Source organism: Mercurialis annua, linkage group LG1-X (assembly GCF_937616625.2).
Source record: "Mercurialis annua linkage group LG1-X, ddMerAnnu1.2, whole genome shotgun sequence".
Lineage (NCBI taxonomy): Eukaryota > Viridiplantae > Streptophyta > Magnoliopsida > Malpighiales > Euphorbiaceae > Mercurialis > Mercurialis annua.
Window position 1 is genome coordinate 56102860 of NC_065570.1, and position 71000 is coordinate 56173859.

Here is a 71000-nt window from a genome sequence, read left to right on the forward strand (position 1 = left end):
CACGATCTACACCGTTCATTATAAAATGAACAGTATAAATTAATTTGATTAAAATTATGCCTTTTTAATCTACACCGTTCATTTTGTAATGAACGGTGTAGATCGTGAACATGACTCCCTCAAATTCAAAATGAACTTGAGGGAATCCCAATCCGCATCCGCCTTGAATCAAGAATCTCCATTAATTAGTCTCATAGGTACAGACAATGGTGGTGCGCGGCTGGTGCCATTCTTACTCATAGAAGTGTAAATGAGTGGGGCTACTCGTGAATTATTTAGATCAACTCGAAAAATGCTCAAAATCGATTCAAAAAATTTGAGCCGAGCTGAATTCGAGCTATTCGAGCTGCTTCTCGAGCCGAGTTCGAGTATCAATTATTGAGGCTCGTGAGCCCAAACTTAACTAAACGAGTTTGCTATTAAAAAATAATAATAATTATATTATAATTATATTAATTTTTTATACTTTTAAATTTAGATCTGTACCATAAATGAGTTGGTGATTACAGTCATTTAATCCCAATTTGACAATTCACCCTTCAATTTGTAAGTTAATTGCCCTCTTAATGGCAATTTGCCCCTCAATTTATATTATTTGTGATTTTGATCATCATTAACAGTGGTATTATAAAAAAAAATGTGATGGAAATATTTTTTTAAAAATAAAGATAAAATTTATAGTTGGAGATGAGCTAATTCTATTTTTATGAAATATTATTCTTAAACAAAAATGAATCCAACATGCCTTTAAACTATATCTAGAGTGTGCATTATTTAAGTAAAACCGAAATATCAGATCGAATCAGATTGAAATTTTAATTTAGTTTGGTTTTTGACTAATTTAGTTTGGTTAGAATTAATAATTTAAAAGTTTTGGTCAATTCGGTTCGGTTTTCAGTATGTAATTTTTAAATTAACCGAACCGACATTATTACTGAATATATATACATAATGTATTTTTATAATTTTTTTAAATATGTAAGGTAGTTTTCTATTTTTTTAGGATTTAAATATTAATACCCTGAAGTTGTATATTGATTACAAATTAATACTAACATTAATATTTTTATTAATAATTAATTTTAATAATATCCGGTTATTCGGTTAACTAAAAGAAACAATTCCAACCAATATATTATTTCAGTTCGATTATAAAAGAAATATACTCCACCTAAGCTGCACCAGACCGACCCATCGATACACACCTAAGCTGCATCAGCAGCCTCCGTCTCTATTTTCTCTTGATTTGCAGTTTTTGCAGTTTGAACAGTTTCAAGAACGGAGTCTTGAGCCATACAGTCAACGTAGCAGTCAATTATTTTTATTTTTAAGTTGCTAATTCCATTTGTACATTCAGTTTTGGGTTCTTAATTCGCAGTTTTAGATGTGGCCTAGCGATTTTATATGATTTATTTGATTAATTTATACTCGTAATTAAATTACTAATCATAAAAATGCCACCGGAGTTGAATTTCAGGTAGAGATTCTAGAAACAATAAATGCAATAATATTCAAAACCATATGTCACTTATTTAATGAACCAAAAAATCAATTCACCCTTTAATTTGGCATAAAATATCAAATGAGTCATTTCAAACGAAAAAAATCAAACAGATTTGTAGCTTCTCACTTTCGTATCAAAAAAGCCCTTCTCCAGACCTTACTCAGTTGCACCCCTCAAATATGTTTCACTCTCCACTAATAACATTTTAAAATACCCTTATATTTAGTTCATTATTCAAACGGACACTTAATCATTTTAAAATTTTAATTATAACCCTCAATTCATCCTAAATTTTTAGTCCTGCCGCCGGCCTCTCGTCCTCCGGCCACCGCCGCCTTCTCCCTCTCACACTCCGGCCGGCTACTACGGTTTGTCTACTCCAATGGAGAAGAAGAACCGTGATGCTCGTCTTCTCCATTGAGAAAGATGAATTGCTCTGGTCTTCTCCATTAATGAAGAAGATACGAGTTGCGTCTTCTCTATTAGTGGAGAAGACGAGCACCACTGTTCGTCTTCTGAAGAAGACGAACCGTGGTGGCCGGTCGGAATGTGAGAGGGAAAAGGTGGCAGTGACTGGAGTGTAAGAGGGTGGTGGCGGGATTAAAATTTAGAGTTTTGATTAATTAGTGTTTCAATTAGGTGATAATTAGAGATTATATTAGAATTAATTATGATTAATTAAGTTAATGAAATGAAATTAAGAAATTCATTCTCATAGGGGTGTCTTTAATACGAAAGTGACAAGTTGCGGGTCTGTTTGGTCTTTTTTGCTTAAAAATAATCCATTTGATATTTCATGGCAAGTTGAGGAGGTGAATTGATCCTTCATTCCTTATTTAATTGTTAAATTCAATAATCAATTGTTTATCTCATACTATGTCATATTTACAACAAGTTAATGGGTATTTGCGATATGAAATCTTTTAATTATTATTTATTTTTCTAATCATTAAAAATTCTACATAATTAATGTAATTATTAGTTTGTGCACGAATGACATAGCACAATGGTTGCGGTGTATTGCTTTTTCAATCTTTTCGTATGCATTACTTTTTCATGTCCCCTTTAAAAAGGCACAAATTCTATTTATATATTTCCTATTTAATATATTTTATATCTTCTATATCCCATTAAATTTGGCGTTGTAAATATTTTTATATACTCTTGCAGTCTTATAATTATAGGATATTTCTATTTTCAGTTGTTGTATAATGTATTTTTTTTGTCTTTTAGTTATATTTTAAATATTTTTATCTAAGTTTTTGATAGTTACTTATTTTTATGAATATTACTAATTATGGACTAATACTAATAGTTTTTACTAACTAGAATAAATTTAAAATTTATTTTAAAAATATTATTGAAAAAATATATTATTAATGATATTTTTAATTTTGCATTTCAAAAAAAATTGTCATTTTTTTAATTATAGAACGGGAGTGTATATCAAATTACAGAATTCATACAAGTGGAGTGATGACTTGGCATGGATAAATTATATAAAATCATACCTTGAGGCGAATCTATACATCTTTCAATTTTACTAGGTTGTGTTACGGGTAAAAGTTAAAGTTTGACCATTCATTATCAACTAATTATCATTTTAAACAATTCAACCATTGAGAATACTCCATAACCTTTCTTGGTTACAATCCTGCTAAATATAATTTATATACAGCATAACAGGCCATTATATATATATGTATTACCAAAATTCTTCACAATTATTAAGAGTTTGTATGCAAAACATAGAAAAGTTATATAGAATTTACATTAATAGTAAAAGATAAATAATTCAAACAACTTATTTAATTTTTTAAAATTAATTTATATTCAAATTCATTTAAATTAAAATCTTAACTAAATATGATATTATAGTCATGTATAAATTTTTCACTAATGATATTAGGACTTTTTTCTCTTTTCCTTTCGCGGTATCTAAAATTTAATTAAAAATAATAATATACTTTTTTTTGAATAAATAATAATATACTAAAATATTAGTTTTAAACCAATAAAATACTTTCCATTAATAATTTGCATTTCCATTAAAATGAACTTTTTTTCCTTATGAAAATCAACTTATTTTACAGTGATGTCGATATTTACGTGATAAATGATTTTTCTTTTAATCCTATTAATCACACAAACAAATCACACAACATGTAAATTTGAACAGATAGAAAGAAGGAAGAAAAAGTTAAAACAGTTTTTGTTTTTTTTTTACAATTTAGAGAAAAATAATGGTTTTACATGTCATGTAAAACTGTAAATATCTAATGTTACTAGACCATTTAAACTAGTTTTGACAAAAATGAAAACTTATTAATAGAAAATATTTTATTATAATAAAATTACAATTTAAAAATTCCGTGGCATTCTCACATTCCTGAAATTTCCCTGTTCAAAGCTGGAATTCAAATTACTGAAAAGTATTTGATAGGAAATGCTAATTATCACAACAAATATGAACATCTATTGGTCCACTTATACACAACTTGATTAAATAATTATGATTTATTTTATTTTTTTTCTTTTTACTTTCGAATATCAGTTTGGAAGAACCTGAAATTTCTAACTTCTTCCAGTTCCAGCACAAATCTGATTATATATAATAATGAATAAATTATATAAAATTGAAAAAAAAATCACATAATCTAAATTAAAAAGAAATTACTTATTCCACAAGCTAAAACAAACAATAATTTCAGATTAATTAAAGCTAAGAATATTCAAAGACGCCAAATATTTGAAAGAGTCAAAATATTGACTATTGCTGAGTATTCAAATTCTTGCATTTATAGTGAAGTTACAATAACTCTATAAATAATGCATAGCATCAAATTCCCTTAGACACAAACCAATCAGTACAACACAGCTCTGTCTCTCATTTATTGCATCTTATCTTCAGTTGTACATCATGTTATCGATATCTAGCCGGTCCCTGAAGCAACAGGATTCCCAAAAATCAACAGCATCCACACCAAGATCACCTCTGCAGCCTCCAACTTTCGGGAACTTGGTCACCATTCTTAGCATCGATGGAGGCGGAATTAGAGGACTTATACCCGGAACAATTCTCGCTTTCTTGGAGTCTGAGATTCAGGTTTCATTTTTCTGCATATTATGATGATCATCAATTTTTTACTTTGGTATTAATTGATTTTTGTGTGCGATGTTTGCGCAGAAACTGGACGGTGAGGATGCAAGATTGGCAGATTATTTCGATGTGATTACTGGAACTAGCACCGGGGGTATTGTCACTGCTATGCTCACTATTCCGAATGAACAAAATCGCCCATTGTTTGCTGCTAAAGATATTAATACATTCTATCTCGAACACTGCCCCAAAATCTTTCCTCAAGACACGTAAATATCTGATATTATATTATATATTCTGTTAAGTTACACGAATTGCTAATTAATTATAGGATTATTTATCAAAACAGGTCTGCTTTTGCTCCTGCGACGAATCTGGTCAGGTCTTTGAGAGGACCAAAATATGATGGTAAATATTTACGCGAAATTGTGAGGGAGAAACTAGGAGATGTACGGTTAGATCAGACATTGACAAATGTCGTCATCCCAACGTTTGATATTAAACGCCTTCAGCCTACTGTCTTCTCCAGCTACGAGGTTTATATACTGAAACATACATCTTCATCGATCGATTTTCCCATTCAGTTTTTCGAAAAGTTATGATTTTAATTTTCAATGGATTTGTTTTTTTCATTCGCGGTTCAGGTGAAGAAGAACCCAAGCTTGAATGCTCTTCTATCGGATATATGCATTGCAACTTCAGCCGCTCCGACTTATCTTCCTGCTCATAAATTTGAAACCGTTGATTCCACTGAAAAAGTGAGGGAATTCGATCTTATTGATGGTAGCGTGGCCGCTAATAATCCGGTAATATGATCATCTGAGATGAAAACTTAATTAATGATCTATTTTAGTTTGTATTTTTTGTAACTCATCAAATGCAATTTCCAGGCTTTGGTGGCTATGAATGCTGTGATGAAAGAAATCAACCGGGCTAATCCTGATTTCTTCCCTATAAAGCCAACAGACTATACCCGATTCTTGGTTCTATCCTTAGGAACCGGTTCAGCAAAATGTGAAGAAAAATTTGATGCGAGTGATGTGGCTAAATGGGGATTGCTGGGATGGTTAACCAGTGAACATTCCACTCCGTTGATTGATGCGTTCATGCAGGCCAGCAGCGATATGGTTGATTTTCACATCTCCACTGTTTTTCAGGCTCTTCACTCTGAAGAAAATTACATTCGGATTCAAGAAGATACGTTAACTGGAAATCTGTCTTCAGTAGATATTGCGACGGAGGAAAACTTAAATAATCTCGTCAAAGTCGGTGAAGAGTTGCTAAAAAAACGAGTGGCGAGGGTTAATTTGGACACTGGCGCCTTTGAACCAGCATATAAGGCTACAAATGAACATGCTCTTATAAAGTAAGTTGATAAATTATTGGATAAAATTTTCTTACAACGAAACTCCTACAACCATTGACATGTCATCTATTCATTAGGCTATTTCAATATATTTAATATATCTATAAAATTATATTTTTAGTTCCTATATTTTATTGAAAGTTGAATTTTAATTATATAGAGTAATTTTATTTTTTTATTTTTCCAAATAATATTTCTAAAACTATAATTTTTATTAACATTTTATCATGAATGAAAGATTAAATTAATGAAAATTAACTCATATATTAATAATAATATAGTTTAAATTTTAATTTACTATTGTAACAATTATCTAAAATTATTTAAGTGTAACTTATCATAATTTTAAAAAATAAAAATGGATGAAATATATGTTATCTAAAATAATATAATATTTTTTAAAAAAAATTTTGATAAAATTTTTTAGTTAACTAATTTAATAATCTTTGTTACTTTTATTTTTTTAATTTCATTCTAACTATCATTTTATTATATGCAACGCTATTGTCTAAAAAAAACTAAAATATAGGGAATTATTATTAATTGGAAATAAATAATCATATTATTGTCCAATTTGTAATTTTAGAAGTTATAAATTATGTGGATATATTTTATGTAAAATATAGGAATTAAAAAAATAACTTTATAGATATGATAAATATATTAAAAAAGGCCAATCAATGACTAACATATTAATGGTTGTAGGAATTAGTTGTAGGAAAATTTTATTCTAAATTATTTTCATTTTATGCGACAATAGCGTTCTATGTGTAAGCGATTTGACACTTTTGTCCCTCTTGGGTTTTGGTTAATTTAATCTGTAGGTTGGCTAAAATATTGTCGAGGGAGAAGCTGCTTCGTGAAGCCAGGTCACCGCATGGAAAAGCTGTTGCTCCGAGAGAAACATCTGATTAAATTCCAATCCTGCTAAAGAATTCGATTCTTTAAAATTTACACTTAGATTGCCGATTGTTTTGTGCTTAATGGTGATTTAGAGAATTACAAGTCCGAGTCTTCGTATCTATTTTTCATTGATATTCGTCCGAGTTTCCATTTTTATAACTAGCGATGTAATAACACGGGAAATTATTACATAAACGTAGTCTATCACGTCATCTGTAAACTAAACATAACCCTCATTAAAATGATGACATTATTGTTATTTTGTTTGTTAGTTTTTTTACACTTTTTAATAGTGATATTATAATAAATCATTTAATTAATATTGTGTTATAATGTGATTGACTCAATATACAGATGACGTGGTAGAATAAGTTTACGTAATAATTTATCGTAATAATATCTACTCCCTCCGTCCCACTCTAATTGACATCAGGGGCGGAACTAGCTTTTGTGAAATGGGGGGACGAAATCATACAAATTTTATTTTGAGGGGGCGAAATACATAAAAATTACTATATTTTTTCCAAAAAAAAAAGTTCAAGGGTGTTTTTGTTAAAAAAAAAAAATTACAGGGGCGGTCGCTACCTCAGCCATAAGGCTGGTTCCGCCCCTGATTGACATAGTGTTTTTGGTGTCCATTTTAATTGACAAAACTAACATAACTCTAATTTTATCTTTTATTTTTCTATCTTTACCCTCATTTAAAATTAAACTTTTTATAGAAAAATGGTGAATATTTAATGAAAATTGACTAACTTGCTAATAGCATTGATTAGCTCCATTACCAATAGAATAGGATAGAGATAATTTTATATATCATTTATTAGTTTGTATTCGCTATTGTAATTTAATTATTTCGTCAATTAAAGTGGGACGGAAAGAATATATTGTATTATGTTGCCATTGATTCAATGGATCGTCTAATAAAAAACAAAAGAAAACTCTTATTTTGCCGGGTGGTCCAGGTCATTACATTTTTTTTCTTTCGAAAAATATATTTTTTAGAGAATAATCAATGTCCTCCTAACTCAATTGATTAGGAGGGAGGTCCAAGACCTTTAGATTCTATCCATGATGGATACAAAAATATTGTAATATTAAAAAATTTATGAAGAAGGACTTGAAATTTGTAAGAAAAGGCCAAAAACATCAGTAGCGTCGGCTGCGGCATCGTAACGTCATGATGACGAGATTTTTACGCGATGTATCAAAATATAAACGGCGTGAATGACATAAAATTTATAAAATATTTATATATCTGTACATATTTTATATACGTCATATATTAGAATTGTAATAGTTTCTATCTTGTATATTTCTATAAAGAAGAAAAAAAGATATAGAACGAGTGCATTTTAGGAAATTATCTAATAAAAAATACTCCCTCCGTTCCACTTTAGAAGTCCCATTTTACTTTACGCACAGATTAAGAAAATATTAATTATTCTTGTCTTTTCATGTTTTTTCATATTTTGCCCCTATTAATGATAGTGGAATTTTCCATAGAACTCTTTTAAAATAACTAAAATAAGGTTGAAATGGGGTATTCAATGGAAAAATATTCTAAAAATAGTAATGAAACTTTTTAAATGTGACATTTCAAAATAGAATATGAGACTTCTTAAACGGGACGGAAGGAGTAATAAATCAAAAGTTAAATCCTAACATTTGATCTATTTTAAAGGAAAATAAAAAAAAGATTAAGAATGAAATTTTAATAGACATAAACTAAAGAAAATTCGTATACTTGGAATTTCAAAAATGTTATTTTGTTTTGATGAAAAATAAAAAATAAACACCTTGCACTAGAGCTCGACATGGGCCGGATCAGTTCGTGAACCGGCCCGATCAAACCCGGCCCATAACCAGTTAAATTCGGAATCAGACTAAAATCGGCCCAGAACTGTCGAAAGAACAGTTCCGGACTGGTTCTATATTTTTTGAACCGTGAACCGGTTGTTCCGGATCGGAACCGACGGTTCAAGGATCGAACATGTGGATAAAATTTATTTAATTTTAATATATTTTATATTTTTAAAGTTATATTATATATATTATTTTATTTTTAAATTATACTTTTCAACTTTTAGTAATTAAATTTTAATTTTACTATCAATTTTTTTTCCGGACCGCCCCGAACTCGAAACCGGAACCGTCCGGGTTTGAACCGGATCTGAACTGTCATTTTAGGCCGTTTCTATTTTTTTTTTAATCATGACCCGATAGTTCCGAACCCAAGCCGACAGGTTATGAACCGTGGCCAGCTCTACCTAGCAAGGGAAACAAAAACAAACTAAACTACCTCACTCAGCTCCTTCTCATTTTTCCAATTACTGACACATATGTAGTATGGTTTTCACTTTTTTTATTTTTATTTTTTAGCTTTTATTTTTTTATTTTTTTTGTTTTAACTTTTATAATTTTGAAGAATCAAAAATCCTTTACAAATTTAAATTATATTTTAAGTTTTTGATTAAAAAATTTAAAACCACTAATCTGGACATTAAAGAAAAATTATTTTTACAGAGAAATTAAGATTTCGAAAGGAGTTTCTTATGGAGTCAATCTAGTTCTCTTATCACGTAACTCTGTAAATAGGGGATAGCTTATTGAGCGATTGAACTTCAATATTCTCTTCCTTTTCTTTTTTCTCTCAATTTTAAAACCTTAATTGATTTATTTTTTTGGCTGCCGTTAATTGATTAGTTTTGCCTTTGACCATATTTTTTTGGGTTTTTGACACTTTTGTGTCTAGGAGGCACAAAAATTCCATTTTTGTGCCTCCTACCACCGGCCCGCTATCTCAGATAGCGGGCTGCACTAATTTTGTACCAGCCCGCCATATGAGATGGCGGGCTGGTAGCTAATTACGGGGATTAACTTAATCCCCGTAATTAGCACCAGCCCGCCATCTCATATGGCGGGCTGGTACTGATCCCCAATCATTGGGGATCAGCCCAATGATTGGGGAGAGAGTAATTTACTCTCTCCCCAATCATTTGAAGCTGATTGGGCAATAATTGCCCAATCAGTTATTTTTTTTAAAAAAAAAATTATTTAACTAATAAATTTTAACGCTTGTAGAAGAATAGTCCTAAGATTTTATTAAAATATTGTCCAGCGCACGTACCATTTGAGCTATAGATATTGATTACTTTTTTTATTCTTAAGCATTTTATAAAAAAAAGGTACGTTTATTTTTAGTTTGTCAGTTAAAAATTGCATATTTTATATTTTTAATTGATGAATATTAGATTGATGTTTGCTATCAAATCAACAAATTTAATTGCTCAAATACTTGTTAAGATGGCTTATTCTATATCTGATTTTTTAATTGTTCAAACATTATACTGAAACTATTTATTTTAATGATATGATTACTTTGACTTTAAATAAAATATAATATATTATTAAAGATTTTAATAAAGTTAAAACCTAAATCCAATTCAGTATATTATCAAATTTCAAATCTATTAATTTTAGTAATTTTTTTCTTCCTATCAATCTAATACAAATTTATTTTAAATTTAATTTATAATTTTTTTATCTAGATCTCATTCAAGAAAGATACATAAACTTAACAAATTAAATGTTATCAAAATGAAAATTAAAAAAATTATTTTTTTAAAATTTAATTAGTTATATATACTCCTTCTGTCCCGTTTAATAAGGAACATATTCCATTTTTATATGTCTCATTTAAAAAGTCCATATCGCATTTTCTGCGCCGTTTTAAATGAAATTTTTTCTTACTATAATTTTTTATGATTATTACTCTATACATAAATTATAAAACCGTTATTAAGTCAAACTATTTTAGTTAAATAATTTTTTTTTTTAAAAAAATAACTGATTGGGCAATTATTGCCCAATCAGCTTCAAATGATTGGGGAGAGAGTAAATTACTCTCTCCCCAATCATTGGGCTGATCCCCAATGATTGGGGATCAGTACCAGCCCGCCATATGAGATGGCGGGCTGGTGCTAATTACGGGGATTAAGTTAATCCCCGTAATTAGCTACCAGCCCGCCATCTCATATGGCGGGCTGGTACAAAATTAGTGCAGCCCGCTATCTGAGATAGCGGGCCGGTGGTAGGAGGCACAAAAATGGAATTTTTGTGCCTCGTAGACACAAAAGTGTCAAAAACCCTATTTTTTTTATCATTTTATGTTCATTAAATATAATAAATAGCTAAAGAATTTTCATTTTCTTAATTTGATATTGGTTAAAATTTATCGACGAGATATAATATTAAATTCAATTGATGCGAATCAAGAATTAAAGATGGATCAATACCTTTCAACATAAAGACAAATTTATTTATGGGCTATGATAATTTCTTTTGAATGTTTTGTTTTATTTTTTTTTGGTGACGAGGACTCACTCTACTGAGCCGAAACTCAATATCATTGTCAAACCCCGGGATGTGGACCGCCCGCAAGCCCACATACCTGGTAATTCCGAGCTATAATGGCTAGTAATCCAACCTCAACCACTCCATATTAAGAAAGGGCGTAGCCGGGGTTCGAACCCACAACCTTTGGCGCCCAGATTGCTGAGACTTAGACCACTAGACCAAACCCGTGCGGGCATGTTTTGTTTTATTGTCTGTCTTTATTTATGATAATTTTATTTGCTTCTTCTTTATAAAAGGTTTATTTGTCCTTTTTTTATAAAGAGCTTTTTATGAACTTTTTTTTTCCAGGTGGTTGAATTGGATGTCATGACTATTTGATATCAAAAATCGGCTTGCGTGTGATGAAGACGTTTTGATGAAGGCTGTATTTTCTTTGTTAAATATTTGATAATCTATTTTTTTTTGTTTTCTTAACTAAATTTACGAATTAAATATTACACGTGTTAGTGCAAAATATATGTTCTATGTCAGGTTATTAGATTTAATTTTTAAATTTTTTTAAATTTTTTATAAATATAATTGTTTTGTATTCAGTTTAATTAATAAAATTTGATGAATTTAAAAAAATAGCTTCAGGAGAGGGGCATTGTAGCGGAAGTTAATGACGTGCATCAGAGTATATATCCTTTTAGGGATTAATTAACTGGATTGCTAAACACCGCCCGGTTTTACTTACCACCGCACAGGCAAAAGATCCCTTTTAGCAAAATTTTTAAAAAAAAAGTTCTCTCAACTCATTCGAATACATTCGAACAAATACGTAAAAAATCGATTAAAATGACGAACAACGAGTACAATTCATCGGATAACGAGTATCGACGTTCGGAAACAACCCCCGATAAATATTTTTTTTAAAAAAAACTCGAAATAAATAATTTTTTTAAATTTTTTTAAGGAGGGACGTTTACATTTCACGTCCCCTCCAGAGGAGTGGACGCCGGAAAGCGGCGTCCCCTCCTCTGGAGAGGACGTGGATTGCCCACGTCCTCTCCTGAAGAGGGGACGTCGTTCGTCCCCTCCTCAGGAGAGGACGTGGGAAATCCACGTCCCCTCCTCTGGAGAGGACGTGGATTTTCCACGTCCTCTCCTGAAGAGAGGACGAACGACGTCCCCTCTTCAGGAGAGGACGTGGGAATCCACGTCCTCTCCAGAGGAGGGGACGCCGCTTTCCGGCGTCCTCTCCTCTGGAGGGGACGCCGGACGTCCCCTTTTCAGGCGGAGGGGACGCCGGAAAAACAGAAAAAAAAAATTAAAAATTATTTTTTATCTCGAAAAAGCCGGAACATATTGTTTCCGACTGTCGGTACTCGTTTTCCGACGAATTATACTCGTTATCCGTCATTTTACTCGACTTTTTACATAGTTGTTCGAGTGTGTTCGAATGAGTTGAGAGAACTTTTTTTTTTGAAATTTTGCTAAAGGGGTAAAAATGTCTTTCGCCTGTGCGGTGCTAAGTAAAAAGGGGCGGCGAATAGCAAAAACCATAATTAATGGCGACCGATTTCATCTTCACTATTACAGTTCAATTCATTTCACTATTATACTTATGAGCGGTTATAAGGATCAGAAAAAATTTAGGTGATTTTTTTTATATCACATAATTTATTAAAACAATAAATATATATTTAATAATAATTTATGACAAATTGATCTTTAATTTTATAATTTACGATAAATATATATTCAATTTTTATTTAAATATATTTTAACCTTTTTCCAATCATTGATATGCTAAAAGATAAAATTAACGGAATTTATTAAAAATTTATATATTAGATTAATAAAAATGTCGATTTGAAAATATTCAGACACTACTGACGTGATCTATTGTGATGTTCAATTGTTTGGTCCACCACACAGTTGTAGATTTGGTGTCATAAATGTTTTTTCAAAAAGAATTGCAAGATTCATACAAGCGGAGTAAGATTTGGCAAAGATAATTATAAGATGATAATTATAAGATGATAGATTAAACTCCAAATGTCAAGGGTATATTTGGCAAAGATAATTATAAGATGATAGATTAAACTGGCAAAAAATATATAGTTTAGGGACCTCAAAATAAATTTAGCCTTAAATTTATAGATATATAAATTCATTGTCTTTTCAAGAATAATTTTGTATATCACCTCTATTTAGAATCCACTAATAAGCTATTCCCTTTATTTTTTTAGTTGTCGTTTTAGGCAAATATTTTTATCTATATATTTATTATCACTTTAGGATTTTTTATAAGACTTTACAATAGTATTCCAAATTTAATCGTCTTTATAAATTACTTCTATAAATGGCAGTTTAATTTTCAAAGATAAATAGTGGATTAATAACTATATTTTTAAAACTAAATTTTTCAGGAGTGGAGTTTATAAATAGGGTTATACTAGTTTTTATGTTTGTAATTTAAGACAAAATAAACACTTTTTTAATATTAGCAATTTATTTAAAAGCGACAACTAAATAAAAACGAAGAGAGTAGATTTTATTGCTATTTGATTGAAATGTGTAAGAAGATGCAAATTAATTACTACATTAAATAAGATATAGCAGGAAAAATAGAAAAAATTATAATATTAATCTTATTTTTTTAAACTGTGTGATAACGAATAATATTATTGAAACAAAGTGAATAAATTTTGAAATAATTGAAAAATCAAACAATCTAAACTAAAAGAGCTAGAAAATAAACCACTTCTTCCACAAGGTAAAACACACAATACTTTAGATTAAAAAAAAAAAACAAATTAAACGAGGCCCTTCATACATGTCATAATTCACAGTTAGTTACTTCATATTTGAAAATTAAACGATTTGCTATTTTATTTTTAATTTTACAAACAATTACAACCTTATGTTAAATCTGGACACCAAATCGTTAACAGAATTAAAAATGAGTTGTCAAATCGTTTGAAAATATGATATCAAATCGTTAACATAATTGAAAGTCAAGTACCAAATCGTTAATATAATTAAATGTGAGGTATCAAATCGTTTGAAAGTGAATACCAAATAGTTAACGGAATTAACAGAAATCCGTAATTATTATCAGAATTAAAAGTGAGATGCAAATTGTTTGGTTTTGAAATAAAAGGTACCACACAGTAAATTATAACATACGTGGAGGGGCTTAATTATAATAATTTACTCTTAGAAAAAACCTACGAATATTGAAAGACCCCAAATTTCCGAAGGAGTCAAATATTCATGACCAATGTTTTCAAACCCGGACCGGCGACAGACCCGGTGAGGTCACTGGTTAAAGGTTCAACCGGTTCAACCGGTTGAACCGCTGGTTGAACCGTTTGAATAATAAATAAATGAATAGCTATGCACAGTAATATATTTAAAAAATAAATGGGCAAAAGAAAGGGTGACGATATTTCCAGAGCTAAATTTACTAGGGAAAGAGCAATATTTTTTAATTTGACAATATTATCCTTATTTAAATATTAGTCAACTTCTTGTTCTTTAATTTTTTTCTTCTTCTTCAAAAATAACCTAACTAATTTAAATAGAATAATTAACATTTCTTTTCTGCACCCTTTTTTGAGCCTCTCTTTATATGCTATCCATTTCTAAATCTGAAACGTTTTTTTTTTTATTTTTGTGTTGCGTTTTTTACTAGTTTTATGTTCAATCATTTCGTGGTTTCCTGGAATTATTAAAGTTTAATCAATGCTTCATAAATATATGAAAACATAGAAGGATGAAGGTTTGGGCTTATGCTTAACACCAGACTCGTGATGGGCAATTTGGATTAATGGTTTCGGCAGACTTTATTTTCTATGGAAAAATTAAAAAATCAATGAATTTTAAGAAATGGGCAGCAGAGGCAGAGGGTGATTCGAAAAATATTTACAAGAAAAGATAGAATCACTCTAATTTAATTAGTTAGGTATTTTGGGGGGGAAATAGAATAGGAAGAAAAGAATAGATTTAGATTTGATTAAGGGTAGATCTGTCAAATTTAAAAAAACTGCTCTTTTCCTAGCAATTTTAGCTCTGGAAATAGTGTCACTCAAATTTATTTTGGACTCTTAATGAATATGTGGGCTTTATAATCAATATCCAGGCCCTTCAAACTTCATGTACTTAAACAACTTACACTATTAGGGTTTTATATTCCTTTTGATAACTTTTTACAAAAGCATGGCGGCAGCAAATTTTTTGAAATACATCCTTTGGCAATCAATAATAGAAGATTGGAAGAATACATCAATCATGATCATCAATTCCCATTTTTCTTGTTGTGCCGCATCACCAATTTCTTGCATCATTATATCTTTGTCTTTTTATTTTTATAAACTGGAATTTATTTTCCCACTGAACAGATAAAAACCGATTTTAAAGGTCCAACCGGTTTCCCGGTTTTCCGGGTTTCAACGGGTATTTCCGGTTCAAAGAGGTTGAACCGGAAATCCGGGTTTTAATGAAGAATCGGACCGGACTGGCCTCCGGTTCCCGGTTAAACCGGTTCAACCGGCCGGTCCAGTCCGGGTTTGAAATCATTGTTCATGACTACTGCCGAGTATTAAAAAATCTTGCAAGTTGCATGTATAGTGAAGTTATATTTACTCTATGGCTTAATTCCTTAAAAAACCCCCACCTTACACTTTTTTTTCGTTTATACCCTGATCTTGTAAAAACACCGTTTGTACCCAATTTTGAGTTTTTATGTTTCATCTCTACCCAAAAACATTAAATTGTACTCTTTTCATTTGAAAAAGAGTATAAAACAATCCTTCATTTTTAACTTATATACTAATTAGATATTAATGTTATTAATAGTACAAAAATACCATCTTCTTCAAAAAATTAAAAATAATAATAATTTTTTTTAATTTTTTTCAAAAGTATTTCCGAATTTTTTTTATTTTTTTTTATTATTTTATAAAATTAAAAAAATTAAAAATATTTCCGAAAAAAATTAAAAATAATAATGATTTTTTTTTAATTTTATAAAATTTTATAAAATTAAAAAAATTAATTAATTATTTGGATATATTTGATTATTTTTTAATTTTAAGGATTTATTTGTATTTTTTAAAATAGAAAAAAGTATGTTTTAAACTCTTTTTCAAATGAAAAGAGTACAATTTAATGCTTTTGGGTAGGGATGAAATATAAAAACCTAAAATTGGATACAAATAGTGTTTTTACAAGGTCAGGGTATAAATAAAAAAAAAGTGCAAGGTGGGTTTTTTTTTAAAGAATTAAACCTTACTCTATAAATGATGTATAGCATCAAATTCCCTTGAACAAAAACATATCATTACAGCACACAGCTTTGTCTCTCTTAATTGCATCTTATCTTCTGTTTCCTGCTACCTTAGTTTAATACTACTTTTTTTTTTTGATAATTTGAAGGGAGGAACGTTTGTGGTAGAACTCGAACCCACAGCGCTTATACCATTTGAGTTATAGCTTATTGGTTTTAGTTTAATACTTGTATATCATGTTATCCATATCTAGCCACCCAATGAACCTGGAAACTCAAAAAGCAACCCCACCAACACCAAGATCACCTCTGCAGCCTCCAACTTTCGGAAACTTGGTCACCATTCTTAGCATTGATGGAGGCGGAATTAGAGGACTTATACCCGGAACAATTCTCGCCTTTTTGGAGTCTGAGCTTCAGGTTCCATTCTTATACATATATGTTCAATGAACAAAAATGATCAAATTTCCTTTATCTTTATGAATTTTTGTTTAGTATTGTTTTTTTTTTTGATAGTTTTGTTTAGTATTAGTTAATTTTTGTGTGCAATGTATGCGCAGAAATTGGACGGTGAGGATGCAAGATTGGCAGATTATTTTGATGTGATTACAGGAACTAGCACCGGCGGTATTGTCACTGCTATGCTCACCATACCGAACAAACAAAATCGCCCATTATTTGCTGCTAGAGATATTAATAAATTTTATCTCGAACACTGCCCCAAAATATTTCCTCAAGACAAGTAATTACCAGTTTTTTGTTTTTCACACTTCCTTCTTTGTCAAGTTACACGAACTCCTAATTAATCAATTATAGGATTATTTATCAATCAGGTCTATTTTTGCTCCTGCGACGAATCTGGTCAGGTCTTTGACAGGACCAAAATATGATGGCGAACATTTACGCCATGTTCTGAGGAAGAAATTTGGAGATACACGATTAGATCAGACATTGACACATGTCGTCATCCCAACGTTTGATATTAAACACCTTCAGCCTACTGTCTTCTCAAGCTTTGAGGTTTATATACAGAACATATTTCTCCATCAGTGGATTTTCCAATTCTGTTCGTTCCAATATTCATGATTTTAACTTTCAATGGCTTTGGTTTTTCACGGTTTAGGTGAGGAAGAACCCAAGCTTGAATGCTCTCTTATCGGATATATGCATTGCAACTTCAGCCGCTCCGACTTATCTTCCCGCTCATGGTTTTGAAACCAAAGATTCTGCCGGAAAAATAAGGAAGTTCGATCTTATTGATGGTAGTGTGGCGGCTAATAATCCGGTAATATGATAATGTGAGATGAATTCTTACTTAATTAATGATTTATTTTGGCATGGAAATTTTTATACATTGATCTTTCTAACTCTTGTACAAAAATATTCCAGTCTTTGGTGGCTATGGATGCTGTGATGAAAGAAATTAACCGTGCTAATCCAGATTTCTTCCCCATAAAGCCAACAGATTATACCCGATTCTTGGTGCTATCCTTAGGGACCGGTTCAGCAAAATGTGAAGAAAAATTCCAGGCTACCGATGCAGCTAAATGGGGATTGCTGGGATGGTTAACCAGTGAAGGCTCCACTCCGTTGATTGATGCGTTCATGCAAGCCAGCAGCGACATGGTTGATTTTCACATCTCCACTGTGTTTCAGGCTCTGCAGTCTGAAGAAAATTACATTCGGATTCAGGATGATACACTGACCGGAAATCTGTCTTCAGTGGATATAGCGACAAAAGAAAACTTAAATAATCTCGTCAAAGTTGGTGAAGAATTGCTAAAGAAACAAGTGGGGAGGGTTAATTTGGACACTGGTGCCTTTGCGCCGGCCTATATGGCAACAAATGAAGAGGCTCTTATCAAGTAAGTTGATAAATTAATTTGTTATTCTGTGACTATTGTATCAAATATGTAAATAATTTGACATTTTTGTCTCTTTTGGGTTTTGGTTTGTTTTAATGCGCAGGTTGGCTAAATTGTTGTCGAGGGAGAAGCAGCTTCGTGAGGCCAGATCACCGCATGGAAAAGCTGTTGCTCGGAGACAAACACTTGTATAAATATTATTATGAGTTTACATTTTTATAGCAACTAGTTTGTAGTTTGTTGTGAACGTGCATTGCACGTGATTCATAATTTATTTCTTTATTACAATTTATGTATAAAACTAGTCGTAGGCTCGCGTATTTGCGCGAAATCAATTTCATATTCTATATAAACAGTAATATTTTTATTTAAAAAATGAATAGAATGCCAAAATAATTATAATAAATAGTATGGAAACTAATAATATTAAATAAAATAAAAATACATTCTAATAGTTTTTGTAATAAATTTTTCTAAAGTATATGAATATCTATAAAATATATTTTTTTTCATTTTATATTCTTATAATTTTTTTGTATTAGAGTTTTATACATGATGCTACTTCTCATAATAAATATGGGCTGGATACCATAATAATCAATAATTTACAATATTTATAAAATTTTCTTATGCAGTTTGATTTTTTTACGATTGATAATAAAAAGATTATTGTTCATTTTCTATTAGAAAACATGTGTTTAATTATTACATTGGCAAAAGTTGTATATTTATTTTCCTTCTCATCATAATGCTTTATAGTGACGAATTCTAATAGTACTATTTTTCCTACGAATAAATAGAGTATATATTTTAATATTAATATATTGAGTTTTTTTTATATTATATATAATTTTATAATGAAATTTTAAAAAGTTATAGTTATTTTTCGAATGACTTTCAAGAATGATATTAAATTTTTCATAATTTGAAAATAAAGCACCCTGAATCTATCAATATAATAAATAATAAATTGATATGATTAGAATGAATATTATAGAAATTAGATGAAATTAATTTTTAAAAAATATGAGTGGAATGAAATCAATTTTTACCTTAAAGTATCTTATCTTTAAGTCACTATCTAAAGTAATTTATTAATTTATAACTGGGGTGCAACACTTTAAATTAGCTACAATTATGAGTTTCGTCGTAAAAGAAAAATTATCTAATAGATCATTAATTAGCTCTTAAGAAAAATAAAAAAAACGCGTGACGATTTAACACAATATCTGGAGGTATGATCCTCTACCTACCAATTTTAAAGTAATTATTCTTAGTCCTAATCTTAATTGTGTTCAACTAATTAATGAAGGTTTTTAATAATTATACACACGTACATTTACTAATCTAATGCTAAGGGAAATTAACTAACATATGCATACTTTCTAGCAAGGGACTTAGATTTGAGTTAGTCTATGACTATAACATATATTAGTGGGTACGTGTTCCATTCATCATTGCAAGGAGATTAGATATGTGTATATTGCACACCCATAATGAACAAAACAATACTAACTGTTCACAGTATATGCAAGTTATCTCTATTATATATAAGATTTACTGTAAAAAATAATAATATACCTTCTTGGAATATTAATCGCACCAGTAGTTAGAATAAAATTGCTGAATAGAATTGCTGAATAGAATTATTCATGTAAATTAAAAGTACATCGGTAGAGTTTATATAGATTGAAATTTGACGAATTGTATTTAACTTGAAACTTATCACTTTCTCAACAACTCAATTGTTAAATACTTATCTATATATATATTATAATACTAATTTAAATTAAATTCATGATAACAATTTATCTAAAATAATTAAATTAGAATAAGTAGTTTAAAAAAATTGGAGGCTACCAGAATGCTCTATTTTGTGAGAATCAATGAGAGCGCTCCGTTGGTCCTCTCAATTATATAAGTATATAGATAGATTATTATTTCATGATTTCAGTTTTACATCGTATAAAACTCCTTAAAAGAAAGTGCTTACATTAAAGAGCAGGTGAAGTCCACGATTGATCATACATACATGTAATCACATGAGTTAGTGATTAAAAGAAATTGCTTACATTAAAGAGCAGGTGAAGTCCACGAAAGGAAAAAAATAGTAGTTAACTTTGCTGGAACATCCCAACGATTTTTGAAGTTTAATTATGATCAAATACTGAGTTATTTTAATGAATATGAAGACTAATTTAAATTAGAAGTATTATAAAATTTAATTAAAATAAGTAGTTTGAAAAAGGTGGGAACTAACAGGAATGCTCTATTTGGTGAGAATGAATGAGAGGGCTCCGTTGGTCTTCTCAATTATATAATATATAGAAGATTATTGAATGTAATTTGGTAAATATATATGTAACATGATTTATATTTAAAACTGTCATATATAATTTTTTTTATATTTGTCATTTTTATATTTTATATTAGTTAAATATAAAAAATAAAAAAATAAATTTTAATAAAAATAAGCTAATACGTATGACCATATAAAGAAGACAAAGTATAAAATTTCATATGATTTCTTTAGATTTGTTTTTTATAATTTTTAAAAATTAAATTATATATATTCGTGAACCTATTTGTTAGACATGGTTAATTAATATAATGATTGATATTGTGATCCGTTAATATATTATTTTTAATAATAAATATAAATAAATAAATATATATTTTATATGCTAAATCATATATATAAATTTTTATAATTAATCATTTATTTTTTATATTTGAAATTGTGAGCGTGAGCGTGATTTTTTAATTTTATATTTATCATAATTTACATTTGAAATTGTTGCTCGTGGTTTCTTTTTTTTTTATATTTATCATAATTTATATTTGAGATTATTGCTCGTGGTTCTCTTTTTTTATATTTATCGTGATTTATACTTAATATTATCTAAATATAGAATGAGAAATCAAAATTTAAATCAAAATTTAAATAATCTAATGCATGTAGAGAGATTCCATATTGAGAGATTACAATATTATATGTAATTAAGATTAAAAAAGATTTTTAAATGTTTGATGAGGATTAGAATTTTTTTTTTAAAGTTAGAGAATTTTTATGTTTATAGAAGTGTTTGTGGTTGATTGATCAGATTATGAAATTTTTTTAACAATTAAAGTCTATAAATTGAGAGAGGGCATTTTTGTCCGTAGTTAGAAGTGTTTTCCGGCGATTACACTTTTATATATATATGTTATGTTATAAATTAAGGCCTAATGTTTAAAAAACTATCGACCTTTTAGCCCCTTTTCAATTCTATCCTGACATTATAAACCGGTCAATTTTATCTTATTTTGCAATTTTGTGTTTTAATTGTACCCTAAAATATTAAATTGACGTTTTTTTTCATTTGGAACAAATTCAAAAATATTCTCCATGTCTAGCACATATTATGTGTTTAAAATTTATTTAGATTTAGTTAAATTAATTTAGAATTTAAATTAGTTTAATTTAATTATGGTTTTTAGTTAGTTTTAAAAAATAAAGGACTTATTTGTACTTTTTTAAATGGAAATAAATTTAATTTTATCTTTAGATTTAGTTAATTGAATGATTTCATTATTTAAGTAAAAAGAATTGACAAAAATTGAAAAATAGAGGTACAATTAAAACGATAAAATGCGAAATAGAATAAAATTGATCAATTTTCAACGTCAGGATAGGATTAAAAAGGTACTAAAAAGTCGGAGTTTTTTGCAACATTAGGCCATAAATTAATGATGTAATAACCTATTGTATTAGTATGTGGCCTCTAATAATAAAAAAACAAACAAACAAACAAGACCATATTTTGTGGGGTCAGTCTAATATCTAATTTTGCTGCTACATATATTATTTAAAATTCATGTAATTTCTCCAAATATGGAATGCCTTTGAAGTCAATGATGTGCATCACAGTATCATTTCAGAAATTGATTAATGGCGGCAAGTATAGCTAACAGATAAATTAACTTATCTGATGTCTCTAATAGCTCATACTGTATTATTGGAGCTATATAAACAACAGTACTCAAGATGAGTTGAGCTGTCGCATCTGTTGCGAAGGTTAGATGTCCATTATTTTAGATATCAGATTAAATTTAGGAAATATAGGTTTCTATATTAGCAACTTTAACCTAGAGGTGGCCACAGATCATAAACCAGCAGTTCTGCTTCGAAACCGCCGGATCGCGGTTCAAGAAAAAATAGAAACCGGCCGGTTCCGGTTTCGGATTACCGACGGTTCAAAAAAATTGAAAGTAAAATTAAAATTTAATTACTAAAAACTAAAAAATATAATTTAAAAATAAAATAACACGCGGAGATAATATCGTAAAAAAATAATAAAATAAAATAAATTTTTTAAATATTATGTTAACTAAAAAAATTAACTAAAACAAATAATACTAAAAAACATATTTATAATTTTTATAAAATCTTTTACAAATTTATAATATTAAATTTTTAATTAAATTATATAATATATAAGTTAACTGAAATATATGGATAATGTGGTAATTAAATATTAGTAGTATACTTTCATTGAATTTTTTTTAGGTAGACTCAGTCCACCACGTCATCCGTGGACTAAAACAATCATATCATAGCACCTCATTAAATTGAGGGTATTCTTGTAATATCATTATTCAAAAGTGTATGCAAATAACAAACGAAATTACAAAAATACTCTTATTTTAATGAAGTATTATAATATAATTGGCTTAGTCCACAGATGACGTGGTAGACCGAGTCTACATAAAAATCTCTTCCATTGGAGTGGCATAATTACTACTAAATTAATAAAGAATCAAAGTTTGTACTTAACAATTTTGGTTAGTAGTCACAAAGTGACTATTTGCAATCTTGCAAAAGGTTACTTTATGACTGCTTAAGTGATTAGATATATTTAATGTATAATAAAATATAATATATATAATTTAATATAATATAATAAAAATATTTAATAATAATTTTTATTGACGGGTTCATCTTTGAACCGACGGTTCCAATCCAGATCGCCGGTTCACGGTTCAAAAAATTTGAACGGCCCGTAACTGATCTTTCTACGATTTCGGCCGGTTTTAGTCCGGTTCTGGCCGGATTTGACCAGGCCGGTTTACAGACTGACCCGACCCATGGCCACCTCTATTTAACCATTTTATCAAAAACAATTATTGAACATTATCGTTGCGCTATGTCATTTGTGCAACAAACTAATAGTTCAGTTATGTGGAAAATTGAATAATAAAAAATAAGTAATGATTGAAAAATTCTCTACCGCAAATGCTCATTGACTTGTTGTAAAATGACGTGGCACAACGGTTGTATGGAATAATACTCTTTTATCAAACATAATTCTAAAATATAATTTGAATATTTTAGTCCGTCAAAATGACGGATATTAAACCTCCAAATTATGCCTAATTTAAAAAGTTATTTCTATAAACTTTTAATTTCATAGACGATTACTTAATATTGATCTTTAGAAACACTTTAGTAAGAGTTATTTTAATTTAAAATGAGAATCTTGTGCACGAAAATAGTTAAATTGATGATTGAATGTATTTATCCTAATTTATACAATTAACAGATACAAATATTCAAGTTATTTTCTAAAGATAAATTTGATCAAATAGTTAAAATTGTAAAAAAATCATTTAGTTTTAAATTTAACATCTAAACAGCTCTTCCAGCACTGTATTGAAGTTCAAAATATTTAATTTAGAGGTTAAAAAAGTTAAATTTTGGCACTCCACAAGAGTTTTGGGCATATTTAACCTATATCGAATAAATGATGAATTAAATTGATACGATTTTAAAATCATGGTATATTTGATAAATATATCATAATTGTGGGTTCATTATAATATTTTGCCTAATTTTTAGCGTAAAACATGAAAAAATCGTATTCATTCTATTTAATATTTATAAAAATACAAATAAAACTTAACATTTAAAAATTATCAAAAAATTTATTTGTTATGCATAAAATGTTTTATATTTTAATATTGTTATATAAAAGATTTACATAAGTGAAAGAAGTAAGAAATCAATTCACGATTAGTCTGGCGAAGTTTTAAAATGTACTTTAATTTGAATCGGGTTATATCTATTTATTTTGTTGATCATACACGTGATTCAGCATTTAATATTTCTTACTCAGGTCTTTATTTGTAGAAAAGAGAAATACTTAGGGTGAACATTAGAATTATGAACTGATGGATACCGAATCCTATCATAAGTACTATGGAGCCGAGTCGCAGGAGATCCATCCTCAGACGATATTAGATTTCCGTCCAAAGGGTTAAGCCAGATGAAACCAATAGTCGAATCCATGAGATTCGTCTTGCCTGGAGTAATACTTCAATCCTCAAACACTACTAAAATTTGTCGCTAAATGGCCAAAATCCGTCGCTAATACGTTTAGCTATGGATTTAATCCGTCGCGAAAATTCTCGTCGCTAAATTTTTTACTGACGGAAAAAAAAATTAGCGACGAAATTTTAAAAATTTAGCGACAGATTTTAGCTACGGATTTGAATCCGTCACTAATTTTTTAAAATAAAAAAAGTTAAAAAAATAAAAAACTAATTTTTTTTAAAATAATTATTTTAAAAAAATATTTACTCCCGCATACTAAAATAATTATTTTTTCATATAAATAATTAATTATTTTGAAACAATATTTTTAAAAAAAATATTTTTTTATACCTTTTTACTTTTCTTTTTAAATAATTATTTTTTCAAATAATAATAATTCTAATAATATTTTATTTTAAAATAATTTTTCTAAATAAATATATATTTTTAAATAAATACGTTTTTTAAATAAAAATTAAATTTAAATAGTTTTTTAAATAGTTTTTTAATAAATAGTTTTTTAATAAATATTTTTTAAAATAAATATTTCATTAAAATAAATATTTTTTTTAATTTTAAAATTAATTGTTTAGTTAATATTTTTCAAATAAATAATTATTTAGCGACGGATTCAGAATTCCGTCGCTAATCTTTGTATTTAGCGATGGATTTCTGAATCCGTCGCTATCTGTATTTAGTGTCGCTACATCTCTGTATTTAGCGACAGATTCCAAATCCCTCGCTAATCCGTCGCTAAATTCGTCAAAATCTTTCGCTAAAATTGGAGGGATAACTCGCGCCAATTATTTGACGAATTGAGCAACAGATTTAAAATTCGTCGCTTAATCCGTCGGTAAAAGAAATTAGCGACGGATTTTAAATTCGTCACTAAAATCCGTCGCTAAAACGCAGTTTTCTAATAGTGAAAGACAAGACCGAATCCCCTGAGCACTCGGACAAAGCGCGTCGATCTAGGGATTCGGCCAAACTAACAAATCCGCGATTTTTTTTCCTATTTTGATATAAACTCCAACTTAGGAAGATATTCCTAAATAGGACTCTTATTCGAATAAGAAACTACACTCCTAATTAGGGTCCTACTAAATAGGAATCACTTTGCTATTCCAAGACTACAAGGTATACATTCAACTACTATATAAAGAGTTTGAGGTATGCCTAAACACACAATTACATTCATATATTCAAAACGCTACTCAAACTCAATACTGACTTTAGCATTAGAGAGTTAATCGGACAACCACCGTCCGATTAGCTTCTATCCTGTTTTGCAGGTCAATCCACCGAATCAGAAGGCAGACTCCATCATGAACCATCTATAAATAATGTGTCACATGGCATGTGCATTTATTTATTTTATTTTATTTCCTTTTAGAAAAACACTAACTTATTTAAATAGAAAAACTCTGATTTTCTTAATCCTAAACTTTTTTCCAGCCTCTTTATGCTACTCATTTCTAATTTCTAAAAATTGATTGACTCCTTTATTGAATTTTTGAAACTGGTTTGATCACTCTTTTATTTTTTAATGGCAAAAGGTACAAAAAAACCCTCGTAGTTTTTACAAAAATATAGATCAAACCTTTTATTTATTTTGGGTGCAATTAAGTCCTTTTTGTTTTCAAATAGAACAAATAACCCCTTTTGTCCAACACTATTAGAAATACTCGTTAATAACTGACATATCTCTCATAATCATATAGGGAAAAAGTTTAAAAATAATTTTAGTGTTTAAAATATTTACCGAAAATTTGGGGAGGTAAGTGTCTCAAAAGTAAACTAAAAGGGTTTATCTATTCGATTTTAAAACAACGAGGGTTTAATTGTTCAATTTTAAAAACACGAGAACTTATTGTGTCCAAAAAAAAGGCTGATCTGTACTTTTGAAAAAAAGTCAAGAGTTTTTTCTGGTACCTTCTGCCTTTTGTAATCAAATAAACTCGTGTTGTATTTTCCATTGGAACGGTGCTTAACCCTTTTTTTTTTAATTCTTGAAATGTATTAAAATCTAGTTATGCTTGACAATTTAATTATGTAAAGGTGGAAGGATGAATCATGTGCTTATGCTTAACACCTACAAAATAATTAAATTTTAAATTATTAGCAGCAAATTCATAATGGGCAATTTGGATTAATATGAGCAATTTGAATTTTGATGGTCTCTGCAAACTTTAAATTCTATACACAAAAAAAAAAAATCAATCGGTTTTTAGAAAAGATTACAGCATAGAGGTAATTTGGGAAGAAATAGCAGAAAATAAATGTGAATTATTCTATTTAAGTTAGGCTTTTTTGAAATAAAAAAAAAGAAGTAGACTCATATTTTACGAATGTAAATAGCGCCACTCTTTATTTATTTAACTTTTGTTTATTTTCAAAAAAAGTTTTTAATCGTGATTTAAAAAAAATTAAAAATATTTTATTGTCTCATATGAATCACTCTCATTTTATAATATTTTTATTAAACAACTGAAATTGTAGGTCCGCAATATATATGTTAGTTTTATTAATTCTCGAGTGTTCACTTGACAAATCAATCATCTTCATTCGTTGTATGAAGAAAATATATAAACCAGATGGCCTTAAGAAGTTGGGTAAGGATGCTGACCATTTCAATTATTTTTATATATGTAATGTTTTGAGCAGAACAAGTTATTGCTACATCTAATACTTTTTAAACTGAAATAAAAAGAATTTAGAAACAAGTTAGTGTCCAACTTAATCAAGTTCATTATGTAAGTTCATTACCTAATGAATCTTGATCAATTTGACCAAACTACGCACTTTCTTCGATGCTTCACAGTTGGATCCGGTATTTTTCTCTTTTACATGCATCCAAATTACAAAGTTAAGACTGCGCAAAAAGGAAGGGACAAAGTTCAAATCAATATCAAATATTTGAATTAAAAATTGAAATGTGGTCTAATTTTCATAGTGAAATTTCCAAGAAAATTAAAAACTTAAGAGAGAGGGGAAAGGAAATACTTAAGATATATATTCAATTAGGTCTAATTGAATATATTTTTCTATTTAAAAAAAATTACTGTTTTCATATTACATTTTAGTTTCATGTAAAGGTTTCGGTATTAATATTAGAGAAAAAAAAAATAGAAAAACCAATACTTTTAACCTAATAATAATTGTTTTTTTCCTAGACCTATATAAGCCAAATCTCTACGAAATTTTAAAATAAAGGCTTAGTCGTTCAAAAATTATCCCATTTTTTTAACATTTTTTGTTTATAGTTTCATTTTTTAAAATCTTCAATTTTAATCCATTTTCAATTATAGCCATTTGTTTAAATTAGAGTAGAAAAAGGTTTAAGTATATACTCTTTATATTATTTCATGTTTGAAATTTTTACGATAAAAATGTAAATTGGAATAAAATGAATCAGTATAAACAATATATTTGATTTTTTTTCTTCAATTTGAACAAATGGGAGTAGAAATTGAAAATTGACAAATACGCTAAAATTGAAGATTTTGAAAGGTGATGTCATAAATGAAAAAAGGCAAAAAAATGGGGCATTTTTTGATGATCCAGCCAATAATATAACAACTTTATTTTTTTATTTCAAAATTAATTCCCCGAAAACATGTCAACGGATAAGAAAGGAAATTTCATCTTCCTATAAAATGTAATTTATTAATAATTCTGAAATAAAAAACTTAACTATATGTTTAATGTCTCTTTTTATATTTGAGTAAAATTAATATTTCAGAGTTTCCCAAAATTTGATCTGATAGCCTATCTTCATTAAAAAAATTGAAAGCTAATGATGATAATTTTTGGAACACTACTAGGAAACAACTTCCCATTGACGTATTTTTTCATCGCTAAAGGCTGAAATCCGTCGGAAAACACGTTTCTGACGGATTCGCCGACGGGGGGAAGTGAATCTGTCACCAAAGGCATTGTTGACCGACGCTTTTGGCGATGGACAACGACTGATTTGGCGACGGTCTGGTCCGTCGCCAGTCCGCCACCAAATAGTGACGGACTATGGCGACGGTTCAAGTCCGTCGCTAATTGGCGACGGTTCAAGTCCGTCGCTAATTGGCGACGGACTAAACCGTCGCCAAATTAGTCCTTCATGAAAAAGAAGGGTGTAGCGACGGACTGCAATTCGTCGGTAAATCGCCAAATCCGACGGTAAATTGGCTTTTCACATCCAATTTTTTTTTTCATTTTTCGGCATTTTATTTAATTTTAAACCCTGTTAAATACACGAAAAATGCAATCAAACTAAACAACACAAAACTATATGAAACCGCTGAAATATATAAATATATAATAATATACGATACATAAACTGTATACTAAATCGACCCTACACTACACTACAATTCTGTGGTGTCGTCGACATCTGGGACACCGTCATCAGTGGTAGGTGGAGGCGGTGACGAGGGTGGGAATATAATTTCGTCTTAGCGATGGATTGTAATCCGTCGCTCTAAAGAATATAATCTGTCGTTAAAACGGCTAGTGAAACGCATCGTTTCACTTAGCCCAGTTTAGCGACAGATCAAATAAATCTGTCGCTAAACGGGGCTAAGTGAAACAGCGCGTTTCACTTAGATGATACATTAGCGACGGATCCTATGACCCATCGCTAAATTAGACCCATTTAGCGACGGATTTTCGTATCCATCACTAAATTGGTCTGGAAAATGGCGGGAAGTTCCCGCCATTACAGTTTGATGATTTGGCGACGGATTTCAGATTCTATTGCCAAATCCGTCGGTAAATAACAATTAGCGACGGAAATGATATCGGTCGCTAAATCGGCGTTTTTTAGTAGTTGAAGCTATGCAGAAAACACGTCAGGAGAATTAAAATTGATGATGATGACATGTCATTTTTTTTTGGTAAATTGCCAATTATTTCTTTATTTGAAAGACATTCCAAGTACGGACATAAGTGAATTATTCATTACGTGCAAGTATGATAATAACACATACAAACAAGCCAAACTTTTGTTTTAATTTGCAGCCATGAAGAAATTGTTTTATTTTTTTAGTTAGTTCATATATATATATATAGTGAAAGCGGACTCATTCCGTACGTAGATATAATCTTTAAATAAATCAATTGAAAAATAGTAAAATAAAATAATTCAATAACATAAGAAATTTATATAGTTCGACAATTACACACATGCGGAAAAAATCCGATTCATCCACTAATACAAAAAGAATAGAAAATAGGTGAAAGAGCATTCCAAGCATGATGAGCCTAATCATAACAAATAAATAACACTGAATCCAAATAAAACTGAACTAATTATAAATCACTCTTGTTTAATAATTAAACGGTACAATTAATTTCAATGTGATAAGAATTAGTGTCATTTTATATGCATATAAATATTTATACGAATTAATCTCAATGTGATTAGAATTAGCTTCATTTATGTGCATATAAGTATTTATACGACTAATTTATTTAAAATTAATCATAATCAACTAATAATTTTTAATAATTAGTGGAGGGTGTTAGTAAATTGTTCAGCATGTACAAATTGAGGGAGTGAGTTAATGCTTTAGTCTTTAAATTTAGGTACACGTAAGCAGTGGAGGGTGTGAGTAAATCAGGAGAAATACGTGGCAAACTAGATTCACACAAGTATTTCCCATAAATTAGACGAAATCTTAAATACAAAAATTGAGCCGCACCCCAGAATTTTAGTATGAAACTGGTACAAATTGTATCCAGTTAGATAGATACTTATTCAAACACAAACAAAACACACACACAAAGATAACTGAAGTTGGCGTAACAGTTAATTATGATTTAGAAATTGGAGGGATTACGTGAGGTGGTGAACGACGTCGTGCCCTCTCTTGGGAAAGCTTTTTGGCGAAACTTGTAATTGCATCTTTATTAGTTTTCCACTCACTAACTGCAGGTTCGAAGATCCCACTCTTCAAATTGACCCGTGAAAGTGGTTTATTTAACAGATTTTCACCAATTTGCACCAGACGATTCAAGTTCTCGTCTGAGGAATCATCCATAGAAGAGGCCTTTTCACTTAAATTATGTTCCTGCATCCACGTATTCATCATTACCATTCATAATAATATTTTTTACTTACTAATTAACCCAACTCATCGTAGTTTTTTCATTTAAAATATTTATCAATTTTATTGTATAGTTGTGGGTAAATTAGCTCATTTTGCGCTAGACTAACCGTGTTTAGTTCAAAAAAGTACGTACCTGAATCCTGAGGTAGTTTTGTTCAGAGTGAAGGGCCTGAAAAACCTCAGAAATATGCAAATCTGTCATGTCATCACTAGCATGAGTAAATACCTCAACTAAAGGTGTTGAACTTTTGGCTGTTAACCAACCAAATATACCCCACTTTGCAGCCTGATTAGCATTGTATTTCATTTCATTTTTGGGTGCACCTGTTCCTAATGATATCACCAGAAATTTTCCATAATCCATTGGCTTTATTGGAAAGTAGTGTTGTAATTTTTCATCTGCTTTATTTTCTTCTTTTTCCTCTTGTTTAAGTAGTTTCTTTGTCACTTCGCCTATAGCCACCAAAGTCTGATAAGAAAAATTATCACTACACTTGTAGATTAATGCCTATGTTTGGTTCACAAAATAAGTCTAGAATAGTTATTTCTTATTATAGTTCATGGAATAACTCCATGAAATTGTTACTATTTCATAATTTTATGAAATAAATACTCGTCTCAAAAAACATAAAGAATAGCTATTCCATTTTTTTTTTTGGTAAGTCCATCCGGTTTCCAAGGCTTCACCCTGACTAATCCGGATCCGACCCGTGTCGCGCACCTGGCATGGTGGGGGAGTCTTTCAGTGGGAATTTTCTGCATTCACAAGGACTCGAACCCGAGATCTTGCTTAAGCGATACCAAGCCGCTTACCACTTGGACCAACTCCCATTGGTAATAGCTATTCCATTTTTTAAATATTCTATATTATACTATTTCATTTCATGAATTAAACATAGTTAATATATTATAAAATAAATAGGCACCGGATTATTTGCAGCAACGCCACCATCTATAAGGTTGAACTGTCTTGGTCTCCCGGTGACGTATTTGGTTTGAAAATAATAAGGTGGAAGATAGGTTGGTGCAGCTGTGGTTGAAATGCATATATCTGCAAGTAGAGCATTTATGGATGGAGTATTCTTAACCTGACCAATAAAAATTAAAAACATGACAAGTTGAGTCAATAAAATTTATTTATATTTCTCTAATTAAATTTAAAAAAAATAACACCCTGAGTTGAATAAAACTAAACCTGAAAATTGGAGAAAATGGTAGGCTGGAGAGTTCTGATATCAAATGTTGGAATAACAACATTAGTCAAAGTCTGGTTCAATCTGGTATTTCCTAGTTTAGCTTTAACGAGGTTATGCAGATATTTGGCATCGTATTTGGGTCCTTTTAAAGCTCTGTACTTATTAACGAAATATCGCCAAATTTTCCAACTGCTTTGTGGGAAGATGTTAGGGCATTCGTGGACGTAGAAGTCTTTGATATCTTTTGCATCAAACAGTGGGCGAGCCTTCTCATTTGGTTGATTTGGGCAGGTAAGCATGGCAGTCACCAGGCCACCTGTGCTTGTTCCGGCAACCACGTCAAAATAGTCTGCGATTCTTGCATGCTCGCCATCTAATTTCTAACAATATCATCCACAAAACCAACTTCTTAGTAATTAGTTTTTATACGATTGTAAATGTTAATGCATCACAATATAAGAATGTAATGTAAGCAAATGATAATACCTGAAGTTCAGATTCAAGAAAAGCAAGTATGATTGAAGGAATAATTCCTCTGACTCCACCTCCATCTATGCTGAGGATGGTCACCATATTTTCAAGATGAGAATTTGTTTCTTCCATTAAAACTAACCTGCACTGGCTCCACAAAGCTTTTAAGTAATTAATGATGCGTTTCTCATCATCGATCGTCCATTTATATCATAAGAATATAGATAGCTGAGTCACTTCTCAGAAGCCACCTAGCAAATAAATTCTCTCTTCCATAGCCACCTTATACTACTATTGCATGCATCTCAGCGACAATGTGAAGCTGCTCTACAAGTGTTGTTGCTGCTGGAGTTGTTTTTAGGGTTGCAGACAGGCTATTAGTTAAGGGGGCGTAATATATCTCATCTGCTTATGGACATTGACGCATGTGAAATAAGCAAATATGCTAGTCACCTAAGTTGGCCATATTAGGAGGATATAGAAATCGAAGGTTGGATATAATTGCTATAAATAGTAAAATTAACGGATTAAATAATTTTAATTTTTTTAAAAAAATATTTATCATTTTGATTAAACATATAAATATATATAATCATTTTTTTTGGAATAAAAATACTCTTCGCAAAAAATTCAATATTGTTTGCATAGTGAGACGCATCTGTAAAATAGATTAAATAATTTAAATTTTACGTGCATAGACTTGACTGTATTATCATATGATGATTATATTTACATTCAATGCATTTTAATAAGGCAAAACAAATTAATATATTCACACACAAACATTAATAAACATATTTTAAATAAAATATTTTAATAGTTTGATCTAGTGATTTTATATTTTGTACCAATTATATCTAAATAACAAATACAAAAAGTCTGATTGAGAAAAAATATAATTTATTAATTTATTTAAATTTTAGATTAAAAATTTGTAACTTTTTTGATAATAATATAATTTATTTATTTTGATAAAAATAGATAGATGATTTTTTTTATTTATGATATATTTATTAATTTCATCATGATTATTGATATATTAATTTATTTTACTTAATACTTAAAACAAATGCAATTAAGACTCTAGATTTTAAAAAGAAGAAGCAAATAATGGAAGATGATTCAAATAATAATTTCCTTAGTTGTATAATTAGTTGATTTACAAGTCTAAAGAACATTAACAACAACATTAAAAAATGAATGAATTCTTACGGCTTGCATTTATAAAATTATTCAAACACAATTTAAATGAGATATTATTCCATAAATAATAAAATAAATAAATTTAATTATATAACAAATTGAAGAATTTGAATCTCTGTACGTTATCATAACTCTGAATTTGCAGCTATTGGATGGGGTGACTGAACTTCTCGAAGGCGTCTCTCTTGAGAGAGCAGTTTGGCGAATCTTGAAAGAGCCTCTTCGTTAGTCTCTTTCTTACAAGGCTCGAAGGTTCCGAAGTCAAAAATCTCCCTAGAAACTGCTTTCTTTAACAATGCTTCGCCAACTTTCACAAGATCATCCAAGTTCTCTTTTGTGGCCACATCTACTGAAGCAGTTTTTTTATTTAATGTGGAATCCTGAACGTAAAATATTAATTAATATCTAATTGTGCTTCATTATTAATAATCCTTTTATTTTCTTTTATTTTGAAAAAATTACATTAGTTTGTTTAAGTGTTGAACTTTTATTTCTTTAGTGTTTTTTTTAAAAAAAAAAATCAAATAAGTACTCTTAGTTACATTTTGATTAGGGATAGTACTAATAAGATAAAAAAAATAAACTTCATATTTCAATATTACATTAGGAAAAAAATTGCGCGCAAATGATATACTTGTCGATGTGAAATTAAAATGACAAATTATATCAATAAATTTGAAATCTACATATATTTTTGTTAGCAGTTCGGTCATCAAAATGGCTTAAAAATTTAGATATGGAAGAATTGTAAATTCTAAAAAAATCAGGCACCTGAATCCTGAGGTAGTTATTTTGCGAGTGCAGAGCTTTAAATAGAGAAGAGAGATGCAAATCCACCATATCAGCACTTGCATGAGTGAACACATCCACTAAAGGCGTGCAGCCCTTTGCTGTTAACCAACCCAACACACCCCATTTTGCAACCTCATGAGCATTGCATTTTTCTTCAGCTTCTGGCGATCCAGTTCCCAGCGATATCACTAGAAATCTACCATAGTCCATTGGCTTTATTGGAAAAAAATCTTTATTCCCCTTTATGATTGCGTTTGTCACTTCTCCTATTGCAACCAATGTCTGATAAAAGTTACAATATTAAAGATTTTTGATTTGTCAATTTAGTTAACATATTTAAGAGAAATCAAATATAATTATGATATGACATGTAGTTAATCTTATACCGGATTATTTGCAGCAACACCACCATCTATAAGGTTATATTTTGTCACCGTCCCTGTCTTTTCTTCTGTGGTTTCAAAGAAATGAGCTGGAAGATAAGTTGGTGCAGCTGACGTGGAAATACATATGTCTGAGAGTAGAGCATTCAATGATGGATTTTTCTTAACCTGTAGGTAATTAAAAGTACATGGATCAAATAAATAGTTGAAACTTGATTAACTTTAAGCTCGGATTTGTCAAATAAATTAGAACACAATACATACCTGAAAGCTGGAAAAGATGGTAGGCTGTAGTTTTGTGATATCATATGTTGGGATGACAACATTAGTTAATGTCTGATTCAATTTGGTGTGTCCTAATTTTTCCTTAACAAGACGATGCAGATATTTTCCATCGTACTTTGGTCCTGATAAAGCTTTGATCATCTTAAATGCACTGCGAAATAACTTGAAATTGCGTTGAGGAAAGATTATAGGGCATTCATTGAGGTAGAAGTCTTTGATATCTTTTGCAGCAAACATTGGACGGTTCTTCTCATTAGGGCAAGCAAGCATGGCCGTAACCAGACCACCTGTGCTTGTTCCTGATATCACATCAAAATAGTCTGCAATTCTTGCATCCTCGCCATCTAGTTTCTAAACGATAGACAAGATAAATAATGATATATATGTGTTGTTAGAAATAATAATAAAATTATAGTTACACTCTCACGTAACGGTTTAAACTTTTATTACAATATGAGTTAAATATAATTATAGTTGTGATCAATTGATTATTTGATATATGTTAGTAATAGATCTTTTTCTACATATTATATAACTATAAGATGTAAAAATCAATAATCAATGGCAAATTTACAAAGTGAGCATTTTACTCCATTTTGTTAAAAGTGAGCTATTTTATTGATAAAACCTAATTTAATTTAATGGATGGTTAAGTATACTTATAAACCCATAAAGTTTAACCCAGCATTGCATTATATACCTGAAGTTCAGATTCTAGGAAACTAAGTATAGTTCCAGGGATAATGCCTCTAATTCCACCCCCATCGATGCTGAGGATGGTGACTAGGTTTCCATAAGTTGGTGCTTGAAGTGGTGCATTTGTTCCTTCCATTTATGACGGGATTAATGAATGATCACTGAAATTAGTGTGTAATTAAGAATAGAGTATTGGGGCTAAACTCTTAAAACTTGGGAGAGATGTGAAAATATTGCTTGAATTGTGAATTGATAAATGCTGTTTGGGAGATGGGTATTTATAGAGCCTTTTTCTTGTGCGTGTTTCTCATCTTAATGTTGATTATTCTGACATTTGACCTTACTTTATTTGAATGTATATGTTTCAAAATTGGAACGCATGCCCATTTCTCTGAGGAACTTAATAATCAATCAGCCATCACCGTATTAATTCAGATACTAGGCCTTAATTTCTTGTCCCATTCTTTAATTTTAGATCAAAAGTAATCGAAGTTTTTCTTTTACTTTTTTTTTAAAAGCATATATATATTGTTTGTATAAAAATCCATTATATTTGTTTAATACATACATATCTAATATCTTACTATTTAAAACAATTTTTATAAGGAATCTTATATTGTTTTAAATTGGATTTAACTATTTAACATTGTCTTAACCATTGAAAAATATCTCACTTTTTTTACTTTTTTCGTTCATAGTCCACACTTTTAAAATTATCTATTTTAGCTCATTTTTCAAGTTTAAGTTTTAATTGTAGCTATTTGTTTAAATTGCAGTTGGAAAAAATTTAAATATGTCCTTATTTGAAATTTTTGATAATAAAAAAACAAATTGGAACAATATGGAGCAATATGAAGGGCATTATTTAAATTTTCTTCATTCTATTTTTTTGGGTGGGGATTTTTGCACTCCACTAATTTATAATTGCACTCCACTTTCTTAGTATTTATTTATAAATGACAGTACTATCCCTTCTTAAAACATAATATTAGTATTTATTTTCTATTTCTATTATTCCAATGATTTGTTTGCTTTAACAGTATTCTAGTTTAAATATTATTATATACTATAGCTTTTTAATTGTTTGATGACTAATTTATAATTGCAAATTTAACTAAAAAAAACTTATAATTGCAAATAATTCTCTTCTCTCCTTTTTAATTCATCTGCTGATTTTATCTACCTATTTATTTTAGAATATTATTTTTAGTTTTTTAATAGATAATTTATTGTATATATGTATTGATTTTTTTAGTTTGGATTATATATATAAGTATCATACGAAACATTTTATTTCTATTATTAATAAAATTTTAAGAAATAATTTTATTTTATATATATATATATATAATATGCATGTAGTTAAGCATAAAAATATGTTCAATTTTCATGCAAAAAATATATTTACAAAACTGATTACATGATTTCATATATTTAAATTTTATCATAATATATAATAGTTATAATGTATGATTAAACCTTGTCCAATAATAATAAACAATCTGCATGACAATATGCTAATTAATTCTTATACTTTGGTAAATTCTTGCTAGAGTATTGAAAATGAATTATTAATTCTTTTTTGATAAATAATTAATTATCTATATTTTATCAATTATTAATAGCTTATAAGTTTTAAATTTTCATTCTTTTAAATTTTTCTTATCCATTTTTATCAATTTTGTAGTAATATAATTAAATTTTTTAATTTCAAAGCTTATTTGCCCGAAAATTAGCATTCTATACAATTAGGAATTGAAAATAAATAAATTATCTGCTGTAAATAAAGAAATAGGGGATAATACTTGATGAGAGAGGACAATAAGGTCAATGTCCACTAATAAACATCATATTTGGAGTGCAATTATCACATGTGGAGTGCGAAAATCTCCTCCCATTTTTTTTTATTGCCTTCTTCATTGTAATTTGAATGAATGGCTACAATTGAAATCCGAAAATTAAAAAATAGGCTAAAATTGATAATTTTATAAATTTAGGTCATGAATAAAAAAGTCAAAAGGTAATTAATCTGAATTCGAATAAATTTAATTTTTAACATACAAAAAATGACCCAATCCAGAAAAACAAATTAATATTTTCGTATAGTTTAAAACTTGGATTTTCATGATATCGATTTTAATTAGTTTATAGATACATATCATGTGTACAGTCAAGTCTTGTTTTCAGTTTATTTGATCAAAATACAATAAACTGTTTGATGATAACTATATGATTGCTTTTTTTGACTTGAAATTTCTTTGGTCAATAAACTTGAAAATTTTGAATTTGATGCTACTTATTTTTTAAGTGATGTAAACTTCTTTAAAAATTGAAAAAATTGACGATTAAGAGTCACAAAAGACCAAAAAAAAAGGTTTAAATATTTCCTTGTCAAATCTGACATATACCCATGATGCATTAAGAAAATGCACGTTGCGCTAATGATAATGATTAGGCTAATGATAGTAATAAACCAGCTTAAAATAGTAAGTTTCAGTTATCTTATGTATATTAATTAATTAATTATTTGTGGATAAACATATTTACATTTCCTCATCAAAGAACTAAAAACAATATGCTAATTTTGACCGAGTAAAACAGGTGTTTTCTTGAAGGACAGGCAAATGTACACTCAAATTTTGGCATATGTAAGAGACGTGCATGGAACTAATTAAGGTTTTTTTTAAAGTAATATGTTTTGGTACAGATGAAGCCAAGAGCTTAAAAATGACTATTTCAAGGCAGCCATGGTGGATTCGGCTTTTGAACATCTAAGTGTTAGATAAAGACATACGTGGTGTCTGAGTGTTAAATTGGTATTATGCATGCCTCCACCTCCTCAGAAATTAAACTCTCCCAAATCCTAAAAACAGGATGAAGCATCAAACTTTATAGGCTTAATGGCAAAAAAATACCCAAACCTTTACGACTTGTTATAATTATATCCAAACCTTTTAATTTTTGCAATAATATCCAAATTGCATTATTTTGTTGCAATAATATCCAAATTGCACTTTTTATGTGATTTTTTTTGAGTTTTTTACCATTTTTTGGGACTTTTACTATATTATTATACATCAAAACATAATAATAGCCTAATATCTTAATTGAAAACAACAAGTTTAGCCATCAATTTGACTATTATTGCTACAAAAAATGCAATTTGGATATTATTGCAACAAAAAAATGCAATTTGGATATTATTGCAAAAATTAAAAAGTTTGGATATAATTGCAACAAATCGTAAAGGTTTGGGTTTTTTTTACCATTAGGCCAACTTTATATGAACTTATCTTCAAATAAATATTTAGATTATAAATCTCTCTAGACATGTGTTCAAATGTTAAGTCATATATCAATTATTATTATTAGTACATAATCGTCATCAACATCCACATCATTTTATTATTATCATTGTTAAAAATAAGAGGTCTAATGGTATTAAAAAGTAAAACTTTTTTAATTTTTGAAAATTTATCAAAAATCTTTTATAAGTAATAAATTATTACAAATTGGTTAATTCGCCGCAAATCTATCTAAATTTTTATAGTCGATTTAATAACTTTTAAAATAGATTTATCTAAATCATATAACACTTCAGTTGACAATTTTTTTCCTTTTTAATTTTAAATATATTTTATGTTAAATATATTTAAATTAATTTTTAAAAAATAAAAAGCGATTTTCAGAAAATTTTACGACTTTTAAAAGGTTTTGATAGAATGTGTACAATTTTGGTTAAACTAATTATATTGGGTAATTGTTTCTCATAGTACACAAACTATAGTCATATTACAATTTGGTAATTAAAATTTTATTTCATTTCAATGGAAAGTTTTTTTGGACAAATTTGCCTGAAAATTTGCCACATGTGCAAGATTGGCTTAAAACCTTTCCGCTAAAATAAATTAATGAATACAAAACAAATTTTCAAACAATTTTTTATTTTGAAAAAAAAATAGATTAGGCGTTTAACTGTTAAAAAATGGCAAAATGAATTTACTATCCACAAGTAGAGTTTGTTTAATAAATTTACTGTGAGCTTTAAATTTTGTCAATTCGATCTATTATTTTTTTACTTTTTTCAGATACATAACTCGTTTATAACTAACGTGATGCAACTATTTTAATGTATACAACATTTATCTTATTTATCATATATAATACCGCTTATATATTTGCCAAAATCTGAAAATAATTTATCAAACTTGTAAGGTTTAAAGATCAAGATATATTGAGTAAATGAAGTAAAATTATGGATTATAAAGAGATTCAATTTAGAAAAAAAATAACTAGTTCGAATTCAAAAAATATTTTGGAACAAAGAAAAAAATAAAAAAGTCACATGAATTCATAAAACTGTGGATATAAACTAAAAGAAAAGCTATTGAAGTAATTCTATGTAAGTTGTTGTGATGATTCAAATAATTTATTTTGCCTTAACTTATTCATATTTTTGATAGGTTTGGTCAATCATCCACTCAACTATCTCTCAGAATCTTACTAATATCTTGAGGGTGTGTTTGGCAAAATTAAATTCCATAAATTATTATTGACGGAATACCATTTTGTGACAGCAAACTCTGTCACAAATCCGTCACAATTTGTGACGGATTAATGATGGAATATGTCGTCACAAATATGGTATTCTGTCACTAATCCGTTATAAATTTATGACGGCAATTTTTGTGACAACAAATTCCGTCATAAATCCGTCACAATTTTTTACGGATTAGTAATGGAACCTGCCATCACAATTTGTGGCGGATTATTTAGAGTGACAAGATTGGATTTTGACCAATCCGTCACAAGTTTGTGACGGAAATAAATGTCTGTCACTAATAATTAGCGACAACATTTATAATGACAGACATTAATCCGTCACAAACTCAGTTTTGTGACGGATTTTGCTGCCACAAAATTTAGGATTTTTTTGTAGTATTAATTATCCTTATTTAAAATTCTGATAGAATTTTGCAAGTAAATTTTTAAAAATAAATCATTTTTATGATAACAATGATATTTTAATTTTATTATTTTAAACCCAACTGAGCGCAATTTTTGAAATAAAAAAGTCGATTTCGGCTTTTATCTTTTTAAAACCATAATGAATCGAATCAACTTAAATTTCGAAAAAAGAAATCGGATCAGTTTTGGTTTTCAATCTTTTTCAATGTTTTTCGGTTTTGAATTCTTAAAACCAAAATTAACCGAACCGGCCGATTTTTTTTTTGTTTTTTTGCAATTTTTTTTTCTATTGTTTTTAGCCAAACTGACCGAAATTTTAAAAAATCGATTCTCGGTTCGGTTTGACTTTGTATTTTCTTTTTACCATCGGTTCAATTTGGATTCAACTTTGATTTTTTTACAATCAGTTTGATTTGGTTTTGAATTTTTTTTTTAAATAACCGAACCGACCTACCAATTTTGTTTTTTTATTATGTGGAATTTGAAGAAAAATATAAAAAATATAATAAAAAATATGAATATGAATATTTTCAATATATTAAAACATTTAAATTGAAGTTTGAATTTACATCATATACAATAATTCAGTTCATTTCATTGAAAATGAATTTCATATTAAAATTCGTGATACTAAACATAAAAATTTATTTTTAAATGAATTTCACACTTTAATTGAACCCAACAAACCTAAATATAAATACAAATATAACTCCATAGTTAAAGAAGAAGATTGATGAAGAGTTTTTATCTTTATATTATAAATATTTTTATTTATTAAAGTTTGGTCTATGATAAAAAAAAAGATATGAATAATAAACGATTATTTAAACAATAATTTCATAAGCTGTATAATTTATTACATGATTTACAAACACAAATAACTTAATAAAAAAATGAATAAATCTTTCAACTTGTTCTTCTTTGTTGAGAACTTATTCAAGCACAATTTTGAATGATAAATTAATCCATAAAACAAAGTTTAACTAAGCAACAAAGAAACTATGTTATAATCATTTGGATTTTGCAGCGAGTGATCCGTGGGGTGATTGAGCTTGGCGAAGGCGTCTCTCTTGAGAAAGCAGTTTGGCGAATCTTGTAAGAGCTTCTTCATTAGTCTCTGTCTTACAAGGTACGAAGGTTCCATAATCCAAATTTGTTCTTGAAACTTGTTTCTTTAGCAACTTTTCACCAACTTTGACAAGATCATCCAAATTCTCTTTTGTGGCCACATCTACTGAAGCAGTTTTCTTGTTTAATGTGCAATCCTGTACCCAACAAAAAACATTAATTAACATAAAATTAGGCTTAATTAGTAATCTTTTTTTATATAATTAAGATAAGACATCACACACCTGAATCCTGAGATAGTTGTTTTCGGAGTGCAGGGCTTGAAATACTGCAGAGATATGCAAATCCACCATGTCACCACTTGCATGACTGAACACGTCCACTAAAGGCGTGCAGCCCTTTGCTGTTAACCAACCCAACACGCCCCATTTTGCAGCCTCACCAGCTATGCATTTCTCTTCAGCTTTTGGCGCGCCAGTTCCTAAAGATATCACTAGAAATTTACCATAGTCCATTGGCCTTATTGGAAAAAAATCTTGATTTCCCTTTATAATTTCGTTTGTCACTTCTCCTATAGCAACCAATGTCTGAAAAAACAATCAACAATTATTAATTTTTTGATTTGGAAATTCAAATTAAAATAAAGAAATGATATAAAGATAGTCTTCTACCGGATTATTTGCAGCAACGCCACCGTCTATAAGGTTAAATTTTGTCACCGCCCCTGTTTTCTCTTCGGTGGTTTCAAAGAAATGAGCGGGCAGATAAGTCGGTGCAGCTGATGTGGAAATGCATATGTCTGAGAGGAAAGCATTCAAGGATAGGTTTTTCTTAACCTGTACGTTACACAAAAATTAAACAATAGTTAACATTTTAAAATATATAAACTGAAGAAAATTAAGCTCGAAATTAATTTATGAAGAGGAGAAAATAAAAACCTGAAAGCTGGAAAAGATGGTAGGTTGGAGTCTTGTAATATCATATGTTGGGATGACAACATTAGTTAATGTCTGATTCAATTTAGTGTTTCCAAGTTTTTCCTTAACAAGACGATGCAGATATTTTCCATCGTATTTAGGTCCTGATAAAGCTTTGATGACGCTAAATGTATGGGGAAAGAATTTGAAATTGCGTTGAGGAAATATTTTGGGGCATTCATTGAGGTAGAACTCTTTTATATCCTTTGCAGCAAACATCGGACGGTTCTTCTCATTAGGGCAAGCAAGCATGGCCGTCACCAGACCACCTGTGCTTGTTCCTGATATCACGTCAAAGTAGTCTGCAATTCTTGCATCTTCACCGTCTAGTTTCTATATCACAGACCAAAAACAGTAAGTAAACATGCATGTATGTAACTATATACTGAATCTTTTTTCATCTATGTCAATAAAATGTGAAAAATAAAACTGCAAACCCACAAAATACGCTTGGTAAGAGCTAATCTATTAATCAGAATCCTTAAAGTTTATAGTTGTCACTTAATGTAAAAAATTAAATAAATTTTTCAATTTATAAAATTGTTGCACTAACCATAATATTTATTGTAGTGGAAATAAAAGTAGCAGGTTCAAAACCATTGATAGATCAATGTAACAACTATATATATTAACACATTCAGTAACGTTGCATGATTACTGTAAATTATTTACCATGCAACGAGTAAAAAGTATAAAATAGTTACCTGAAGTTCAGATTCTAGGAAACTGAGGATAGTTCCAGGGATAATGCCTCTGATGCCACCTCCATCAATGCTGAGAATGGTGACTAGGTTTCCGTACGTTGGCGCTTGAAGTGGTACATTTACTCCTTCCATTACAAAAATTTGATGGGTTGATTAGTGATTAGTAAAATAAGTGTAGGCAAGGAAGTGAAAATTAATAAAGTAGTGGGTCGAAACTTATTATACTTTGTAAAGTATATAAAGCCTAATTTGGAATATTGCTTGATTTGTGATGTTAATTTGGAATATTGCTTGATTTGTGATGTTAATTTGGATTATTGCTTGATTTATGATGTTATAAATGTTGTTTCGGATATGGCTATTTATAGAACCTTTTCGTGTGTGTGTGTGCAGCCTTCTCATGTTTAAAAAATTCCATGTTGATTATTCTAGATAATGTATTTGACCAGACTTTAGTTTTAAAAAAAAAAATTGATGCTGAATATTCAAAATTGGCATGTATTTCCATTTATAATCTAACCACATTAATTAACGTATCTGTCAGCTATATCTGCAATGCATAATCATCCATTTATTAGGTTAAGGTGTGGGATGTGATACTCGCACTAAATGTAAAATTTAAAATTTATTTACGAAAAACTGAACATGAATTATTTAATAAATAATTGGCAAATATCAGTAAATATGTTTGCACATTTGTTTTATAATAATGTAATTCATAATTCCAAAACAAAACAACTCTAAAAATCAAGGGCGATGCTATTTGGCCCGAAATTATCTGGACAGAAAATGGCCAGAAGGAAATTTTATTTGCAAATAAGGCCACAATTAGATTTACTTGCTAATCAGTTCTTTTTATTCTTGGTTTCAGGAGTATGGAAAGAGCATTTAATGATTTTGTCAATTTATGAGGAAAGTAAATACGATTATATTCCATCAAATTTGTTAATTAAGGAAGGTAGTTAATATGCATGTATTCCTTCTTCATTTTTACGAAATATTCATGAAAGCTAGTAATTGATATTCATGGAAGGTACTAAAATATTTATAGATTAGAAAGTGAGCTTTACTATAATAATATATGTACACGATAACATAAAAAAAACAAATATAAAAAAATAATAATTATTAAAAGTAATAATTATTAAAAAAACAAATATAATGGAAGGCACTCTTGATATTATATTTCTAAGATCATTGAATTAAAATTAAAACTACCAATTACTCTCAAGATGACAAACTATTAAAACTACTTTTAAACCCGATATTAAAATTACCAATTACTTTATGTAGCTTATATAATAGTTTGATGCTACTGTTTTTTTTTTTCATTCAACAATCGGTAAATTAAGAACTAAAATTATTGAAATGGTAGATATGAATGGGTCTAGAGCATAAATAATGAGAGAAATATTTGATTTGTTGAAGAAAATAGCTTGTTCAATTCAAATTCTGAAAACAACGATAATACGATTTCTTCATTGAATGAAAGTATTTTTGGAGAAGGACAAAAATTAAGATAATGAAGACGGAGATGGACAACAAAATAGTGCTGATGTCGAAGGTGAAAATACAAATGCAAATATAGAAACAGAGGAAAATGACATAAATATTAAAAAAATGAAGAATCATCGGTATACAATATTATTTTAATAATTTAATAAAACAATATCAAAATTAATTTTATTTCTCTGAGTTAATGTTTACTTTTTAACATAAAAAAAATTCACTTTTATTATTTAATATATGAAAAAAAAATTGAGAATGGGTAATACACGTGAGAAATAAAGAGAGTTTAACAGCGTCGACACTCGCTTTAATGATCAAGTTAATATGTATATGCAAATTAGGAGTCTAAACAAGTCAAGTCGAGTTCAAATTAAACCAAAAAATTCATTATGTTATCCAAGTTTGATGTCGATTCAAACGATATTTGAATTGTTTGAGATCAACTCGAGTTCATTAAAGAAAAAGTTATTAAAAAATTTGTAGTCGACATACTTTAAATTTGTTTCCATAAAATAGCAATTTTATTAATTAAATGATATATATTTAAGTAAAAAGTTAATATAGTAAAAATATTATTACTTTATATGTGTAAGATATTGGTGAACCTCGCAAATCTATTAGCTCGACTTGAATTTTTTGAGTCAATCTCAAATAACTCACGAATATGCCAACTTGTTTATATCCCGAATACAAGTAGAAAATAGTCTAAAATTTAGGTGAAAATAAGATTTATATCTATTTGTAATATTTATGTTTATTTTTATAAGATTATAATCTACAAATAATTATAAAATAAAGCCGCATATTATATGAAATGAAAGAATTTATAATACATTTAACATAAAAATAAAATATTTAGTATATATATTTGCAAATCACATAAAATACCTAGTTATATTTATCTCTTTTATAAATATCGTTGTTTTTGTTACAAAATACATACATTAGAAAATATTAAACTTAATAAGTACTATATAAGAAAAATTACAAGTTAAATTAATAAATTCATTAATATAATACAATTTAAAATTATGATTGATCATAAAAAAATGTATATAATAGTAATTTATTTATTATTTTTTAAAATGTGTATACTGAAATAAAAAATCAAAATTTATTGATTATATATGAATATATGGAATGATATATATTAGAAGGAGCTAAGTGTTGGGTAATATACAAATTTATACAAAATATAAATATGGTAGATTCAAATAAAAATTGATATGAATTCCAACACGGTAAAAAGAATTAAAAAGTAAAAATAAATTATTCCCAAGTTATTAAATGGTCAAAGAATTATGGTTATTGTTTGGTTTTTTGCACAAGTGGGAGCATTAAGTGGTTGAAGAATAGGGGTGTAAATGAACCGAGCCGTTCGCGAGCAGCTCGGTGTTCGGCTCGATAAGAGTTCGGTTCATGTTCGTTCGTATTCTAAACGAACCGAGCTTGAACTTGATTTTGTGTTCGTTAATATAAACGAGCTGAACATGAACATAGTGGTGTTCGGCTCGTTTATGTTCGCGAACAGCTCGAATAACAGTTCATGAACAAGCTCGTGAACGAGCTCGATTAAGAGTTCGTAAACAAGTTCGTGAACGAGCTCGTATATAGTTCACGAACAAGTTCGTTTAGAAACTCGATTAGGCGTCGCGAACTAATTCATATTTAGATTAATTTGTATAATTATGTTTCCAATTTATTCAGCTCATATTCGTGAACGAGTTCAATTAGATTGTTTTTAATTTATTCAACCCATATTTGTGTTTGTTCGTTTAAAAGTTCGTGTTCGTTCGTTTATCCGCTAAACGAGCGGGCTCACGAACGAGCTCGTTTAGTACTTATCAAGTTCGTTCGCGAGCTTGTTCGTGAACAAGCTCGTTTAGTACTTATCGAGCTCGTTCGTGAGCTCTTTCGCGAGCTCGTTCGTGAACTTGTTCGTTTAGCGGCTAAACGAACGAACACGAGTTGAACATGAACCGAACATGAACACTATAAAATTTAAACGAACTGAACATGAACACTCTATTCAAAGCTCGACTGAACATGAACCGAACATGAACATCTTATTTGCTAAACAAGCCGAACATGAACACTTCAAAACTCGGCTCGACTCGGTTCATTTACACCCCTATTGAAGAAGAATGGAATAATGTATATTGTTTATTTTTTTGCAGAGAAATCCTTTGTTATGTTTTTAATTATATTAAACCTTTTCGGTCCATTTTCTGGCCAAATATTTCTGGCCATATATAATTTCCCAAAAATCAAATATCTAAACTAAATTTCTATAACTATAATCAAACTGACATAATGAGTAAATAATAGTTCCTTTGTCCACAATTGATAGGCTGATTTCTATTTTTAGATGTTTCAAATTATAGGCTGATTTTTTTTTAGAAGTTACTCCCTCCGTCCCGTAAAAATAGAAAAAGTAGCCACTTTTTTTGTCCCATAAAAATAGAAAAAGTGATGTAAGTTAGATATAAAATTATTAAAATACCCTTAGAATTGATTATATCAATATTAATTAATTTATAGTTCCAATGTGTGACTTTAAACATATGAAATTTCATTGGACAATATTTATGTAGTGGCTTTGGTTTTTGTAAACCATTAGAAAAATAAAAGGGTAATTTAGAAATTTTAACACAAATTAACTATAACTAACTAACTTCTTATTTTTTGTAAAAATGCAACTTTTTCTATCTTTACGGGACGGAGGGAGTAGTTAATTAAGTAATTGTCAAAAATATTCCTAATTAAATTAGTAAACTAAATTCGGTCTTAGTTTTGATAATAGCATTAATTGACAATATTTGATAATTTCAATTATTGTTCTGCACTAATGCTAAAGTCTCACGTCAGAAGTGTTTCATTGGCTGGTAATTACATTTGGGACTTTTGGTTTACATTTTCTTTAAATCCTACTGGCGGCTAAGAACTAATTGAAGGAAATTTAAAGGATTAGGCATTAAATTAAGACTTTTATAATGCGCTGAGTTTGATTGGAGAATTGAGTGTGTGAAATATAGTGCAATCGTATTAATTATAAATAACCTAATTAATAAGGGTGTCATGGGCATTTTAAGTAATTTTAACAAAAATAACCAAATTTCTTTATATGTGTGAAACTCAAATCAGCCTATCAATTATGGACGGAGCTCCCTCCGTCCATAATTGATAAGCTGATTTCCATTTTTAAATATCCCAAATTATAGGCTGATTTTCTTTTTTAGAAGTTAGTTAATTAAGTAATTGTCAAAAATATCCCTAATTAAATTAGTAAACTAAATTCGGTCTTAGTTTTGATAATAGCATTAATTGACAATGTTTGATAATTTCAATGTTATTGTTCTGTACTAATGCTAAAGTCTCACGTCAGAAGTGTTTTATTCGCTGGTAATTGCATTTGGGACTTTTGGTTTACATTTTCTTTAGATCCTACTGGCGGCTAAGAACTAATTGAAGGAAATTTAAAGGATTTGGCATTAAATTAAGACTTCTATAATGCGCTGAGTTTGTTTGGAGAATTGAGCGTGTGAAATACGGTGCAATCGTATTAATTATAAATAACCTAATTAATAAGGGTATCATGGGCTTTTTAATTTTAACAAAAATAACCAAATTTCTTAATATGTGTGGAACTCAAATCACCCTATCAATTATGGACGGAGGGAGTGGTAGAATCCATGCAGTAGCAATTTAGATGTCGTAGTAATTAGTATTTTCTAGTATGAAATCTAGTTTTCAAGCTGTTTATTACATAGACATCAAAACTATAAGAAAATACATATTCATTTGACTTGTAATTAAGCAATGCTTAATTAGTTAATTAATGATCAAGATTTAAATGTTATAATTGGCAGCTGTCTGTATACAGAATGGCCGTTTGAAGGGTTTTTTTTTGTCAAAACCATTTGAAGATGGAATCTCCAATTCATGAAGTTTCTTTGTTATGGGACTTTGGAAAAAGTTAACATAAAGTTTCATAATATACTACAAATCGACATCTAAGTGTTAAATTTGTATTACTAAAAAGCCTCTCCTTCTCAGAACTTAAGCTCCCAGATTTCAAAGAAGAAGAGAAATATCAAATTATGACTTCATCTACAGTATATATTTTTCTAAATAACATGTGATCAAATTTTTAATCATACATAAAACTATCATTATCATCATCATTTTATTCTTATTATTGTAAACACAGAGTGATTTGTGAAAGTTTTTGTTGAATTCTCATTCACATCTTTAGGTTAAATACAACTTACAGAGAGAGATAATAGGAGTTGTTACAACAAGATAATAACAAACTGATATGGCAGTTAAGATATTACAAAGATATGATAAGATTGATCTAACTACGTTATTGGTTTAACACGCCCCCGCAAGATTGAGGCTCCGTTGGAGACTCCGATCTTGGAGCGAAGAGTTGTAAAATGCTGTCGACTTAAGGCTTTGGTAAGCACATCTGCAAGTTGATCCTTTGTGGATATATGATGAACTTTGAGATTACCACTGGTGACGCATTCTCGAACGAAATGATAGTCAAGAGAAATATGTTTCATTCTTGAATGAAAGACAGGATTAGCACAAAGATACGTGGCACCAGTATTGTCACAAAATAGAGATGGAGGCTTAGACAAGTGAACTCCCAACTCTTGTAGTAGATTTTGTATCCATAAAATGTCAGCAGCAGTATTGGCAATTGCTTTGTATTCAGCTTCTGACGATGATCGAGAGACTGATTTTTGACGACATGATTTCCAGGAAATTGCATTGGATCCGAGATAGATAAGATAAGCTGTAGTAGACCGACCATCGTCACGATTACCTCCCCAATCAGAGTCACTAAAGGCCTTTAATTGTAAAGGAGAATCTTTACGCAAAAAGAGACCATGAAAAATGGTGTTCTTTAAATAACGAAGAACCCGTTTCAAAGCTGTCCAATGCAATTCAGTAGGAGAATGCATATATTGTGATAGACGATTAACAGCAAAAGATACATCAGGACGAGTTAAAGATAAATATTGAAGTCCACCCACCAATTTCCTATAAGGAGTTGGATCAATAGGAGCAGAACCATCTTTAAGTAACAAGGGAGATGTAGAACACATGGGAGTAAGAACTTCTTTGGCTCCATCCATAGAAAATGATTCCAGTAGATTAGCAATATGCCTATGTTGAGACAGGAACAGACCTGTTGGTGTGTGAATCACTTCAATACCCAAGAACTGATGCAAAGTGCCAAGGTCTTTTAAGGAGAATCTGCAGCTTAGTTGCTTCACAAAAGTTTCCAGAAATTTGTCATTGTTACTTGTGAGAACAATATCATCAACATAAACTAGGAAATAAAGACAAATGCCGTTCTTGTTATAGATAAACAAAGAAGAGTCAGCCACTGAATTCTGAAAACCGAATTGAAGAAGGAAACCTTTGAGTTCTTGATACCAAGCTCGAGGGGCCTGTTTTAAGCCATAGATAGCTTTCTTTAGCTTACACACATGATTGGGCATTGAAGAATGAACAAATCCAGGAGGTTGAGCCATATAAACATCATCAGTAAGTGTACCTTGAAGAAATGCGTTATTAACGTCCAATTGTCGAAGCTTCCAACCATAAGCAAGAGCTAGACTGAGAATTAAGCGAATAGTAGTTGGTTTTGACACTGGACTGAATGTTTCAGAGTAGTCCAAACCCGGACGTTGATGATAGCCCTTAGCCACTAAACGTGCTTTATACTTGGAAATCGTACCATCCATATTTCGCTTGATTCTAAAAACCCATCGGCAGCCTACCAAATTTTGATCTTCTGAAGGAACCAAATCCCAAGTACCATTTTGCATGAGTGCATCAAATTCTTCAGACATGGCAACTCGCCAATGTTCAACTTTCATAGCTTCAGAGAAGCTTTTTGGTTCAAGAGATGGAGATAGAGGGTGAGCAGTGATTTGATTCACAAACTTTTGGTTGAAATACTTAGAATTTTGTTTTCTTACTTGAGAAGACCTGAGATTATAATGGGAAGACTGAAGAGGTTGAGATGGAATAGGCAGTGGCGGAACAGATAATTGTGTTGGTGTATTGGGTAATATGTGTGAGGTGGAAGGAGGCGCAGGATTTAAATCTGGTTGTGACACTGCAGGTGGTAGAGGTATAGTGATAGTAGAAGCAGGAAAAGTGGAGGGAATATGAATGGTGTTGCTGTTGAGATCCGCACTTGAAGACTCCAATGTTGACGGGGATTTGACGAAATGTCTACTTGTGTCCTGCATGGGAAATATTGACTCGATAAATTTGACATGTCGAGAAAGATAAGTCTTTTTAAAAACAGGATCGAAACATTTGTAAGCAGACTGGTTTGTTGAATAACCAAGAAAAACACATGGCGTGGATCGAGATTGCATTTTAGAGGTGGTGTATGGTCGTAACCAAGGATAGCATAAACATCCAAAAACTTTTAAACGAGAGAGATTTGGAGATCGATGAAATAGCATTTGAAAAGGTGACTGAAATTTTAAAACTGGAGTTGGAAGACGATTTATTAAGTAAACCGCTGTTTGAAATGCATACGACCAATAGGAATGTGGAAGTGATGCAGTGTGAAGTAAGGCTAGTCCAGTTTCAACAATGTGACGATGACGTCTTTCAGACGTGCCATTATGTTCTGGCGTATACGGAGGTGTTTTAAAATGAGATATACCGTGTGAATTTAGAATGGGTGCAAGAGATATATACTCACCACCATTATCTGTGTAAATGGAGATGATAGGATACTGGAAGAATTTTTCAACTAGCAGTTTAAATTGAGGAAACAAAATGGCAACTTCAGATTTTTTCTTCATTGGATAAAGCCACACATATTTGCTAAAATGATCAACAAAAATTAAATAATATCGAAAACCATCAATTGATGTTTGTGTCGGACCCCAAACATCAGAGTAAATGAGTTCTAAAGGCTTAGTGCTACAAAGAGAATTTTCTGCAAATGGCAATTTATGACTTTTATTTAAAGCACATGAACTACAATGAAACTTTGAATCTGAAAATGATGGAAACTTCAAATTGCTAGAATGAAAAATAGAACGGATGACAGAGATGGTCGGATGCCCCAAGCGTTTATGCCATTCATCGAGTTGAGAGATTGTTGTGTGATTAACTTGAGGTTGGGTTGTACTAGGGACACAGTAGACATCATTAACATTATCCCCGTGAAACATTTTCGCCCCCGTGCGCAGATCCTTCACATGAAAATGGAAAGGGAAAAATTCAAGTGAGACATTATTTGATTGACAAAACTTGGAAACAGAGATTAAGTTATTCTTGATAGAAGGTGCACACAGAATATTATCCAAAGCAAATGAAGAATTATTATGAGTAAGTTTAGTACTGCCAATATGTGTTATACGCAAACCTGTACCATCACTGATATTAATTTCATCAGGCCCACCATAGTCTGTAAATTGCTGCAAGTTATTGATATCTCCCGTAACATGATGCGATGCGCCAGTGTCAAACAACCAATTTTGAGTGGTGGGTTTATGAAGAGATGTCATGTTGGCTGTAGGTTGAGAGTTATCAGTCTTACTATTACCGATATGCAAATTGTTGTTCTTAAGAAACCGGGCAAGTTTTCGACACTCATTTGTTGGATGCCCAGATATCTCACAAAAATTGCAAAATGAGGGTGATGAGTAAGAAGAGCGGTTTGTGGCTGATCGAGCGGAGTTCCAATTTGAACGGTTGTGGTGGTTCGTTCCTCCATAACGGTTTGAATTTTGATGAGAGCGATTATTCCAAGCGCGACTTTGATTTTGTTGTCTTGTTGCATTATTGGCTGTTGCTATTGTCAGGGAGTGCTCTGCTGCGGCTGCAATTTTGTTGTCTCGTTCAAAGGCCTCCAATTTGTCAAATAACTCATCAAAGCTGATTGGAGTTTCTCGTAGGCGAGCGGCTGCTGCAATTGGGGCAAAATCTGTTCCAACACCTGTTAGAGCATGTATGATCAAGTCTTCTTCATCAACTGGTTTGTCAGCAATGGCAAGGGCGTCAGCAGTGGCTCTGACTTCCTGCATGTATTCTGTGATGGAACGAGTGCCGCGTGGGTTATTGTGGAGTTTTTCCTTGAGAGACATGATGCGGGTGCGAGATTTGTTCGCATAGAGAACAGACAAACGATCCCATGCTTCCTTAGAGGAAGAAACAGAGGATATATGTGACTGAATTTCAGCTGCACAGCTGCCCAAAATGGCATTAAGAATGAGTTGGTCTTGTCTATACCAGAGAGTAAATTCTGGGTTTTGAACAGTGATGGTGTTGTTTTCAGGATCTACAATTGTTGCTGCAGGTTTCGGACAGCCACCATTAATATAACCGAGAAGGTTGTATCCAATAAGAGCAGAATGGAGTTGTGTTCTCCAAACAGAAAAATTTGATTGAGTGAGTTTGGTGGGAAGATGTGAAGGAGCATTAAAAGTGACGATTTGGTTATCTAGAGCAGACATGGCCATGGATCGGTTTAGAGAGAGCTTTTTTTTTTTATTAGCTTCTATAGCTCTGATACCATGTAAACACAGAGTGATTTGTGAAAGTTTTTGTTGAATTCTCATTCACATCTTTAGGTTAAATACAACTTACAGAGAGAGATAATAGGAGTTGTTACAACAAGATAATAACAAACTGATATGGCAGTTAAGATATTACAAAGATATGATAAGATTGATCTAACTACGTTATTGGTTTAACAATTATTATGATTATTATTATGAACTACTAGCCGTCATCGATCTCAAACTTACACGGAATATAGCTAAAACTGTTAAAATATTAATCAAACAACTAAAAACAAATAATATTAAAAAAATTAACAAACATTCAAATCAATCGACCCTTTTTTATTTCATGAATAATCATTTCAAAATTGACATATATATCTAATTGTATTCAACAAATGTACTAGTATAACTTTTCACAAATATATAAAGTAATTTAATTACTCAAAAACACCTAATTAATAATAATACACTCTTAAACAGTAAATCTAAAAATTAGAAACCCATAAATATAACAAAAGAGTTAAGAGGCATTATAAGTTAATACTACTTTTTATAAAATATTTATTATCTATTCAATTAAGGTATTATTATATGATACTAAAATCCTTATAATTTTATAACAAAAAGTTAAACATCAGATATTCAAAAATGAGACATACTTAATTTAGATGAAAATTACTCAATATCAATGAGTAATATGATACATTTATAGGTGAGTGTAGTTTATTACAGATGATTGTAATTTTTTCATCCCATAATATTGCGACCGAATTGATTATCTTCATGCATAAGGATACTAGATTACCTAGTATAAAAGATTTCAAAATCTACGTGATGTAATTGAATAAAAAAATTAATTAATGGAGAGTAAATTTATTGGCGACGGAGTAAATGTTTTTAGTTAGAATGTTTATTTGCATAAATTTTCAAATATTATAGTAGAGAGTGAACAGAGATTGGCTCTTTTATGTTAATGTTCTTAATATTATTTTATTTATTAATAAAATAAATAATTGTAATTCACTAATGAATTATTTTCTAATCTAATTTAAATTTTAACTAATTTCTAACTATTTAAGTTGATTATAAATAAAACATAATAATAAAATTTACAATAAATTTAAATGAGAAGTGGCAATATGTCCCCTCAACTTGTAATCAATGGACAATCAACATATAAATTAATTTTAAGGACAAATTAGGCTAATAATCACCCATGGCACTTGACTTTAAGGGCTGCGGGCGCTAAACCCCCTGATCTTTGTGGGGGCGCTCACAAAACCCCTTGAGATCCAAAATTGCCGATTTTTGTTAAAAAAGGGTGACGTGGCAGCGATTTTCAAATGTCAGACTGAACATATTCTGACTTCATGTCAGTCCATGTTAGGTGTTAGGTGTAGGGCTGAGCACGGTTCGGTTCGGTTCGGTTCGGTTTGCAAAAAGTCGAAACCAAACCAAACCACCTCTATAAAATCCAAAACCAAACTTCACTCATCGGTTTGCGGTTATTTTCGGTTCGGTTCACCGAAAAGGTCGGGTTTTTCGGTTCGGTTCGGTCGGTTCACCGAATAACAAATAACACATAAAACTCAAATCATAGGTCTAAAATATCCATCTTTAGACAAAAAAAACAGGTCTAAATATAAAAATTAAATAATTATAACATGATTTCTTATACTAATCAAGTGTAAATATAGTTTTACATTTTTCTAAACCTAAAACTAAAATGCAATTTATTACATTTCTGTCACCAAATCTAAAACTAAAATACAAAACATTGTTGATTTCCTTTGAAGCTCTTTCTTTAGTCACAGATTTGCATAAATAGCTAGACCTGCAAAAATTGAAAATAAGAATTTAATTTAATCAGACATTGAAATGAAAAATAACAAACATATGTTGAAATATCTAAGAATTAAACAGATTTGTTCAAAATCTCAAAGAAGAAAACATAGAATAAAAGACAGATCTACAAAAAAGATATCAATTTTAATAAAAAACACGGAGTACTCATCGGAAAAGTAGATTATCTCTACATACACATAAAATTTCTTAGAGTAATCCATATGCATGAGATTTCTGGATGGAACAAACCTTTAAAAATAAGCTTTTGATGGAAGCCATCTTGTATAAACATGTATAATAAGCATCTAATAGCAAAACCTCGAACTCTAGCCATCGAAAAGCCGACGAATTTCACACCTGAATAACCATTAAATAACAGTGAAGCTTTTTGCAATAAAATCTTTCAACTATGGAGAGAATAGATGGAGGACAAGGGAAATATTTGGGTGGGAAAGAATTGGAGGAGGAGAAGAAAAATGTTTGGGTTAGAGAAAATAGGGAGAAGAGATGTGAGACGGCTGGAACAAAGGTAAATTAGGGTTACAATTATAAAGGTAGGTTTTATAGTGTGTATCATTTGTCTCTTTTTTTTTATCAGATCTTTAAAACGACGTAGTTTAGGGGTTTTTCGGTTTTCGGTTCGGTTCGGTTAACCGAGCCTTAAATCCAAACCATAACCGAAAACCGGGATTTTTAAAAATCTTAAACCAAACCACTCCATGTTAACCGTTTTAACCACTCCATAATTTTTTTCGGACTGGTTCGGTTCGGTTTTCCGGTTTGGTTCGGTTTTTGCTCACCCCTAGTTAGGTGACACCTCACCAAAAACCCCAAAAATTCTAAAATACCCCTCAATAATACAATTAAAAAAAATTAAAAATTAAAACAACTCAACCATTCAAACAAACCTAAATAAACTTGACCAAACCGCTTTATCCCTACCCTAACCGCCGACCACCATCCTCCGGCCACCGCCGCCGCCGCCCCCCACGGACGGAATATTTTTTTCCGGCCGGAATATTTTTTTCCGGCCGGAATATTTTTTTCCGGCCATCAGAACAGACCACTGTGGTCTGTTCTTCATCAAAGAACAGACCACCGTGGTGTGTTCTTCATCGAAGAACAGATCGGGTGGTCTGTTCTTCGATGAAGAACAGAGGTGGTGGCCGGAAAAATCTTCCGGCCTTGGGAGCGGCGGCGGTGGCCGGAGGTTAGTGGCCGGCGGTTAGGGTGGGGGTAAAGCGGTTTGGTCAAGTTTATTTGGGTTTGGTTTGAATGGTTTGGTTGTTTTAAGTTTTAATTTTTTTTAATTGTATTATTGGGGGTATTTTAGAATTTTTGGGGTTTTTGGTGAGGTGTCATCTGACACCTAACATGGACTGACATGAAGTCAGAATTTGTTCAGTCTGACATTTGAAAATCGCAGCCACGTCACCCTTTTTTAATAAAAATCGGCGATTTTGGGTCTCAGGGGGTTTTTGATAGGAGTATTTTTACTCCTATCTTTAGCGTCGTTTCCGCATGCGTTATTAACGTTTTATCACGGTTTTATGGTATTTCGTATGCCTTATTACGTGTTTTAGTATTTCAGGTACTTCGGAGCATTGCAGAAGCATTTTGGTGCAAAAGTTGGAAAAGACGACAAAAGCAATGCGGAAGCTCATTTGCAAATCTGAAAAGGCTGACCCCGGGGCACTAATTGACCAATTTGGACTAGCTAGAAGCCTCAAATGAACTCGTGATCTTCATGAAAGTTAAAGTAGACGTCCTGAGCTTTCCAACGGTTCAAAAATCGACTTAATCGGACAGTTCTACACCGAGTTACGAAGGTTTGAAGATCGAGATTTGGAGCAGAAAATGGCAGCTCGAATCGGGCTTCTCATTTAGCCCAAGGAGCTCTATTCGAACTTGGGCTTGCTGGAATGGGGAAATCTTAATTCAAGATGCATTAAGGCTTTATTAATTTGCTATTTTGGGCCCAACACATGTGTAATTGAATGTTTGTCTTTTTCCTTCTTTTGTTGGTACGATATAAGGGGCTTTATCTCTATTTTAGGTATAGAAGATTTTGCTAGACTTTATTCTATTTTGTACTTTTGAATCTTCTCCTAATTTTAGAAATCCCCAAGTGTAGTCCTTACCTTCTTCAATAGAATTTCCAGATTTTCATATTTTCCTCCATTGTTGAATACTTAAGCTTTTTCTATTGAAGATTTATTCTCATTTTATTATTGAAGTATTATCTTATTGAATGTTATTGGCTTGGGTTTCTACAAAGGTAACTAGATCTATCTCTCAATGATTTATTATTCTATTTGCTTGATGTTTGTTGTTTTAGCCATCGTTGGCTAAACCCCTTTGTTTGGGGGTTGAAATGAAGTTTAGAAATGTATGATTTGGGTTAGGGTTTGGGCTTATTGTTGTTGTTCTAATTGATTTCCCTAATGCTTGTTTTAGTTTAGCTACCTAAAACATGATTCTAGGTTGGTTAACACTTTGAGAGAAGGTTAATTAATTGGATAGATCAATTAGGATCCTAATTAATGACACCATGAGAGTGGGTTAGAAATTAGGAAACCTTAGAGTGGATTGTTAATCGCCAATTGGCTTGTTAATCGTGTTTAGTGCCACGAGAGTGGATTAGGCTTGGTTAGTTGGCTTGTTTGTGATTTTATAACTCCTTGAGGCTCGAGAGAGCGGGAGTTATGCTTTAGGAACGCTCGGTTCACTTGTTGAAGCCCTAGACCCGAACCATTGATTGCATGACCTAAGCGTAGTTTCGACCTCCAAACCCCTTTATTAATTGAGTTATCCGTAATTGTTTAAGCGCTTTAGTCTTCTAGAATTGTTGTTTAATTGTTAATTGAAAGTTTTATTTTAGTTAATTGCTATTGTCAAATTGATACTTGAATTCAAATTCCAATTGTCTATTGTGCTAAACGAATTGAATCGCAACTAAGTTCATTCTCATCGATAATCACTCTTGAATTCACTCCTTGTGGGATCGATAACTCGGACTTAGGTCCACTCTATTACAAGTTGGGTTTATTCTCAACAAGTTTTTGGCGCCGTTGCCGGGGAGTGACGAGTGTTTATTGATTGATTGAAATTAGTTATTGTTCGGTCGAGTTAGCTTTATTTTCTGTTTTTTATCACTTTTGTTGTTTTTGCTTCTTTCCGGATTTACGCGTGGTTTGCTTGTTGTTGTTTGTGTAGGAGATTAACTATAGTGTATGCACAATACACGAAGGGCCAATCTTCCACTAGAACCTTTTCAAGACAACCTCGGGAGATTTGAAAGAAGTGTGAGAAAGGAACATCGTATACCCGTTATCATGGAACGTGGGGATGATAACTATGAGGAAGAGCAACAAGGGGACAATCACCCTCAAGTTCAAGGCCATCAAGCACAAAGACAAACTTTGGGGGATTTCTTCCTCCCGGATGTGGATAATGCTACCTATGGGTGTTTTGCAAGGCCGGTCACCGCGGCTACTTTTGAGATCAAGCCTAGCACGATTCAACTCCTAGAGAATCGGTGCCAATTCTTTGGGTTACCAAGTGAGGATCCGAATGAACACATAGCCAAGTTCTTGGGAGTGTTGGACACATTCAAGCTCCATAATGTCACCTCCGATCAAATCAAGCTTCGAATGTTTCCGTTCTCACTAAGAGACAAGGCTAGCTTGTGGCTTCGATCACTTCCTAATGCATCTATCCACAATTGGCGGGATCTTGCTCAAGCTTTCCTTCACAAGTACTTTCCGATGGGGAGAACCGCGAAGTTGACAAAGGACATCATTGATTATTACCAATATGAGGGGGAATCTCTCTATGAAACTTGGGAGAGGTTCAAGGATCTCCAAAGGCACGTACCTCATCATCGGCTTGTAAGGGAACATGTGCTTCAAATATTCTATAATGGTTTGGGTGAGATCACAAGGTCTACTATTGATTCGGCCGCGGGAGGTTCTTTGATGCAAAAGACACTTGATGAGGCTAATGAGTTGATTGAAAAATTAGCTATGGTGAGTAGCACTTGGTCCTCGGAAAGGAGAAGACCACCGGCTCAAAAGGCATTAATGACACTTGACCAATCCAAGGAGTTTGAAGCGATGAAAGCCATGAATGCCTCTTTACAAAGTCAAGTTGATGCCTTGAAGAAGCAAGTGGGTCCACGGAATGCTCCGGTTGCATATGTTCAAGTAGGTTGTGAGCATTGTGGAGATTTCAATCATGGAAGTAATGAGTGCTATGCCACGGGTCAAACTTGGAGCGAACAAGTGAATTATGTGGGAGGTCAACGTCAAGGGAATGATCCTTACTCGAACACCTATAATCCGGGGTGGAGAAACCATCCTAACTTCGGATGGAGGAATCAAGATGGCCAAGGCAATGTGCAAGCAAATCAACAAGCGGGTCCTAGTTTCCAAGGAGGAAATAGGCCCCAACAACAAGGTCCTTATCAAGGCCCTTATCCTAACCATCAAGGGCAAGGAAACAACTATGGTGGTAGACCTCAACACCCTCCGGGATTCCAACAACAAAAGAATACGGATGAGGGAAATGTGCTTTCCAAGGTGCTAGAGAAGCTAGAGAAAATGGAGCAAAGGGAGAAGAATCAAGCTTCTACCATTCATCATTTGGAAACTCAAATTTCTCAAATGGCGATTTCGCTTCAAGGTAGACAACAAGGGGGATTGCCGTCTACTACGGAGAACAATCCTAGAGAGCATGTTAAGGCGGTAGAGCTCCGAAGCGGGAGAAACCTTGAGAAAGCCAATGGGAAGAAGCATGTTGTTGAGGAGGATGAGCCTCAAGTGGTTGTTGATGTAGCAAGCTCAAGCCAAGAACTACCAAAGGAATGTGAGGAAGTGGTTATCGAGGTTGAAGAGCCCTATGTGAGGCCACCACCGCCGCCACCGTTTGTGCCACCGGTTCCATTCCCAAGCCGGTTAAGGAAAGCTCAAGGGAACGAAAAATTTCACAAGTTCCTTGAGATTTTCAAGAAATTGCAAATCAATCTAAGCTTGGCGGATGCACTTCGGGAGATGCCCCAATATGCAAAGTTCTTGAAAGACATAATTATGAACAAGCGTAGTTGGGAGCAAGATGGGACAATACCGCTCACGGAGCATTGTAGTTCCATAATCCAAAGCAACCTACCGATAAAGCTTAAGGATCCAGGGAGTTTTTCTATACCTTGCACTATAGGAAATATGAATGCTATAAATTGCTTGTGCGATCTTGGGGCAAGTATTAACTTGATGCCATTGTTTCTTTTTAGGTCTTTGTTTGGTGATCAACCGGTAAAGCGCACCTCGATGGTATTGCAACTTGCCGATCACTCTCTCAAAAAGCCATATGGGATAGTGGAAGACGTGCTCGTTAAAGTGGATAAATTCATCTTTCCGGTGGATTTTGTGATCCTAGACTATGCGGTAGATAAAGAATGTCCTATGATTCTTGGTCGCCCTTTTATGAACACCGGGCGTGCTCTCATTGATGTTCATGCCGGCAAGCTCACCTTGAGAATTGATGAGGAAAGGGTGGAATTTGATATGAAGAGAGTGATGCGGAATGCCATCGAGGAGGAGGATTGCATGAGAATTGATGTGATTGATGAGATTGTGGAAGAGCAACTCCGGGAGAATGTGCAATTGTTGAATGAAGCAAAGAGGGTAGAAATTTGTCCTCAACAAATCTCTCAAGTTTCGTTTCATTCCGAGTCGGGGGATGATGAGTATACTAGAGAGGATGAACCGAAGCCGGAAAGTTTAGATAAGAGCAATGGTGTGACTCCACCATCTTCGGAGTTGCCCCCGAAAGTTGAAATGAAGCCGCTTCCGCCACACCTTCGGTATACTTTTGTTGGGGAGAACGAAACCTTGCCGATAATCATCTCGAACAAGCTCTCTAAGGATCAAGAAAGGAAGGTTGTGCAAGTGGTGAAAGAGCACATGTTAGCAATGGGTTGGCAAATCTCAGACATTCGAGGAATAAGTCCTCAAATTGTGATGCATAAGATTAATCTCGAAGATGAGTCAAAGAAGTCGGCTCAAAGGCAACGAAGATTGAATCCGAATATGAAGGAGGTAGTGCACAAAGAGATCGTCAAGCTCCTCGACGCCGGAATAATCTACCCGATTTCGGATAGTGAGTGGGTTAGTCCCATTCAATGTGTTCCTAAAAAGGGCGGTATGACGATGGTGGAGAGTGAAAAAGGAGAGCAAATCTCCACGAGGACGGTAACCGGTTGGCGTGTATGCATCGATTATCGGAAGCTCAATGAGGTAACCCGAAAAGATCACTTTCCGCTACCATTTATCGATCAAATGTTAGAAAGGGTAGCGGGACACAAGTTTTATTGTTTCCTTGATGGGTACTCGGGTTACAATCAAATCTTAATCCTCCCGGAAGATCAAGAGAAGACGACCTTCACATGCCCCTACGGTACCTTTGCATACCGGCGAATGCCCTTCGGACTATGCAACGCACCCGCCACATTTCAAAGGTGTATGACCTCAATCTTCAACGATATGATTGAAGATATTATGGAGGTGTTCATGGATGACTTCTCCGTGTTTGGCGATTCGTTCGATGGTTGTTTAGCGAATCTAAGGCGGGTTTTAGCACGATGTGTGGAGACAAATTTAGTGCTAAATTGGGAAAAGTGCCACTTCATGGTGGATGAAGGCATTGTACTCGGGCATAGGATATCGGAGGCGGGAATTGAAGTGGATAGGGCAAAAACGGCGGTTATTGAAAAATTAGTCGCTCCGACTACGGTCAAAGGAGTTCGGGCATTTTTGGGCCACGCGGGTTTTTACCGGCGCTTCATTAAAGATTTTTCGTCGATTGCTCGACCATTGACAAGTTTGCTAGTAAAAGATGCGTCGTTTGACTTCACAAAGGATTGTCAAGATGCTTTTGAGAAGCTAAAATCGGCACTTGTGACCGCTCCCATTATTTCATCTCCGGATTGGAGTTTGCCTTTTGAGCTAATGTGTGATGCTAGTGACCAAGCATTGGGTTGCGTGTTGGGGCAAAGAAAGGACAAGCGGGTGCATGTGATCTATTACGCTAGTAGAACTATGGCGGGAGCACAACTCAACTATACCACTACCGAAAAGGAGATGTTGGCGGTTGTCTTTGCTCTCGATAAGTTTAGACAATACTTGCTTGGGTCGAAATGCATCATATACACCGATCATGCCGCTTTACGGTATCTATTCACTAAGCAAGATGCAAAGCCTAGGCTTATTCGGTGGATTCTTCTCATGCAAGAGTTCGATGTAGAAATCCGAGATAAGAAGGGTACGGAGAATGTGGTGGCGGATCACCTTTCGAGATTTGAGAATCCGGAACCAATTCCTATTGGTGAGGAGATTAATGAGCGGTTTCCGGACGAAACGCTTATGATGATTCGGGAAGTGGAGACACCATGGTATGCCGATTTTGCAAATTACCTCTCATCGGGAGTCATGCCTCCGGACTCGACATCCCACAAAAGGAAGAAGTTCTTATCCGATGTCAAAAGGTACTTGTGGGACGAACCTTTCTTGTTTAAAATATGTGGTGATGGAATGTTGAGACGATGTGTGTCCTTGGGAGAAATGATGCCCATTTTGAGTTCATGTCATGAGACCGGACATTATGGTTCGGCTAGAACCGCCGCTAGAGTGCTTGAGAGCGGGTTCTTTTGGCCAACTTTGTTTCGTGATGCCAAAGAGTTTGTTGGCCATTGTGATCGGTGCCAACGTGTAGGCAACATCTCGAAAAGAGATGAGATGCCTTTGACTTCGGTTCAAGAAGTGGAAATATTTGATGTATGGGGTATAGATTTCATGGGGCCTTTCCCGGTTTCATTCAAAAACCAATACATTTTGGTATGTGTGGATTATGTTTCGAAATGGGTAGAAGCGGAGGCTTTGCCCACTAATGATGCTAAAGTGGTGTTGAGTTTTCTTAAGCGGCTAGTGAATCGGTTTGGGACTCCTAGAGTGGTTATTAGTGATGGTGGTTCGCATTTTTGCAATCGGCAATTTCAAGCTCTTATGAGGAAGTATAATGTGCATCACCGGGTCGCCACACCTTATCACCCCCAAACAAGTGGCCAAGTTGAGGTTTCGAACCGTGAATTGAAAAGAATTCTCGAGAAGACGGTGAATGGATCCCGGAAAGATTGGTCTTTGAAATTGGATGATGCATTGTGGGCGTATAGGACGGCCTACAAAACTCCACTTGGTATGTCACCATTCCGTATTGTTTATGGGAAGGCGTGTCATCTTCCTCTAGAGCTTGAGCATAGAGCGTATTGGGCTATTAAGAAGTTGAACTTTGACTTCAAGAAGGCGGGGGAAAAGAGATTGCTTCAATTGAATGAGTTAGATGAATTCCGATTCATGGCGTATGAGAATGCCAAGCTCTATAAAGAGAAAACGAAGCAATGGCATGATGCTCACATCTCCCCAAAGGTCTTAGAGGTTGGTTCGTTTGTACTTCTTTACAATTCACGCTTGCGGTTGTTTCCGGGAAAATTGAAATCTCGTTGGAGTGGCCCATTCAAAATCCGGAATGTGGCGAATCATGGTGCGGTGGAATTGGAGAATTCCAAGGGTGAAACTTTCAAGGTTAATGGCCACCGGTGCAAACCATATCTTGGACCCTTGACGAATCGGGTGGAGGATGAGATATCCTTCACAAATCCTACATGAGTCCACCATTAGACGGTCGAGCTTTCGACTTTAAACAAGCGCACTTGGGAGGCATTCCCAAGAGGTTCGATTTAATGTTTTTGTTGTTGTTTTACCTTCTTTAGATTGTTTAGATATTGTTTTTTGTTAGTTTTATGTCTTTTTGTTCAAGATAACGTCCGGTGTGTTTGGTTTTGGTGCGTAGGTGTGGCGAAAAATGAAAAATGAAAAAAAAAAAAAAAAAAAAAAATCCCTCCCGAAACGAATCAAGTCTCCCCTTTTAAATAGGGAGCTCGAATCGAGCTCCCCATGAAAAAGAAGAGCTCGATTCGAGCTTGACAATCTGGTTACCCAGATTGTCAAGCTCGAATCGAGCTTCCCCTTGTAAAAGTGAAGCTCGATTCGAGCTAGGCAATCTGGGCAACCAGATTGCCAAGCTCGAATCGAGCTTGGCCTTTTAAAGGGGAAGCTCGATTCGAGCTTGGCAATCTGGGCGAATCGAGCTTGGCTTTCAAAGAGGTGAGCTCGATTCGAGCTCACCTCATTTAAGGGGGGGGTGATTTTTTTTTTTAAAAAAAAATTGCTCCTATTGGTTGAATTTTTGGAATGTTCCTATTGGTTGGTGTTGAGGGGAGTTGGATTGATGAGGTGTTTTAATCTTGGCCTTCAAATTAGAAAAGCATTTCACAAAGATTCATGACATGGCAAGATCTCCACCCCTTTTCTCCTATTTTTCAAATCTTACCCCAAAAAGAACTCCAACACTTCATCTTCTCCAAATTCTTTTCCCCATTTATCAAAAACTCCATAGCCAAGACCTCCATTCTCTTTCTTCTAGCAAAATTCTCCAAGCTCTATCTCCACTATTTTTAAGCCAAACTCAAAACTAAATACACTTTCAAACACCCTTTTCCTTCCTCTACAATGTCTCGGAATACAAGAGCAAGCCGAGCCTCAAAGAAAAAATCCATACTTCCTAATGAGCAAGAATTTCAAGAGGAGCTACCACCACAACCTATCCGTTCTTCAAGAAAGACAACCAATTTCGGGGCTCTTTCACGGAAATATAAGGCACCCTTCGAAATCCGCTCGGATAGTGAGGGTGAACGCTACGAGAAGCTTAAGAAATGGGGTATCACCGATGCTTATGCCATATGTTGGGAAACCATGAAGAAGTTGAAAGTTGATGACGCGCTAGAAGAAAGTCTTCACTTCCTCTACCTTGATAAAGTAACTAAGATACCACATGATCAATGTGAGGAACTCACATTTGAATTCTTCACCACTCTTGCGTCATCCGACAACACTTCTATTACATTTCGGTTAGATGGCAAAGAGCGGGAATACTCCATGGAAAGTTTGATCCAAGGCCTTGAATTGAATGAGTTCGGATTTAAAGAGTTGCCGGGTTTAGACGATATGGAGGCAAATGTGATATGGAATAAAGCATCGGGGAAGCCGAGTTACAACTCACACATCGCCAAATTGAAAGAGGTTCGGGATTTTGTCACCATAATCTTGCTTAAGTGGTATGGTCACACTTTCCATGGTCGCCATGAGCATAACAAAGTATCAAAGTCGGATTTGTTCCTTTTGCGAGCTTTAGACCATCCAACGGAAAAAGAATTGCAATTAAGTATGGGGTATCGGTTGATGGCATTGCTCCGGGAGATTCCAAAAGTTCCAAAGAAGCTAGGATTCGGATGGTTAGTGTTGTTCTTGGCAAGACAAGACCCGGATTTTGATGAAAGCAAATATCGGATTCAATCACCACGAATGATTGATATGGATCATTTGGGTATAGGAGGATATGTGAGGAAAGAGAAAATAGTGGGGAAATACTTACACGATAATTGGGTGGAAACACATCCCGGCATGCCAATTCCGCGTGGTTTGCGCGCATCACCAAGACAAGAAGTAGAGCCGGTGCGACGGAAAGACAAATATGCGGCCGGAACAAGCGCCGAAGGAGGAGCAATACCGGAGGGCGTGCAATGGGAGCCTCCCGCTCCTAATGTGGATACAAGGAATGACTTTGAAGCCGCCCAACTCCGATTCATGGAGGATCAACGCAAGATGTGGGCACGTATGGAATATCGCCAAAAGAGGCTTCATGATCGACAAAGGCGTCACGAAGAGAAATTACGTGACTATCTCAATGCCCAAGGAGGGCCGGCCTATCCATCTCCAACTCCATCGCCCGAACCACCGGAATTCAACTAAAACGAGATTTGCATTTCTCTAACTCAACTCATACAATTTTGCTTTATATTTCTTACTTAGGGACTAAGTTCGAAATAGTGTGAGGAGGGTTAGTCAATTGTATGTCGTTAGTTGAAATTTATCTTGTTTTATGCTTTAGTGTGTTTTATTTTACTTTGTTGTTTTAGTTTGTGTTAGTAGTCTAGTTATTGAGTCACCTCCACTAAATCTTTGCTCTAAGCATGATATTGAATGCTTTGTATGTTGTGATTGTGGCGGAATTTGGAAATTTATCAACTTATGACATCTCCCGATCTTTAATGGCATGAATGTATTTTTGTCTAATTTGAGCAACTTCCAAGGATGATTGATTGATGAAAATACTTTTATGTGACAAAATTTTGATGGAAATTGGGTGAAAATGTTCTTTGGTGAAAACAATTGTGAGCATGATAGTTGTTTTGGGATATGGATGCATGATGTGCAAATTTTTGAAAATTTTGGGTCATTTGTGAATAAAATTGGGCATGATTGGCATGAGAACTTAGGAATTAAATTAGTGCATAACACCACATTCTTTTCTAAAATGTTGAGCCTTGATTATAATTCTTGTGTGTTGTGTAGCTATATTCCTAGAACTTGCTTAGTGTCCATTTAAGACTATATAGTTGAGTGTCAATTGCTAAATGATTATGGCATTAGGATCACCATTTTGTTTAAAACCACTTAAAAAGCCCACCCTTACCACTAGGTCACCCCTTTGAGCCTTAAGCCATTTCTTTCAAATTGCAACACATGTTAACACACCATCCCTTCAACAAATTACCCTTTAAAAATACCCCAAAAATTGACTTGATTGACTTTTAACTATTAAAAAATTTGTCTAACTTGAAGAATAGGAAAGGCATGAGCAAAGAAGTAATTATGTGCCAAAAGAAAAGAAAGAAAAACAAAAGAAAGAAAGAATAAAGAAAGATCAAGAAAAATAAATATTTAAAAAAAAAAAAAAATATATATATACATAAAAAAAAAAAAAAAAAGAGAGAGTAAGAAGAAAAGTTGAATAAAAGGCATGAAAATCAAATTGAAGTTCAAATGTGCAAGAAAATTCCAAGTTAGACAAATAATTGTGAATAAATATCTAGTTGTCAAGTCAAATTTTTTTTTTTGTAGCCAAAATTATCCTTCTTTACCTACCCCCTAACCCCTAGCCAAGTTACAACCCATTCAAAAGACCATATGATAGCAATTGATTACCGAACTAAGTAGGGGAGAATCGGACTAAAAGCAAGCCTATGGTGAATTAGCATTTTTCTTGAGCTTAATTGTGTGCACCCCCAAACACTTGTGTGTTAGAGTGAATCTTGTGAGAATTAATATGCTTTCAAATTGATGCCTATGTTTGCTATGCCTTGATTGCCTTCTTATCACTTGACCAAGTAATGCATGTCCCTTAGATGACCTTAATGACTTGAATTGTTCAACAAAAACCTTAAGCCAATGCAAGTGTAGTCTAATTGTCATCTCATTTTGTCATTAAAAGTGCATTCATCTTTTGTGTGCATCATTAGCGGTTGTTGACTTTAGGCGAGATCATTTGAGCCATTGTTGAATAGGAGTTCATTTGTTGATGCTTGTTCAAGATCGCCATGGTTAGTTTCCGTTTAATTTGCCTAAGTTCATTTCTTGCTTGGGGACAAGCAAAGCTTTAGTGTGAGGAGGTTTGATAGGAGTATTTTTACTCCTATCTTTAGCGTCGTTTCCGCATGCGTTATTAACGTTTTATCACGGTTTTATGGTATTTCGTATGCCTTATTACGTGTTTTAGTATTTCAGGTACTTCGGAGCATTGCGGAAGCATTTTGGTGCAAAAGTTGGAAAAGACGACAAAAGCAATGCGGAAGCTCATTTGCAAATCTGAAAAGGCTGACCCCGGGGCACTAATTGACCAATTTGGACTAGCTAGAAGCCTCAAATGAACTCGTGATCTTCATGAAAGTTAAAGTAGACGTCCTGAGCTTTCCAACGGTTCAAAAATCGACTTAATCGGACAGTTCTACACCGAGTTACGAAGGTTTGAAGATCGAGATTTGGAGCAGAAAATGGCAGCTCGAATCGGGCTTCTCATTTAGCCCAAGGAGCTCTATTCGAACTTGGGCTTGCTGGAATGGGGAAATCTTAATTCAAGATGCATTAAGGCTTTATTAATTTGCTATTTTGGGCCCAACACATGTGTAATTGAATGTTTGTCTTTTTCCTTCTTTTGTTGGTACTATATAAGGGGCTTTATCTCTATTTTAGGTATAGAAGATTTTGCTAGACTTTATTCTATTTTGTACTTTTGAATCTTCTCCTAATTTTAGAAATCCCCAAGTGTAGTCCTTACCTTCTTCAATAGAATTTCCAGATTTTCATATTTTCCTCCATTGTTGAATACTTAAGCTTTTTCTATTGAAGATTTATTCTCATTTTATTATTGAAGTATTATCTTATTGAATGTTATTGGCTTGGGTTTCTACAAAGGTAACTAGATCTATCTCTCAATGATTTATTATTCTATTTGCTTGATGTTTGTTGTTTTAGCCATGGTTGGCTAAACCCCTTTGTTTGGGGGTTGAAATGAAGTTTAGAAATGTATGATTTGGGTTAGGGTTTGGGCTTATTGTTGTTGTTCTAATTGATTTCCCTAATGCTTGTTTTAGTTTAGCTACCTAAAACATGATTCTAGGTTGGTTAACACTTTGAGAGAAGGTTAATTAATTGGATAGATCAATTAGGATCCTAATTAATGACACCATGAGAGTGGGTTAGAAATTAGGAAACCTTAGAGTGGATTGTTAATCGCCAATTGGCTTGTTAATCGTGTTTAGTGCCACGAGAGTGGATTAGGCTTGGTTAGTTGGCTTGTTTGTGATTTTATAACTCCTTGAGGCTCGAGAGAGCGGGAGTTATGCTTTAGGAACGCTCGGTTCACTTGTTGAAGCCCTAGACCCGAACCATTGATTGCATGACCTAAGCGTAGTTTCGACCTCCAAACCCCTTTATTAATTGAGTTATCCGTAATTGTTTAAGCGCTTTAGTCTTCTAGAATTGTTGTTTAATTGTTAATTGAAAGTTTTATTTTAGTTAATTGCTATTGTCAAATTGATACTTGAATTCAAATTCCAATTGTCTATTGTGCTAAACGAATTGAATCGCAACTAAGTTCATTCTCATCGATAATCACTCTTGAATTCACTCCTTGTGGGATCGATAACTCGGACTTAGGTCCACTCTATTACAAGTTGGGTTTATTCTCAACAGTTTTGTGAGCGCCGCCACAAAGATCAGGGGGTTTAGCGCCCGTTTTTAGACATCAGGGGGTTTAGCGCCCGTAGCCCTTAAAGTCAGGTGCCATGGGTGAATATTAGCCGACAAATTAGTACACAAATTTTTAATACATTAGTGTTTTAATGTAATACAAAAAAAACGTATACGAATTTTGGTGATTATAGGCAATTAGTCTCATTTTAGCAATTTATCTCCTCAATTTGTAAGCTAATTGTCCCCTTAATTGGCAATTTGCCTCCTTAACTTGTAAGCTAATTATACTAAACTGACTTCTAACTTTCTTTCTAAAAATTAAACAAAAACTGACTTTTAGGTTGTCCTTAACGAATTTTAATGTGCATATGCTTGACACATTATGGTCTGGACATGGTCAATGTTAAAGCATACGAGAAACAACAAACTTTAATGATTAGCCATATGATTTCTTGAATAATTCTGGGAATTGTGGTTATACTGTTAGAGAAAACAGTGTCTGACTGAAAATACTGAGCTTATATTTACTGCTGATTCAAAATTGACATTAGCAAATGCATTCATCACTAGCGTTGAAGAAGAGTATTCAGAGGTGGAGTCAAAACTATGTGTTACTGATGCCAAAATTACTGAAGTGAGTACAAAGAGTTCAGAACTCAATTGGAAATCAGTTGAGGTGGAATCTCAAGAAAGTGCTCTTCATAAGGAGCATTGTCCTTCATTCAAGAGTATTCTCTTGATACTTATCATTGTTCTTGTTCTATTTATTTTCATAGTTGTCTTATCCAGTTCAAAATTGTTTACAATTTTATGTTATCTGCATTTCACAGGAAATAAGCACATGATTTTACTTTTTTCAGGCAAAGGAAGGACTTGAGAGAATGTGAAGGGAAATTACAAGAAGGAGAAAAGGGATTTAAATGTCTTGTTAAAGATAATCGATAATTAATTTTATCATTGTTCTTATTATTTTGTGACTGTTAATTTATCTAGGCCGATATAAACCGAAAGTAAACTAATAGTAAAGTTATATTTTAGTAAACTGAAAGTAAATAGATAGTAAACGACCATAAATAAAATCGATATTTAATGATTAGTAAATTTGTTTTTTTTAAGTAAACTGATAATAAGCTAATATTAAATTTATTTTTTAGTAAACTAAAAGTAAATAAATTGAAACTATATATTTATAATAGTGACAGTAAACTAATAGTGAATTTGCTTTTAATAAACTAATAGTAACTGATGGCAAACCGATAGTTAATTTGTAATTTATTGCGTCGAAATAAGTCTGTGATAAATATTTTTTAAATCCATGG

The 71000-nt window shown here is 32.0% G+C and overlaps 5 protein-coding genes and 1 non-coding gene across 6 annotated transcripts; 2 read left to right on the forward strand and 4 right to left on the reverse strand.

Annotated features, from left to right (window-relative positions):
* Positions 1-4337: 4337 nt before the first annotated feature.
* LOC126684493 (patatin-like protein 2) lies at positions 4338-7009 on the forward strand. Its single transcript, XM_050379487.2, has 6 exons — positions 4338-4610; positions 4692-4873; positions 4954-5140; positions 5249-5410; positions 5495-5970; positions 6795-7009. Exons 1-6 carry the CDS (start codon positions 4425-4427, stop codon positions 6883-6885), a joined length of 1284 nt encoding a protein of 427 aa, XP_050235444.1. The 5' UTR covers positions 4338-4424; the 3' UTR covers positions 6886-7009.
* Positions 7010-16546: 9537 nt separating this feature from the next.
* On the forward strand, positions 16547-18611 carry LOC126684509 (patatin-like protein 2). The gene is made up of 6 exons (XM_050379488.2): positions 16547-16927; positions 17068-17249; positions 17341-17527; positions 17631-17792; positions 17897-18372; positions 18476-18611. The coding sequence occupies exons 1-6, from the start codon at positions 16745-16747 to the stop codon at positions 18564-18566; spliced, it is 1281 nt and encodes a 426-aa protein (XP_050235445.1). The 5' UTR covers positions 16547-16744; the 3' UTR covers positions 18567-18611.
* Positions 18612-30327: 11716 nt separating this feature from the next.
* On the reverse strand, positions 30328-32943 carry LOC126680178 (patatin-like protein 2). The gene is made up of 5 exons (XM_050375235.1): positions 32511-32943; positions 32024-32404; positions 31755-31916; positions 30962-31297; positions 30328-30789 (listed from the first exon to the last, which is right to left on the reverse strand). Exons 1-5 carry the CDS (start codon positions 32625-32627, stop codon positions 30532-30534), a joined length of 1254 nt encoding a protein of 417 aa, XP_050231192.1. The 5' UTR covers positions 32628-32943; the 3' UTR covers positions 30328-30531.
* An 864-nt stretch (positions 32944-33807) lies between these two features.
* On the reverse strand, positions 33808-36073 carry LOC126680186 (patatin-like protein 2). The gene is made up of 5 exons (XM_050375244.2): positions 35859-36073; positions 35138-35509; positions 34877-35041; positions 34470-34772; positions 33808-34078 (listed from the first exon to the last, which is right to left on the reverse strand). Exons 1-5 carry the CDS (start codon positions 35988-35990, stop codon positions 33824-33826), a joined length of 1227 nt encoding a protein of 408 aa, XP_050231201.1. The 5' UTR covers positions 35991-36073; the 3' UTR covers positions 33808-33823.
* A 5601-nt stretch (positions 36074-41674) lies between these two features.
* On the reverse strand, positions 41675-43884 carry LOC126681529 (patatin-like protein 2). The gene is made up of 5 exons (XM_050377073.1): positions 43572-43884; positions 42829-43200; positions 42562-42726; positions 42175-42477; positions 41675-42087 (listed from the first exon to the last, which is right to left on the reverse strand). The coding sequence occupies exons 1-5, from the start codon at positions 43701-43703 to the stop codon at positions 41833-41835; spliced, it is 1227 nt and encodes a 408-aa protein (XP_050233030.1). The 5' UTR covers positions 43704-43884; the 3' UTR covers positions 41675-41832.
* A 15378-nt stretch (positions 43885-59262) lies between these two features.
* On the reverse strand, positions 59263-59369 carry LOC126666364 (small nucleolar RNA R71). Its single transcript, XR_007637868.1, has one exon. It is a non-coding gene; the product is annotated as a small nucleolar RNA R71 (small nucleolar RNA).
* Positions 59370-71000: the final 11631 nt, after the last annotated feature.

Bases quoted from the DNA above. Each gene is read 5' to 3' on its own strand.
- LOC126684493 (XM_050379487.2), top strand. From the start codon at position 4,425: ATGTTATCGATATCTAGCCGGTCCCTGAAGCAACAGGATTCCCAAAAA. The intron at 4,874-4,953 runs GTAAATATCTGA...TTATCAAAACAG, and splicing joins AAAATCTTTCCTCAAGACAC to GTCTGCTTTTGCTCCTGCGA. The intron at 5,141-5,248 runs GTTTATATACTG...TTCGCGGTTCAG, and splicing joins CTGTCTTCTCCAGCTACGAG to GTGAAGAAGAACCCAAGCTT.
- LOC126684509 (XM_050379488.2), top strand. From the start codon at position 16,745: ATGTTATCCATATCTAGCCACCCAATGAACCTGGAAACTCAAAAAGCA. The intron at 16,928-17,067 runs GTTCCATTCTTA...ATGTATGCGCAG, and splicing joins TTTTGGAGTCTGAGCTTCAG to AAATTGGACGGTGAGGATGC. The intron at 18,373-18,475 runs GTAAGTTGATAA...TTTAATGCGCAG, and splicing joins AATGAAGAGGCTCTTATCAA to GTTGGCTAAATTGTTGTCGA.
- LOC126680178 (XM_050375235.1), bottom strand. From the start codon at position 32,627: ATGGAAGAAACAAATTCTCATCTTGAAAATATGGTGACCATCCTCAGC. The intron at 32,405-32,510 runs GTATTATCATTT...TGATATTGTTAG, and splicing joins TTCTTGAATCTGAACTTCAG to AAATTAGATGGCGAGCATGC. The intron at 30,790-30,961 runs GTACGTACTTTT...ACGTGGATGCAG, and splicing joins AAAACTACCTCAGGATTCAG to GAACATAATTTAAGTGAAAA.
- LOC126680186 (XM_050375244.2), bottom strand. From the start codon at position 35,990: ATGGAAGGAACAAATGCACCACTTCAAGCACCAACTTATGGAAACCTA. The intron at 35,042-35,137 runs GTATGTATTGTG...AATTACCTACAG, and splicing joins CCATCTTTTCCAGCTTTCAG to GTTAAGAAAAATCCATCATT. The intron at 34,773-34,876 runs GTATAAGATTAA...AACTTTTATCAG, and splicing joins GTGTTGCTGCAAATAATCCG to ACATTGGTTGCAATAGGAGA.
- LOC126681529 (XM_050377073.1), bottom strand. From the start codon at position 43,703: ATGGAAGGAGTAAATGTACCACTTCAAGCGCCAACGTACGGAAACCTA. The intron at 42,727-42,828 runs GTTTTTATTTTC...TGTAACGTACAG, and splicing joins CCATCTTTTCCAGCTTTCAG to GTTAAGAAAAACCTATCCTT. The intron at 42,478-42,561 runs GTAGAAGACTAT...TTGTTTTTTCAG, and splicing joins GCGTTGCTGCAAATAATCCG to ACATTGGTTGCTATAGGAGA.